Source organism: Lipophrys pholis (assembly GCF_963383615.2).
Source record: "Lipophrys pholis genome assembly, chromosome: 6".
NCBI classification, from domain to species: Eukaryota; Metazoa; Chordata; class Actinopteri; order Blenniiformes; family Blenniidae; genus Lipophrys; species Lipophrys pholis.
The window spans coordinates 4,713,804-4,767,471 of record NC_137629.1 but is presented as its reverse complement, the minus strand read 5'-3'; the positions used below and the strand labels follow the sequence as shown (position 1 = coordinate 4,767,471).

Below are 53,668 nucleotides of genomic sequence, written 5' to 3'. Positions count from 1 at the left end.
AAAATCCGCCTCGTAGAGGTGGAATTCCCACTCATGGAGGTCTCATCAGCAGCGACCAAAAAAGTCCTTAAATCAAATCCACGGTTCACTCACTTTTCCCTGCATCAAATTAGATATGATGTGCTCAATGAATCATGAATACATGTCAAACATGTTATTTAGCTCAATACAGATCAAATCCAATTATCCATTAATGCAAAAGTAATCCAGACAAAGTCTATTTTAATGCTGTACTTGTCTGAACTATTTTTCAAGTACACCGCAAGACTTGATGAAATAGACATCAGTTTGGATTTCCAGATCGTCTGTATGAACAGATTTCTGCATCCAAGCGTGGTTTGCAGGCCATTAGACACCAGACGCTTCTTGGTTCTGTCCGACTGCCAATTGCATGCATTTGTCTGCAGTCCAGAAGAACTGTTGACTGATAAAGCTGATAACTGAGCATTTCATTTGGTAAGCGTATTGACATAAAAATATAATATAAAATATCTGATCGAGTGATCTGACCATTTTGCATTTGCTCAGCCATACCAGACTTTCTAAAATATGTATTCCCACAAGGAAATGAACAGTTATACAATAGTGTATTTTCAATGTTTGTACGCCTATTTTTCTGGAAGTTTTAAATGGATTTCGCTTTCTCTTCTGTGATGAATTCACTGACATGGTAGCACATTATGTTGTCAGCAGCTCAAGACAGAGATATACGTATTAGAGGTGCTAATGTCAGTGAAAAACCATTTCATGCTGAGAACTAATCAAATATACAGTTTCTAATAACATCCAGGATGAGCTGGATTTTCCTCTTGTTTGATCCAGATTATATTTTTTCTGATAAACAATGATGACAGTCGCTGTGTGTTACAGCTCTGGTGGGTACACAGCTAAACTGTGAGTTGCCTGATTAAACCACATTATTAAATGCACTCAGCTGAGCAAATCCACAGTTGCTGTCAGAGCTTTGCAGGTTCATTCTGTACTCATGCAGGACCTTCCACTTTGGTGTTGGTTGTCTCTGTCTTTTGAGCCCCAGCTGCTCACTCTGAGAACGTTGTATTTACTTTGTTGATTCATCTTGTCCTCTGTCACACTTTCTTTCATTTTATCACCCCCCCCCCCCCCCCCCCCCCCCCCACCCTCCTGCGCCACCGATAGATAAATATAGTTATGCTCAGTGTCGGCCTGCCGCTGCTGTTCAGGCTGATAGTCAGCTTGATTTATCAGAACAAGGCAACACGTTCAAGCTAATTCCTGTTTTATAACTGAACTGAGCTTTGTGTTCACTATCCCTCAGAGACTGATTTTCTAAATCTGCTGTAAGCCTTTCTCTTGACTCAAGCGTCGTATTTACAGCATGCACATCAACTCAATTTCAATTTCATTGTGATAGAAAATGAGAATCTGTTGCTTTAAACTGACATGTTACTGTCAGACGTACACAAATATACCCTTGAAGAATCTGCTCAGTAAGATAAAACAGCAGTCCTAATGACTTTTCAAAGGAAATCGAGTGACATGCTGCTGGTGTACCCAACATAGTGAGACGTAATTCATCTTGCCCTGGCCCATTATGGCTTGCAATACAATTTGCACAACACGGGGTATTACTGTAAGTCACTCAACATTTACTTCATGATCATCTGGATCACTTGTGGAGACACATTTTGTTTCTTACACACAGATACTGAGCGGGTCAAAATCCCGAAGAAAGACAATGTAGAGAAGTGATCCTCACTGTTTTTTTCCTCAAGAGCAACATTGGCAGAGCAAACTCCGAAACTACGATTATACCAAGTCATCTTTGTAAATGTGCATTTCTACATATAAAATGTGAACCTCACATAAAAACAGGGTTAGGGTTAACCCGAAAAACACAGCCAATACACTTTCAACTAAGACCAAATTTACCTTAATGCTGGGATGAGCTGGCATGCAACTGTATTTATACCATATGCTAAAAATATAAGGCCAAACACATCACAAACATTAACACATCTTAAATCCCAAGGAGAACAAACTCTGGGAGGAGAACAACAATGGAAAGAAACAATGAGTCCACTGCATAGATATTAGAACACGATGCCTCACCAAAAGCACAACAGTAGGCCAGAAGGCCTTTATGTTTTCTTGTCTGGCCAAAGGATCTGATGAGGTGTTGAGTTGCAGCCACTGATGTGACCAAAGGTAGAAGTTTGTGTCCAGAAACAGAAAACAGGTCATTTTAAAGTCACACTATCTTTGCTGTAAGAAAGAGAACAGGACTGTCTAAAAGTGCCACATTTCTGAGTGTTTGTTCATATTTACAGATTTTCACATTTTGCATGATTTACAGTATCACGAGTCTCCTGTTTCCATGCTGAATGGCACGCTGACGAATTTCTCTATATCAAGCTTTTGTGTCACATAAACATTAATGCAGGAACCCGAGAAGGTTATTTACCATCCAGTCGGCACATTTCATGAGCTTGGCTACCTGATGACATCAACCTTTAGTCGGCAAAATGTTGATTGATTAACTAAAGAAAATGGGTATGTGCGCACGTAGGTGGTTTTATTACATACAAACAGCACCACTAGTGGCCGTACATGCAAACCACACAGTTTTCAACGTTTATGCAATTTCTGAGTAAACACATATTGTTTTAAAAACATTGCAGTCAAAACACAAAACTTCAGAACTGACAACATGAAAACGAAGCAATTTCATTTGAAAGGTTTGACGTAAACGTGGCCTGAAACACATCTTTTGGAACTTTCAACAGGAAAAATTCCAAAACGTTGGGACGGGTTGCAAAAATGTCAATAAAATCTTTTGGAAAACATTTTCATGAAAAAAAAAAAAAAAAGAAGATAATACAAATTTCTTATTAGCTTATGTGGTGGTTTAGTGGTCAGCAGAAGACCCTGGTTTGACTATGAGCGTTCTTCCCGTGCGTTCATGCGTCTCCCTCAATCCGGAAACGTCAAGTGACTCAAAGTGCCGGTCAGTGTGAATGTGTGTGTTAATGTTAGTTTTGTTTGAGTAAGTCCTGCGATGGACAGGCAACCTCACAGTAAATTTGACCTTTCACTCAACAGAGCAGGTATAATTAATGGCTGCCAATTGCTGCATCCTGTTTTTTGTTTTTATTCCTTAATGCAGCATCCCAACTTTTTGTCATGTGTTAGGGTTGTATATTTTACTTATCATGCCAACCTTTTTGAGAGTCTTGGTGTCCATCCAGGTTTTGTTGAAGTCCGTTCACGGCTGTTTGTCTCTATATCCATTGTTTCAACACCGACTCTGCACATCAAGCAGCCCACAGACTTTTTGTCAACAGTACGAGTTGGACTTTTCCAGCAAAAAGCCCAATCCTCTCTGCTTATCTACAGGCTCCACACACGCCCACAGCCCCATTGCCTCTAACGAAACACCGTTCCTATCTCCAGAACGGACCTCAATCCATCGTGGCATCTGCACCGAGCCTAAACAAACTAGCTGGTAATGCAAACCACTCGGGGGGGTTGTGTGCAGCCGCTTGTACGCTTCAGTTCTGTCTCCAGTCATTCTGATTTTCTTCGGTTTGAATCTTGTCATACAGCTTATATTGCCTTAATGTTTGCTTTCTTCACTTGATTTAAGTGAAGGTGTGAGAACTGAGTGTGAGCATAATGAAAATAAAAAGCAGAGCTGTGAATGGAGGAGGTGTGAAAATATCTGCACTAATGTGCGTCTGTGTGAAAGTTGTTTGTGTTGTAGTTTGTTGGCTCTGTTATGTGCGGTGATGGCCAGCCACCAGAGGACACACATGGGCCTCTCCACTAGAGAAGAGTGTAGATTGGAGTCAGGATGCTGAATCATTTTTTAACACCTGAAAAAAAAAGAATTACGCTGTATAGTTTTATTTTCAATGAGGCTGTGGTGTGATGTGTTCATTTGCATTGTCATCGATCCAAACGCACACATTTTAGCCACGAGCCTCTTTTTGATCCTGCCCCTTTCTAATACAGGTCAGCTTCCAGTCCCAAGCTGGTGGTTCGATCCCATGGTCGAGCACCGTGCAGGGCAGCTTGTTGGTGCGCGTGTGTGAGAATGGGTAGGATGTGATTAATGGTGCAGTGTACTCCGATTAGCGGTGATGTATGGCTGTGGTACGGCACACACCTATCAGATACCACAAGATCAACCAGAAACATCTGTAGTTCAATATGTTACACGGAAACATGTTCAATTTATTTTGCTTTGCTGCACTGTCACAGTGAGTTTTAATTACTCAGATGAATGATACACAACAATCAGGTTACAGTTATTTCATTTATGCAAAACAAAAGGACACAGGTGACTTGTATTTTCTTTTCTGATTAGTGCACTGAGTTTAATTTCTGCAGTGCTCGTAGAATTAACCCCTTCCTGATGTTGCATGCAGGTAAATGATGGTAGATGAACCCCGGTCAGGTGGATACTCCACCTTTTGGTTTTGTCACACCTTCTCTCTGTAGCTTCTGCAGCTTCCCGGGCATCAAGATCACAGAGACGGCAGGTAAGGCCAGGTGCTCACAGGAAAACACAACTAATGGAGATGCTAAGCTCTGCTCTGCATAGGAGACAGCAAAATCTTCACCACACATCTCAGACAGGTGGTGGTGGTGGTGGTGTGTGTGTGTGTGTGTGTGTGTGGGGGGGGGGGGGGGGCTTTTGTGATGGCAAATTTTCTGACAGCATTTCTGTGATAACTGAGAGGTGAAAATATGTGTGTGATGACAGTTGCATCATCTCTGTCCTTGTCTCTCTTCCACCTTCCTCACTCGTGGGATTCAAATCCCTGCTGAGAACCAATCTCAGTGGAGCCGTGTGATTGGCTGGATGGTTAAACTGGGCTCAGCACAGTGCCTGACCTGTACTCAAGGGCTATAGAGGAAGGTTGTCAGTGTCCGTTCGACCTTGATGCTTCACTTTAGCCTTTCCCTGATCTTGTGTACTTCCTGTGGGCTCACCACCCGCAGGAAAGGTTCTTAATCGGTGTAATGTGTTCTGGGTGACGGTGCTCAGACCGCCACGCCCGGGACACGGAAACAGATAAGCGGGAGAAGATGGATGGATGGATGGATGGATGGATGGATGGATGGATGGATGATCTTGTGTAAGCATGTGAAAACAGATTTCTATATTTCCGTATTTTCTTGTAAAGGTATTTAACATGTCAATAAAATAGGTGCTGCAATTCCATCCATTGCTTCTATCCTGTTCAGGTAGCAATTCACTTTGAACACCTGGACGCACCTGGAGAGAACCCAATGCATCCACCACACCCCACCCAACTCCACCCCCACCCAGACTAACTCTAACCGTGGATGACTTCTCTGTGAGGCCACTTCACTACTGTGTAGCCCGAAGCAGTAATCGATTTAGACTATTTTAAAATGCCTCCCTCTGACTCTCCACTGTATCTGGTGCCACATAATTGCACTGTCAGATCTCAAATGAAGAGTGAGCAGCAGTGAGACTAATTGAATGTGAACTTGACATGCAGCAAATATAAAAATTATGAAATATGTTTGCCATTATTCACTGGATTGACCCATGGGATTCTAATTTGGGGATTTCAATTGTGTAGTATTGATGAATTTCTTATCGTCAACAATCAAGAAAAAGATTCCTCTTATTTATTCTTGCTTATTTTACAAAGACTGGACCCCCAACCTGTTTCTGCTACATTCTCGTTTATATTTCCATCCCCTTAACCACAGATTTGAATCATGATTATTGGTTTAATGGGATACAATTATCTATGTTTGCCGGTACAGCCACACTTTCACATGAACGTTTATTCAAACCGCCAGTTAAAACGTCTCCAGGTAACAAAGCAAGAAGTGGTTGTTGATGCATCAATGGAAGAATAGCAATTTTAAAAACAGCAAAGACATCAGCCTGCATCTAAAATTAGTCAAGTGGTTCGTTGGCTGATAAACGTGGCTTTGCAGGAAGCAAATAAAAGAAAATTGTGTGACAAAACACCTTAAGGTGATGACTTTTGGGAAAACTGTTCATGAGTCATATCTGTTCAATCTCAACTTTATTATCCAAGCTTCCTTTACAGGCTGATAGGAATCTGGCTCATTTTTTCTCTGTGATAAACTGCTGGGGACACATCTTTTCTCAAGCCTGAGCTCAAACCATCCTCAGGTATACCTCTACTGCCATCTATTGGAGGGATTTAAAATTTATAGCTGCACAACCGTCAATGCTCCTAAAAGGTTTTGTGTGGCTGTAGACTGTATGCAGACTCACTCAGCTAAAGTATCAGTGGCTGTTAACTTCTAATTTGGGAGTTCAAATTAATGCAGTGTTGTTCAAATAATGAAAAATTCTCATCCATCTCCTCTAAAGGGTTTTATTTCATTCACTTTCTGATTTAACTCTAACACCAAACATCAGTTACATTTCATAAAAGACACTGTACATGTTGTGTCTCCTCCTGAATTCAACGGAAATTTTAACATTGCTCTGAGATATGTTTTTCATTCATTTCTTCACCTTTAAATTACACATATGCATATGTGAAAACTTTCATTGAAAGGTTGTTATATACAATGACAACGTCGGAATGTTACACATTAAGAAACGCACCATGTATGGTAAATTTGTAGAAGGTTGATGAAAACTCCGTAAATGGTCTTTCAGTCCACAGACAGAGGTTAAATTGATGTTTAAGTCCAAAAGCATTTGATTCATTCATTGTGTTCCCTTCCAACCAGTGAAAATGAATCCTCACTTCACCAAACTCTGGTGTTTTACATGTGCTGTGCGTCCATGGTGTCCAGGTACTTGGCGTCTATCAGTCTGGGGAGCAGGCTGGTCCTGAAATAAAACACATAATGCTCATGCTTATTCCAAGAAATAAATAAAACATATTCAAGTATAAGTTTTCTGCTGTTGCACCAAAAGTTTAGCAACTACACAGCCAGTTAAAATATTCAGACTACAAACCAGACTGCAAAAAAAAGAAAAAGTAAAACACTTTCATTAAAAGGGGAACCGAAGCAATTTAGTTTTTCTGTTTCAATATCTTGCAGTTGTTCAAATTACATAATCTTGCTTTTTGCTGTTGTTGAATTTAATGCACAGTATTAGTATTTTTGTCTACCCGTCTTCCTGTCTCTCGGTAAAACAGAGGCTTTCCATTAAAACTGTATTTGGAGCAGAGGTGGCCTTGAGGTTAGAGAAACTGTGGCAGCCCACTGCTCCTTGCATGTAGTTAAGTTTGAATAAGATAAGATAAGCGCTAAACACAGAGAAGTAATTTCCTCAAGGGTCCTTTTTGACTTATAGTTTAAATAATCTCATTGCAGAATCATACAACGCTCATGGTGTTTTTCTGAAAAGCAGTTGAAGTGGCTGGTAAATGTCTTTTTGAAGGGAGCAAAATAAGATTTGAGTCTTGTCAGTTATGTACATTGGTTGGGACTGTTGAGTCTCTTTAATAACAGTCTGTCCTCGAGTTTTTGGAGTTTTGGCTCTGCTTCTTGACTGGTTGTTGCGCAGAGGTCCAGAGGGTAGAATGTGTGTACCTACTTCTCATAAAGACTACATCGATATGTTAAACCCACAGCCACTGCTATGTTCCCTATTCCACATGACGCCTCTTTGATCAACTCAAGGCGACATCTACTGGTGCAAACTGGTACTGCAAGACGAATGGCCCGAGGCAAGTTAACAGTACAGAAAAGTAAAGTACTAGTAAAGTTTGTAGATAACCTAGAGTCATATTATAACATTTTCATTCATTTGACATAAGGAATACTTTCTTTTTTAAAGAAGACTAAAGCTACCAAATATACAGAGTTCCTTTAACGTTGCGTTGATAAAAACCTCAATGGCCTTCCATGTTTTTAACTCTAAACGCCTGCAGGTCTCAATAGCCTGACTCTGCCTGCTGTTGGACTGGGTTATCTCACCTGATTGGGACCAGCAGGATCATCAGCAGGGGGAAGACCATTTTCATGTAGGGCAAAGGATACATGCCGATCGCACAGAGGATGATCAGCTGGGTCATCTGCAGAGCGGTGAAGTAGTGGATCTTCCTCTGCGGCACACGGCGGATGTAATGGGTAGGAGGATATGATGTCTGAAAGGAGAAGTGAGAGTATATTATTGTTTTAAATTGCTTCATTGAGCAAAATGTAGTTTTGATCAGGTCAAAAGAAATCACACATTGTATTAAGCCCTTTGTTGGAGGTCATTTTAGCTGGAAGGAAACCCAATCAGATGAAACGCTGTGCAAGGTTGTTGATTTTGCTGGAAATCTAAATCAAACAGAATTTTGTCTTGCTTTTCTGCCACAACAGAAAAACTCAGAAATTTTCCCAAATTTGTATTACTTTCTATTTCTATTTCTATCTATTAATTTCTTACTTTTAGATGAATCACTTTTATCTACATGCAAGATGTCATAAAACAGGTTCAACATCTAAAATATTTCTGTTGTTTGATTACATAAGTTTGAATGACGAGTCGTGAATTTTCATGCAAATGGTTTGTGTCATAATGAAGGGACAACTTGTCTTGAAATAAAAGAAAGTTCTCACTTTCCAGCTCTAACAAGACACTTAGGAGTTTTGTTTTTCATGGTCCAGAAGAATTAACTCTAATATGGTGATAGTGCAAACATTTAAGTCTCGTGCCTGTCAAAGCTGGTCAGGAAACGGGAGTGAAACAGCCGATTAGCAAACAATCCAGCCAGCGTATTTCTGTCCTTCCTGCTCACCTGTTCCTTCAGCAGCAGGGCCATGCGGTCCACCATCTGGTTCCCGTCCAGTGACGTGGCTGCGATGTAGAGGAAGAGGCCATAGAGGACGGGCTTGGGGATCCACTGCAGAGGGATGGGCAGCATGAACGTGGACAGGCCAATCAGGATGTAGGCAGCCAGCGAGGTCAGGCGTGTTTCCCTCACGCTGACGATGCTATTTCATCAAAGAGGACAGAAAAAACAACAACAAACCATTCATTTAATTTGACTTAGGATCAGTGAACGTTTACTATTCTTTGACAGCTGTGGAAATGGCATCTGCTAATGAAGGTCCTGCATTATAAGAATGAAGCTTGAACTTAAGCTGATATGTGAACAGTTTTGCTCATTTCTTCAAAGAAATGCTGCAGATGCATCGAACGAGTTTCTGAAATATTCTAAGACTATTGCTTTACATTGCTGCCACTGTTGTCTTAACTATACTATACTATACTATACTATACTATACTATACATGTATATCTGCAAGGGTACTTCAGTCACATGATGTCTTTCAGATCACTGCCTGCTTGGTGTCATCTTTCATTTTATTACATTCTTAGACACTTTACTCACGTGGTGTAGAGGTGTCCGTTCTCGACGTGCTGCTCCACTTTGGCGAGTTGACGGGCATGCAGGGAGGAATGTGGGAAGGCAGCGTGCATCCATGGCAACCCCAGGCAGGACATGAGGATGTTGATGAAGCCAGTCAGCATTAAGTCCCAGTGGAACGCTGTGCCTTTTAGCAACCTGGTACAGACATTCACATTCACAAGCCTTCAAGTGGTTTGTCAGCCAAGGAGCGCCGGTATTCCTGCTCCTCTTCTTGACCTCCTGCTGCAACTACTTGCCATAAAAAATTAATACAGACATGCGATGCAATCTTGCCACCTATGTACACTGAACAAGAAGTTATGTTTAAAAATCATAAATTTTTTTAAAGATTAGTCAATTATGTGCAATTTATAGAAAATAGGTAATAGTAGTGATTGGGCATTAAAAACATTTACATGGAGGTGTGCACTATATGCAGTGTTGCTGAGACACTTTAGCTGCCCATTGATATGGCGTCTAACAAACCTTTGCAAACATGTTCTCCTGAAGTCACATCCTTTACTTGGAGGAAGCTGCTCTATAATCTGGATGTTATCGTATAAGAACAACACATTTCTGGATCAGTTAAGAGCTAATTACACAGAGAAGAAGGAGATAAGCAACAGCTGAGATAAAGGACAGCAGCCCTCTTAAAGGTAATGCTTCTCCGTTACAGCACACTCACTTGAAAGTGAACCGAGATCCACATCTTCACTCACACCAGAATTCACTTGTTTGGTCCCCGAATAAAATGTTGTACCGTAACTATGCCCATGTTCTTCATGGATAATAGTGACCAAGCTCGAACTCTTCACTGCACTACAATAACAGTCACTATATAAAGAGTTATTCCTGACGCTGCACAACATCTCAGTTTTTTGTCATGGTTTGGGATTCGCACATGAAATCTGGGTCTTACTTGTGTTCAGGTACATGAGTGAGTGAGATAACGATGTTCTGATCGATAAAGATGAGCAACGCGAGGAGAAATCCCAGCCCGATGGCGGCCAGCGTGGTCATTCCTGAGAGCTTCTCGAATGACGGGTACTTGAAGACCGGACCGTCATGGACGCTGAACACAGGAACTGAATGAAGATGGAAAACACATTACGCACAGTTCAAAAAAGATCAATCTTATAATGAACACCAGGAGTCTGAAAGCTGTTCTTTATGTGCTTTTAACTTTTGTTTTGCAAGAAACATTTAAATTCTGGCTCTGTCACATTTCAAAACCCAGCCTGGTTTGAAAGTTCACTGCCAGAAAAAAGTTTTTCTTTTTTCTTATTCCACCAGAGGATTTATGAGTGGAAGGTGCCAAGGCTGTGACGCCGAGTCTCAAGGGTTCTTTCATTTGAAATATCTGTACTCACGCTTTATGTCAAGGAAAAGGTAGGAGCCTATGAAGGAGAATATCAACACGGAGATAGGCAAAGCGCAGTCAGACACCACCTCTCTGATTCTGCTGTTCAGATACGGGCTGTGGGAAGAAAAGGCAACACACATTTTAACCTTTTGCAATTCTCCTGGAATAAATTTCTCTTGTAATTTTACAGCAATATTTACTGTAGTTACTGTTTGACTTTGTGAAATCATTCATGTCAAGACCTGAAAGGCTGCCACTGGAAGGATGGAACAATGACATCCATGAGTCAGCCATGAAAATACATGACAGCAAAGTCACATTCGACCACCTTGCGTATTAAATTAACTGAAGGGTGAAATTTATTGAATGTGTCTTTTTTTTTTTTTTTTTAACCTTTCGTTTCACTCATGGGAAATCCTTCTTTTATTCCCACTCATACAACTTCTGTAAGTTTTACACAGGTTCTACCAGCTAAGGTCTGTGACAAATTAGAAATAGTGAAATCCATTTACACACACACACACACATTCAAATGGTCACCAAAGCAACAGAGTTTCAGGTATAAATACCATTTGAGAGCGGCTATCAAATATGTATTGTTATAATTTAACAGAACAATTTTAGTGTCATTTGCTTGCATTACAATATTTCTGTTCCACTGTGGATATTTAATCTAGACTGATTCTAAGTTTGGAAAGAGAAAGAAAAAACATCTTATGTCTAATATTCAAACATAATTGTAATCCTGAAGTCACATAAAGCAAAGCCATCAATTAATATACCATTGGGTTCTATAATTCACTGAATAATAAAGCTACTCTACTTTATAAGATCATAAAGGTTTATAATGAGAAGAGCAGAGCTGCCGGATTAATGTTGTGGAATAAAATTTCTCTTTGGAGTGTCAGTATAATTATGTAGTAACTCAATCCTATGGGGATTGTGTGTCAGTATGGTATTCAAGATAATTTACCTTTTCCGGTCCTTACCATCATTTGTAAAGGAAACTAGTCCTTTTTTTTTTTTTTACTTTCCAAAATTCACCAGACAGTTCTAGTTACAGTTTTTGCATATTTTGTAAAGTAATCAGTCCAAAATTGTTCTCACTTGGTAGTTTTTTTTAAAATACACAAAGCCCATCCACATCCTGTTTTTTTTTTCCCTCCATCTTTCATGGATTCCTCCTCTGGTGGTTTACATAAATACTTTGCCTCTGCATGCGCACGTCTTTATTGAAGCGTTGCAATGTTTACACTGGCTAAAATATTCAAACTAAAGAATGTCTTTTTATCGCTGCACCGCCGTGTCCCATCAACACTATTCAGTATGCTTGATGCAACATTTTACACGTCTTTCCCCTGATGCGTTTGTTTTGTTAGGACTCTTTCGGCTATCTTGTTTTTAATGATGTTTGACTGCTCAGCCTTTGTTTGTAATGATTGACCCACTGACAGACAATAATAGAGTTTGCATATAATATTTTATGTTTTTCAAACAACTCTGACTTTAACGGGGTATTTATACATCTTCACTCTGGTCCAAGTGGCAACCAGGCTTACCGCATGTATAATTTATATTGATGAGTTAATTTTGTTCACAGGGTTTTGTAAATGCAAAGCAATTAGTGAGCATATAAATACCTCCTCTTGATGAGATAGAGGGCGTAACCCAGCCACAAAGTCCCCAGCATGAGCAGCAGACAGAGGATGGGCATTTCTCTGGAGCATAACACCAACGTCTTCGGCAGGATGATGGACCCGTGCCCTTCAGCGTGTCGTGAAAGCAACGCAGTCTCATTATAATGCTCGGGCGCGTTCGCAGTCAGGTTGTTCTCCTTCTCCAGAATGTCATTAATCTGTTGAAGCACCACTGTGCTGTTTGTGGTCGCAAGTATGGGGCCATGGTAGTACTCCTCAAAAACTGTGAAGAAAAGAGGAGTGAGGCTAAATAACACGTTTTAGGAGTTTGACACCGTAAATGCAAGCTGTTATATAAGTAGCTCACACTTTGTTGGGAACTACGACAGCGTGAGACTGTGAAAGCTTTACAGAATAGTTTATTGAGCAATATACAGTAATAGGAAAAGCAAACAAAATATACTCATCAAAACCTTGATTTTCTCCTCAAACGCTCCTCTATGCATTTCCTGGGCTTTGCTCCCTTTACCTGCACGTTTAATGTAGCCTGACTTTGCCTTTACTCACGTTTGACAATGCTTTTCATGGCATCCACAACAAACGCTATGGAGATGAACAGTGCAATGACTTCCTCTGTTGAACTGGGGAATGAAAAGAAGCACCATGTGAGCATTTGTGATTTCAGACAACGAAGACTAATCACTGGCCCAGATAGCGGGAGTGTGCACTAAACAAAATGAATTATCAAAGGCTGGAAAGAGGAAGTCATGACAGATGTTCCTTTTCTTATCAGTGAGTTCGCTCTCAACGCGCCGCCATACGGTGAAGGTTCAGCCACATATATTACTAGTTGGGGTTTTCCATACGATGCGGTCATAAATGCTTATGAGTTTCATTGTGTACTCACCGTTTGAAGAGTTTCATCAGCAGGCTGACGTTGAATAAGCCTCCGAGGATGAGGAAGAGACTGTTCCACAAACCAATGCAAGTGTAGAAAGCATCGAAGTCGAGGTCGTAGTCATCACAGATGCCTCTGATAACTGTAAATGATACACACAATTCTGCTGTTATACATCAGACAGGCCTCTTACTTGTCCACTTTTAAAACACATCTTTTGACCCGACATGAGGCTTTGACCTGATTTTCTTTGTTTAAATTTGAGGTTTTTTTATATGGTTTCTGGCTTGCCATTTTAGTTGTATATTAACGTTGTAGCTCCTATTTTGTCTAATGTCTTCTGTTTTAAATCACACTCATGTCCAGCACTTTGTATTCAACCATGGTTGTGTGAAAGAACTTTATGAATAAACATGGTATGATATTGTATGGTAATTTAAATAAACTCAACAACTTTTAGCAATTTTACATCAGCTCCAAGATCAGGTATGACAGTAACAGGCCTGTTAATAAGGACCTGCCCATCTGACCTTGTATTAAATAATTAATTGACAAATTAATCTCACACCGATTCTCATTTATGTTTCCTTTGAGTATCAAGTAGCAACTTGTTGCTTACAACAACATTTATCTTTGCTGTTAACAACTTCTGATAATGAATAGGGTGAGCGATGGAGAGCAGTGAAAGTAAACCACACAGCTGGGGGTGTTCTCAGATGTGGGTCACTTTGAATGATAATATGTTTAATTATATGAAAATGAAAAGATTATACAGAGACTGTAACTCAAAGAGCAGTCACAAGTTTCTGTGAGTCAGTTCTTGCCAGCGGCAGGTTTTATATTCAAAGCTGGCTGTCTTTACTTGACGCTGTCTAAAGATGAGCATCACACTTAATCAAGCTACATGAAAAATGTGTTATATTGAATAATATATACTCAGTGAAGCTTATTTGCATTACAACACTGTATTAATCTAAAATCCACAAAAAGTTTTTATGAATGATTTATAAATGTTTACAGAATAAAAGTTGGCTTTAAAATCATTAGAACCAAAATGCACATTAACGAACTACATTATTGTCAATTATTATAGTCTATTCAGTGACAACAGGAAGCCATTGCAATCTGCACCACTAATCTTATAGGATCCAATTCTGACCTGAACACCTATTTAGGGTCTGAGCACTGACAGTGCATTGGACCCTATTGAAACCGTAGGGATTATTATTATTGTTATGATTAATAATAATAATATTATTAATTATTATTATTATTATCGTTACTATTATTATCCCAAAACAAACGCGTTTTTGAGGGGCTTAACATACGTAACTTTTTGTGAAACTTTACACACTCGTCAGGTCACAGCCATACAACAATTACGACCATTTGCGCTAATTAGCATCCACGCTAATTAGCATCCATGCTAATTAGCATCCAGGCTGACATTAGCATCCATGCTAATTAGCATCCAGGCTGACATTAGCATCTGCCCTAATTAGGATACTGTAGCAGTTGTGCATGCCACCGCCGGGTTCACTAACAGGCGTAGAGTCATGGCTTTCCAAGTCCATTCTTTTTATTTAAGTAAATCAAAACGTTCGCCAAAATCTCACACTCTCAGACACTACTGCCTCTTTCAGGCTCTTCTGTGTCTGTCTGTTCACACCAGCCTTTCACCCCGTGTGTCTGCTTGTTAAATGCTGCTTGAAGCTTTAATTACAGTTAAAATGTTCATACTGTAAAAAACAAATATCCATTAAAGTATTAGTACTGTAGAAAGCCACAGTAAACATCAGTTATGTGTGAAATCACACACAGCATCTTCTGATGACATAAAAAATGAAGATAAACATGAAAATCCTCATGCTATGTTATAATAAAAAAAGTTATAGATAGTGGTTTGGATAATTGTTTAAACTACTAAATACGATACACACCACTAATGAAGAGGGCCAGAGGTGCCGTGGTCAGGGGAATGACGAGCGGTGAACCTGCAAATAAAGCATAGATCACGCCTCCGATGCTCTGACCAACAATGGTTTTCTGGACGTCTGTGAAACAAATCAACACAAAATAAAAACAGAGTGTGAATAAAAGGATCAGTGGTTCTGTTTTAGTTTATGTAATAAAAGCTTTCCCCTCCAATTGTTAGTTTTTATTACAATTTATTTTCCCAAAAAATCCTGCTGCTTCAAACTTTGACTATCACTGGTGTCGATCAAGACGAGTGTCCGTACCTATTTCTCCTCTCGTGCTTTCATCATTCAGGGAGCCAAAGGCTATTGCAGGCAAGAGAATGGCGATGTAGAGAAAAATTGCGGTGGTTGTGTACTTCAGCAGACAGCGGTCCTTCCCAGTTATACCTTGATGGATGATTCAAAGGCTCATTAAAGATATAAACAGCTATGATGGTAGCACTTCCATCAAGGAGATATTTACAAGGTGTTGTTTGTACCATCAGTGAAGTCTGAAGGGTAGAGTGGCAGTCTGCGGCGAAGGTCATTATAAACACCTTTACCCACTTTGAAGAAATCCCTCCACTGTGAAGAACAAGGCAGAGAGGAAGTCAGGACTGAGGAGCTGCTGGGTAACGTGAAGGAGTAATCTCTACAGTCTGATGCTGTTAAACTTCAGCTGGGACCACTTGAAAAACTTTTCTCTACAAAATATAATGACGAAGCCGAGGATCAACGGCGATGAGTTCAAGGACGAGACGATCACAGAAGAACAGCGGGGTGTTTATCCTCGAGCTGCGTCTGAGCTTGAAGCCCGACAGATCAAACATCCGCTTTGTTCTAAACACACAACAATTATTGAGGGTGCCGGTATGGGTCTGGAAACGTTGCAGCTGCTTTCAAATATCACCAAAAATACCTTGTGGTCAATATTCTGTTAGCCTTCTATCATTTGTTTTTCATTTCTACAAGTCTGTGAAATATATCGAAAAAAAAAGCTTGATGCTTCCAAATGGACCTTGCTGGCCTGCACATAAACGCTCTCATGCTCAGAACATCCGGAGTAACCACAACTTGTTGTGAAGTTTAATCTTTTACGACCTGTGCACATGCATGTTTTGTTATATCAGCTAAATGTAGGTGTTCCCTCTCCTCCGATCCCCTGCTGGAAAGCAAGCATTACCTCTCAATTTAAAAAGGACATAATTAAGCCGTTTATCATCACGCGGAGCTGGCAAACATTCTGCTGCCAGCTCCATGGAAGACTTGGCAGCCTTGTTCAGTCTGTTGCCCAGCTGCCTCTCGTTCCTCGGGCCCTGCTAATATAGCGTGAAAACAGATACTCAAATCATTTGGCTCCACCTCTTCACTTAACTGCCCCATGTCTTCATCTGCTCGGACCTGGTGGTAAAACATAACGGTGGTCTCCACATGTGGAGAAGAGGATGTGAATGTTTCTACAAGTCTAAATGCTTTGTTTGGTAAACAGATTGCTTTTCTAGGTCAGTGCTTACAGAGTCCATTTTTCACCCAGTCTTGTCTAAAGTTCATTCATAATTTCAATGAACTCGCTGCAAAGAAAACAAAACAATTAACTCGCTGCAGCCCAAAGCCAACATGTCGCTGTCAGTTTGAATTCTTACCTTGGGAGGTTTGCCTTTACGCGGATCTGAATCTTCCACCTCTTCTTCCACTGACTTCTCGACGGCTGCAGAGAGCTGCTGGCGCTGTTGGATCAGCTCCTGTATGAACTCCTCCTGGCTCTTTGTCTCCAGAAGCTTCTGTCTGAAGGAGATGTCGGCGAAGATCGTAGCAAATGTTCTACCCAGTTCAATGGCCGACTTGGTGCTTTTCTGCAGAAACATAATAAGAAAGTGGGAAAAAAAGCTTAAAATTTGTTTGACATTACATTCAGTGTTAATTTGCATAGCTGGAAATAATTCCCAAACTTAACAATATCCCTACTGAACTGATATTATTCTTATGAATAATGGGGTTCCCTAAGTTTAAGTTATTAACGTTTTTCAGTCCTGGGAAAGTGTCCACATTGAATTATGAGCATTTTTCATACTTGCTGTCATGAAAAGCTCAAAGAATGAGCTGTTTGTTTCAGGGAGGTTGAACAAGCATTTGAAAAAATAAAATTGAATAAATAAAAAATAAGTATTGATAACTTGATATCAAATTGGTGTCAACAAGCATTTTTCTCATTAGTTCTCAATCCAGAAACAATGTAAACGATGGTGGTTGAGCTTTAAGTGACTGTAAAAATGATGATCCACCTGGAGCTGATCCCATCTGACTCTGGGTTAAGCACAGCTCATTACACAGCAAACACACACAGAGGTGTGAATATGAGTGTGTACTTTAGTCACCATTGATTTAAAAAAGCATGTTTTTGGACTGAAGGAAACCAACCATGCATGCACAGGGAGAATATGAAAACTGAAAAGCCCCTTAATCCATACACAAGTGCTAACTACGACAACACCACACAGCCCATGAAGAGCCAGGTGTGACAAATGAATGTCTGCTCCAGCTTTAGGGGAATTAAATTATTCAGGCAAAGAGGGAACTTTTAGCCTCGAGACCAACATTTAAAGTGTGTGTGGACCCATTCCACCTGAAATGTCACATAAGTAACTTCAAATGTTAACCAGTCATTTGATATCGTGCAACAATTAAATGTGCTGTTAATTGTGGACATCAGATATGAGGATGTGATGTATTTTGGAGCAACGACCAGAAAATGTGTTCTTACCGTTCTGGGTGGAGCGAGGATGAGGATGACGTAGCGAGCCTCGCAGCAGTTCACCCCCCAATTCTGAGGCCTCTCTAGGCGGGCGATGCAAACATGACGTCTTTGCAGGGTCCTCACATTGGTGCTAAATTATAAGAAAAATCGTATTCTGAGTCAGCGGCGTATGAAAGATGGATTGCCGAGCGCTCCGTATTGGCAGGTGTAAATTGGAGTTTGACGTTCAAAGCACAAAATTAGTTTTTCATCGGAAATATTTTTGATGTGTTTTCCTTGTTGCAGTCGAAATGAAATCAAGGGGCCTTTGAAGGAATTTTCCACAGTTTAGTTCGCCAGACAGAGATATAATTTGGAAACCCAAAGGAGTCCAAACAGTTTCACTAATGAAGACAAACTCACAGAATACAAAGCCAGGACTGCTGGTAGTGAATGCCAGTAGAAGAAGCCGTCACGCCCTGAATGGTTTCTGACAGAAGATGAACTGGAAAAGAGTGAAGAGACAAAAACTAAAGCTCTGTCAAGCCATACATTAATAGTTTGTATACTTTCTGAGGAGTCACTCACCATCAGTGTCCTTCCCTTGTGTATCTGTGAACAGTGAGTTCATGACCTCGTCCACATCACAGCTCTCATGGCCGTCCTCCACCACGTTGGACAGCATCCGCCTCAGGACTTCATCTAGAGTCGCGGCTCTCTCGTCCAATAAGATGCTTGCTTGGGCCAGGAAGCCATCCAGGTCTCTGTGAGCACGCACCTCCTCCTGGAAGTTCATGGGCTTCACATACTGGGGAGCACGAAAGCAAAGAAAGCTTAAGGAATTGATTGGTGCAAATTGGATATATCTTTATGGGCTTCTTTTTGCTGAGTGTGCATCTCTTAAAGCAAATAAACCCCATTGCTCCACTTCTTCCAAGCTCCCTGCAGACAATACAGATAAAGTGCACTTCTCTTTTAGTTTCAATAAATATGGTGATTTTAGTGTGCATCTGGCGCTGCAGTGGAGCTTTTAAACTGAACTGACATGTGGGCCATATATTCAGAGGTGAAAATCTGAAAGAAACTGTATAATGCTGAGACTTTGCAGTATTAATGTCAATGCACTACAGAATAACAGTCAATCTTACTTTGCGTGTTGTGTTTAAAAGTCCAAATCCAGATCCTCCAGGATCTGCAACACAGAAAACTTAGATTAATTACTTGTTGTAACGATGCTGCTTGGCAGTAAATCTGATATCATTGGAAAGTCTGTTTAATTCCCTCTTGCATGGAACATGCGTTTTTATTCTTTTATCGCTTGTACCCCAAGATGCTGACACTAAAGCTTTCCAATGGTGAATTTTGATTTATTGTCAAGAAACACTGCTAAAAAAATAAATAAAAACATTTTCCTGTGAAATCTGCTTTATTTTTCAGGCCTGTAAAGGTGCTTGAATTCCTGATGGTTGACACAAACTCAAGATTGTCATTACAAGTGTTGTGGCTCAGTATGAAGCACACAATTTATTAGCACGCCTTGAAAATGAGCTTTGATTCCAAGTTACTTGATGAAGGAATTTGTCAAGATACAGCATGAAAATGAACATTACAAGAGCCTACCTGAAGCACTGATCTGGATATCGGCATCGTAGAAGTTTTCTTTGTTTGTGTCGGGTGAATCCGGCCCAAATTCCTCCTGCTCCTCCTTTAACTCTGGAAAAATTAATTCTAAGGTTATTATACATTACATGCAGTTTTGGAGTTTTTGTGTCACAATAAATTCAGTTTACAATTGAATGATAAAACAAGGGAGGTAATAATGAACTTCATTGCGATTGCTTTGTTATGATAAGTCACAATAAGTCAAAACATTGATTCCTGGTCTCAAGGTTAAGATGCAACACTGGCCACATTACGCTCATCTGAGCTAAGGGACAATTTATTTTACCCCCCCCCCCCACCATTCTGCCATCTGTTGGAGAGAGAGAGAGAGAGAGAGAGAGAGAGAGAGAGAGAGAGAGAGAGAGAGAGAGAGAGAGAGAGAGAGAGAGAGAGCTAATAAAAAAAAACTTAAACCAGACATGCAGCAATATAACAACAGCAGCCCCTCATAAATTCCTTCATTGTATGGAAGATAAATATGGCTTCTCGATTGCGGTTTTATGGAGGAAGAAAGAAACTGCCTCAGAATTAGATAGTTAACCTTAACCCTTCATGTGCAAAGCTTTGAGCTATGATTATTCCCTCTACCCGTCATTGACTTAGAGATCATCTGCCTCATTATTTACCCATTAATTAACCTCTCAACACACAGCGACGGGACAGGCTGTGCTCACCAGAATGTGAAATGGGTCATCAGTGAGCAGCCAGAGAGGCTTTTTGTATTTGCATAAATAACTGATGCAACACACTTAGATGTGTATTATCTTCAGCATCCTGAAGGAAGAAAACCCTGAATAATGTTTGGCATAATCGAGCATATCAAGTTCATAAAAGAGCAGATCTCAGCCGAGGAAAAGAAAACGATGTGTGTTACTGGAGCTACGCACCCATCTCTTGAAACACGTAGCCATTCTGGGACCTCCCAGCAGATGGAGCCTCTGCAGGAGTAGAAGAAGAAATATGGTTTATGGTCAGTGTTAGGAATGGAGCTGTTCATTTTAAAGACTTTCATCAATTCGTACTTATATGAAGAGACTAGTGAGGGTCTACCCTGCTCCTTTTTAAAGAGTTTACAGCCAGCCACAGCAACAAACGCTGTCGATGTTATGTTTTTACACTGAATGCTTTTCCTCCATGTGGGGATTTGAACATGGCCCCCCCACAAGGAGTACTTGACAAATACAACATGACAAGTGCAATTTAAATCCATCATGTCATTACAAAAATGATCACAGCAGAATCAAAACGTCAACAGCATAATCTCAGATTAAAACAGCATTGTACAAAATCCCTTCTGGTAAATTCATTTTCTTCACTTTTTGGCTTCAACTTCCTGAGATAAATACAATGCTGCTCCTGCTGTTGTTTATTAAAACCATTGTTTACCTTTCATTTGCAATTTGATCTGCATGTAACTGTTAATGAAGGACTTTATACCATTGATGAGCAATTAGCTCTAAATCATAACATTTGCAGCTGATACAACGGTGATCAGCCTCCAGGGTGGAGGTACGTCATCATTCAAATTTCCGGGGTTCCACATATCAGAGGATCTTTCTTGGTCCAACAACTGACCAATGCCTCTTTTTCTTGAGGACACTGAAGAGGCACCATCTCCAGAGCTTCTACCACCGTGCAATAGGGAGCCTCCTGACCAGCAGTGTCAGTCTGGTACAACGACTCCACTGAGGCAGAACGCAAGGTTCTACAGAGGGTGGTCAGAACCAGACAGAGCTTTAGAAAGACTCCACTGAGGCAGAACGCAAGGTTGTACAGAGGGTGGTCAGAACCAGACAGAGCTTTAGAAAGATTCCACTGAGGCAGAACGCAAGGTTCTACAGAGGGTGGTCAGAACCAGCCAGAGCTTTAGAAAGATTCCACTGTGGCAGAACACAAGGTTCTACAGAGGGCGGTCAGAACCAGCCAGAGCTTTAGAAAGACTCCACTGTGGCAGAACACAAGGTTCTACAGAGGGTGGTTAGAACCAGCCAGAGCTTTAGAAAGATTCCACTGCCAGGCACTGAGGACGTCGAGAGAAAACCATGCCTGAGTCGTGCTCATGGACTTTTTACTCTTTTGCGCTGAGCGGGGCACGTCAGGTGCCTCAGGACCAAAACCAGCAGACTTAGGAAGAGATTTTCTCCCAGAGCGGTCTACCTTTTAAGCTCTAATCCCTGCCGACCCCACTCCACCGCAACTGTTCTCAATCTGAACTCCTCCCCTGCTGACCTGACCTCTACATATACTGCTGTATGGTTCATCTGTGTATCTAATCTACTTTCATACTTCACCATATAATATGTAATTCAATGGTTATCTATAGTAAAACTATGGGTTTTTTTTTTCTGTGCATACATATATAGATATATAATCACGTATTTTCCGTATATAACGATGTCTATTACATTGCATATCTGGATTGGATGCCAAATAACTTTTTACTACTCTGTACTTGTGCATGTGTAATGACAATATATTTGAATCCTCATCCTCATAGTGTGTGTGTGTGTGTGTGTGTGTGTGTGTGTGTGTGTGTGTGTGTGTGTGTGTGTGTGTGTGTGTGTGTGTGTGTGTGTGTGTGTGTGTGTGTGTGTGTGTGTGTGTGTGTGTGTGTGTGTGTGTGTGTGTGTGTGTGTGTGTGTGTGTGTGTGTGTGTGTGTGTGTGTGTGTGAGCAGCTAATCTGTGGTGGGTTTTTTAAAAGATTTTTTTGCTGAAAAACAGCTTCCTACTGTGGCTGCAAGCAACACTGGTAATTTGATAATGAACAGTTGTGGATAATTCCACACTTGTGTTAATTGGACTGTTGATATCAAAATACTAATTGTTATATCTTTAAGTTTGCTTCCTCTTCACCAAGTCGTTACCTGAAGCGTTAAGCTCCAACATGCTGATAAGCACTTCACGAGCTTATTCTATCCACTCATCTTCTATCACTAAGTGATCCAACCTGGCCTTCCAGTGTCTGGACATTGGGCAGAAAAACAGGGTTCAACGTGGATGAATCACAAGTCCAGTGCAAACACAGAGCGATGTGTATTTTCATTGAGGTTTGGACACAGTTCGTTTCTCATAATATGATGACATGGGCTGCAACGACGAATCGATAAAATTTGATTATTTAAAGTGTTTTGGCAACGAATTTCATTATCGATTTGTTGTGTCGCGCGATTTACATGCCACTCGCCATGTTGCGGAGCCGTTAAATTCACCTTCGGAGCTTTTTCAATGCTGGCTGAATGAAATAAAGTAAAAACAAAAACAACCTCAACTTGCAGAGCGAGTTGAACGGAGCGTAGGCGGTACAGTAGAACCTCTGATGAGCAGACCTGGTAAGAGTGGACACTCTGTCCTGGGCGGACACGTCACTGTGCATGGACACATATTTAACTGTTAACACGCCTTATTGAGCGACAACCGGCCTGACGAGGACACCGGACGTGTTCTTCAGGCAAATTTCAAGCTGAGCGACACGAAAATGGCCAAATACTTGAGCTGGACCCGGTTATTGGAATATGCAGACATTGTGGTATCAGGAGATTAAGTTTGAGATGTGAATTATCATCACTTCCCCGCAGCACGGTGCTGCTCTGTTACTCCTCTCCTCCTTCTACCCCTCTTTTAGTTTCACTTTCCCTTCACAGCAGAGAACCGAAGGCCCGTGGGCCAAAACCAACCAAGAGGCTCCAATCTGGTCCACCCAAACAAGAGAGAGGATTTATACAAGGTCTTTTTTACATTTCATTGTATTTTGCACCACAATATTTCATCAAAATTGACTATATGTTAAGATTGCAGTCATTTTCAGGACTAACTGTTTGATCTTGCAAAATTATAGATGATTTCATCAAGAATGACAATGAAAAACTTTCAAATGTAAATTTAAAGGATAATCTTATTCAATAAATATTTTGTGTACATCTTGTATATATGTATATTGTATACTTCTGTATTGGTTCAGTTTTGTACTTTTAAATAACCATAACATATTTGGTGTTTGGTTCATTCAATATCAACTGGTCCTACAATTTGAGATGTTTTTTGTTTTTGTTTTTTTTGATTCATCTATTAACCAAAAAAATAATCGACAGATTAATCGATTATTAAAATAATCGTTAGTTGCTACCCTAATGATGACCCTGTTGAGACTGTAACCACAGTCAACCGAAGCGCTCACATCGTAATTGAGAAAAACAAGCCTTGAGAAAAATTTCAATCTTTCAAGTTGCTCTTATAGTGACGGATACGTCAACAATTCCAATAAGAATCTGTCATTAGGAGACACCCTCACTGTAACTTTCACGCACACTCATATAGATGTGCTTCATTACTTCAGGTACATGAATGAGAAACAAAAAGCTCTATAGCTCTTTTAATAATAGAAATCCTCTTCATTTCCTCATTTGTTGGACGAGCAGCAGAGCTGGGCATGAATCTTCTCCAGCTCCGCCACATAATTTTTTTGCCGTTGACTCTTGCTTTAACCTTGTGGGACCCCTGTGCGCATGTTAGGTGTCTGATTGACATGACATGAGCTCCGTTACAGTCAGGTGGTGCTCCCAGAATATGCACGCCACATTTGGCTCATCTCTTCAGGGGCCATTGCAAGCTGGTTTTCCTTGAAACAAACGGCTGTTTGGCTTTATGATGGTTTTTTACATGCTACTGAGGCTCACGTTTGTTCAAAATAATTATGTAAATTCAATTTCGTCTTCAATAAAACATTCAAACAAGTCAAAAGCAAAATAGTAGAATAAGCTGATTTGCTGAATTTTTCATTGGTGCGATCCACATACCCATTCACGTTTGTGTAAATATATGACCGACCAAACTCAAATTTCATGACTTTTTTGTGCTGCGTTTAGTTACGTATATTTCATGCTGATGATGATTAATAAAGGAATATGAGTCATGGAAATACTGAGGAGAATAACAAGAATACCATGTGGTACTTGGGAGTTGAAAAGGCTTCCCTTTGCTCTCAGTTACAACAAAAAGCATGTGCCAGCTGTGCCTGGTGTTTGCACAGGCGCTCATGTATCTGAGAGACTCTGCTGTGGCTGTACAGACGAGTTTTCTGTTGCCCGAGGCAGAGTTTGGCTCCAGGGCCTCCAGAGCGAGGCGATATCTCAAAGCAGATTAGACGGAACATTCCCAGGCCTCCTCCACTTCACAGACAACAGGGTGCCGCGCGGTTCGGGCAGCGTAGCAGCGCTTGGTAAGGTGTGACACAACATCGAGACATCCTGACTCATAAAGATCAGGTTTATTATAAATACTCTCACCCTTCCAGCATTTAAATGGATGTAAGGACATACAGAATACGAGATTATAAGGTGGCAGTCATGGAGGAGAAGTCATCGACCTGTCTCTTCCTGCCACTGTTGAATCGGAACCAACTCTTAAAATCACAGTCGACCAGACGAGATATTTTTCAGTGGTGCAGATGGCTCATGCTTGTTGAACTGCACGCCGGCAGGCAGGCTGGCTTTACCCAGCTTATTGTGCAATCTTAGCATTTACAGCAGCAGAAGTGTAAATCAAGACTTGAGGTGCTCCACATGGGACACAGCAAACGTGACATTGAAACCGCTTCTCAAAATAGTCGTGTTTTCTGACCCTGCCGACTCCGCCTGTGAACTGCTTCCAGGACGGTTCGGTCATCGCCGACCGTCGTCCTGATGCTGCAGTGAAGCTGACATTTTGGGGCTTGTTAGTTAGACGTGTGAATTTTGTTTGGATTATTTGCCGTGAAACTTCACCCAGAGTTGCCTACCATTTCTGTGGTAAAAGAAATTAAATTAACATCATGATATACGTTACACATTATTTCTTCCAAAACAAAAAAATCTTTCTGCACCTGGTTTCACAGTAAATATTTATTTTTGATGAGTTTTTATATGTTAGATTATAATAACACTATAAAAGAACACACACAATGAATTTAAAACAATAATAACACATAACTCTTGACTAAGAAGTAGTATAAAAATTGTATTTGCATTGTCTTTATCTGTTTTTGTTTTGGTCTTTGGCCACATGATGATTATGAAGCAAAAGTATGAACTTGATGAGTGATTAACTCATCTTCACCTGCAGACAGAATAAATTCAATAGACGTGTTTTGATGTCTGAGTGAAGCAGAGCAGCCAACTTATCCAGGGTGAAATACAATTAATGATCTCTGACAGACATTTGTTTGAATTCTGGATTTCTTATTGCATTTCATATTCAAGATATTGTTATCAGCTGGTTGGAAAAATAGACAGTTAAACACTAGTTGAAAGCAGTGGCGTCTGGTGATAAATTTCTTAGGCGGGGCTCCTCGTGATTATTCAGTTTCAGCCAATGTTAACTTAATTTAAAAACAATGCGTTTATAAACCACATTACAACAATATTGCATTTTTTAGATTAAGAGGCCTCCGGTGATAAAACATTCTAGTTCTTTTAAACAGCTAGTGAATAGAGAGCACTTATTAACACTCTTTTATTAACATACTTGTAAACAAATACAAGCAGATGCTTCATTAGTCTCTTTAGAAAATGTATGTGTCTTGGGGCTGGTTTATTTGAAATGACAGTTAGTCTGAGTTTAGGAAAAACAAAAGGTACAGTCCCCTCCAAAAGTAATGGAACAGCAAGGTCAATTCCTTTGTTTTTGTTGTATACTGAAGACATTTGGGTTTCAGATCAAAACATGAATTTGAGACAAAAGTTCACAATCCCAGCTTTTATTTCATGGTTTTTACATCTAGACGTGTTAAACAACTCAGGACAGAGCACCCTTGAACATGTGACTGATGGGTGTTTCTAGTCGCTCAGGTGTTGCCTTTTAGATTGGTTGCTTAAATATTAGATAGTGCCTGTTTTTGGCTTTGGGTTTCACCTGTGAAAACTGCATTTGCTGTTAAGCAAATATGAAGAAGAGAGAGCCGTCTATGGGAGAAAAGCAAACGTTTTGAAGATGAGAGAAGACGGAAAATTGATCAGAGCTATTGCACAAACATTGGGCATAGCCAATACAATGATTTGGAATGTATTGAAAAAGAAAGAAACTACTGGTGTACTGAGCAAAACACATCGAACAGGTCGGCCAAGGGTATCAACAGCAGTTGATAACAGAAACCTTGTGAGAGCTGTGAAGAAAAACCCAAAGACAACAGTCAGTGGCATCACTGACAACCTCCACAGGGCAGTGGTGAAGGTATCACAATCCACTGTTCGAAGAAGACTTTGAGAGAAGAAATATAGAGGCCATACCACAGGATGCAAACCACTCATCAAGAACAGGAATCTGAAGGCCAGATTGGATTTTGCAAAGAAGTACAGAGATGAGCCACAAAACTTTTGGAACAAATTTTCATGGACTGATAAGACCAAGATTAACTTCTACCAAAGTGATGGAAAGGCCAAAGTATGGAGAAAGAAAGGATATGCCTATAATCCAAAACACACAAGCTCATCTGTGAAGCATGGTGGAGGTAAAGGCATGGCTTGGGCTTGCATGTCTGCTTCTGGAACGGGCTCACTCGTCTTTATTGATGATGTAACTCATGTTGGTAGCAGCAGAATGAATTCTGAAGTCTACAAAACCATTTTGTCTGCCAATTTACGGAAAAATGCATCCAAACTAATCGGGAGAAGCTTCATCATGCAACAAGACAATGACCCAAAACACACTGCCAACACAACAAAGGACTTCATCAGGGGGAAAAGGTGGAAGATCTTAGACTGGCCAAGTCAATCACTGGACCTTGACCCAATGGAGCATGCATTGTACCTCCTGAAGAGGAGGCTGAAGGGAGAAACCCCCACAAACAAAGAAGAACTGAAAGAGGCTGCAGTAAAGGCCTGGAAAAGCATTTCAAATGAAGAATGCAACAGTCTGGTGAAGTCAATGGGTCACAGGCTTGATGCAGTTATTGCAAGTTTGGGTTATGCCACCAAATATTAATTGGTATTCACTTTAAGTTAATTTAACAATGTCTGTTCCAATACGTTTGCTCACTTGAAACGTGGGTGGGTTCAAACAAAAGGTGCTCCCTCCTGAGTTGCTTAAAGGAGACATATCATGCTTTTAAATCCTTCCTTTTTACATATAAATCATACAGTTGTGGTCTATACAACGCGGAACTGCAATGCTTGGGTCTGAATTCCTCATTATTAGAGCTCCACAGGCCCCTTTTCAACCCCTTTTCTGATGCGCTTCTGAGAGCAACTCGTTTTGGGGCGGTCTCTTCAAATGCAAATGAGACACTTCATACCCCTCCTCCTCTCCAGGTTGCAGAGGTGACACTCGGTTCAACGTCACCCTGTTCGGCCATCTTTGTAGTTTGATAGAACAGATACAATTATCTAGCGGCGCAGAAACTTTATATTCACACATTATTTACAAAATGTCAACAAGGGAAGATTTGTCCATCCTGCCATACATGTTGGAGCCAGAGTCGGACCCGGCGGAGCGAGATGAAAATGACGATGATGCAGCTGCAGAACAACGTCTTGATATGGATGTAACGCAATGGTGTGTTACTATATTTACACTAACTTCTCCATCCATGCCCACTACTACAATACTGCCTGTATTACAACGACTATTTAACACAGAAGTTACATTATAATCTAAAACGAGCACACAGCGCTAACATATGAAGACGGTGCAACTGCTAATGCTAACAAAACAATGACAGGGACGTCTTATCATCACACTTTTTAGCGTTATATACAGCTTACCGAAGTGCTCTGTTCGTCGTCTCCATAGATAGAAGGAACTGACCGCTCAATCAGACCAAGTCTTTCGGCAAATCCTTCTTTATACTGGCGGAGGTTGCTGAAGCAGTCCTTCTTGAAGTGATTCGCGCACACAAAAATGACCTTACCCACAGATGTGGGTACATTTCTGTGAAAAATAAAACTCAACCAGGCACTTCGAAAAGGTTCTGATGCTGGGAGACGGTGTAACGAAGCTTGTGGGTTACTACATCCAACAACCGAACATCTCGACTTATCCTCTCGTAACTTAGGTTGGACTTCAAAATCGCAGCGAGAAACCAAAATGGCGGATTGCTCGAAATGTCGATGTCCTAATTTGGCAGTTCCGCCGGGAATACTGTGACGTCATTGTTCAAAAAAACGTAATAGAGAATAGAAAAATCAAAACCGATCGCAAAATATGACCAAAACAGAATATAAAGATATCAACGGAGCACCTGAAGAGACTACTTTGAACTTTTCTGTACTTCTAAACACTCTAAATATACAACAAAATGCATTTAAGGGCTAAAAAAGTGGATTTTGCATGATATGTCCCCTTTAACACATCTAGATGTAAATATCATGAAATAAAAGTTGGAATTCTGAACTTTTGTCTCATATTCATGTTTTGATCTGAAACCCAAATGTCTTTTGGAGGGGACTGTATACCAGGTATATTTTCAAACAACACGTGAATTTATCTTTGAAAGCATTTTATAATGCTTTGACAGAAACCTCAAAAAAAGAAGTGAAAAATAAATCGCTTTCTCAAAGCTCTATGATTTTCAGTCATTAGTAAATACCAGCATATTGAAAACATTTATAAACACTAACAAACTTGGACACATGTATAATTCTGAACACATTTGTGTTTGTATGCATTTAAAAATAGATATACTGGAGAAAGTGGAACCTGACCTGCAGCTTTTCAGTGAAATTTCGTCTTTCAAACTGGTAAATTAGAAGAGAAGTGAGAGAGTTAATAATCAGAGACTCACCCTGGTCCATCCCAACGTCTCCTAGAAACAAGCGGGAACAAACCAGAGCTGACTTTAAGCCAATCACTGAGCCAGGGGCGATTTAGGGACATGAAATGACGCTGATTGGTTTAATTCCATGTCAGTCACTCTGGTGTTAAACAGTGATTGGTGAGATCGCTACTAAGCCCCGCCTCCTCAGGGAGGCTTCCCTCAGCACCCCAGACTGCTCACACACGCACTACTAGAAAGAGAGAAATCAAGAAATCCTCTCTTTTATTGAAGATTATCTGTAGAAAATGAAGCGAATACAGTTCAGGGCCCATTGTTAGTTTGTTGAAATTAACAAATTTCAACAGTATTACTATATTCTATATTTTAAAAAACGAACTTTCCTCTTGCTTCCACCAGGGGGCGCAGCGCGCCGGCGCCCTCTATTGACCAGCCGCTGCTGGTTGAAAGTCAGTTAGAAGACCTTTTGATAAGTCTTCTTTTTTTGTTTTTTTACAGTCTGTAACCATCACTAATTGTTTAACAACGATAATTCATTTTGCCAGTTTTGTTGGTTTTCATTACATTCTGTGTTCTCTGGTGATCCACTCGGGTAAGTGTTGACCTTAAAGGTGTTTCCCTCTTGTAGAAATCCCATTTGTGGCAGAAAGTTCTGTTGTGCAAGTTGGGATGAGAGAAATGTAAATAATTATTTTCCCTGAAATGGTTTTTTGACAGATTACTTCTTATTTTTTACTCCCAACCAGTTCAACCTCACAAACTGGTACCAGCCAGCAGCATGTAAATATCTTAAACATTTTGCTTTGTGTCCTTCTCATCCTGAGATTCAAAACAACCAGAAGGGAATGATTTAGTGTCTGTACTTAGCTAATCTATCTGGATTAAAGTCGTGCAGACTTAAAACACCTGGCTTATGTGTTTACTTTCCTCCATCTTGCTATCTGTGAACAGATGAAGTCCTTGAGAAAAAGGAAACAGAGGAATTCTTGTTGGGTCTTTGGAAACGAGCACAAAGCTGTGCTGAAGGTCAGGCAGAAAGAAAACAGTGGCCATAAATCCAAGAGGTCATACAAGCTTGTCTTGTCTTGGGGTTGTTTTTTTTGTTTTTTTATTTGCTCCCTTATTCTTACGGAAGAGTTTTAGGGCCACTGAAGAAAAAAAAAAAATTTGGAGGCTACAAAAAAAAAACAACCTTCGTGGCCCCAGAAAAAGTCGAAAATCAAAGTCGAGATTTTTATTTTTTCAAGGTGGAAAAAAAAGTCCATCCATCCACTTGCCAGCGCGTGTGACCGCTTCTTCAAAATGCATATCAGGCGGTTTAATGAAGTGATGAAAAGACGCTTCAGGACAGAATGTAGCTCATAAACACGGTGCAGTTCTCATCAGTATCAGGACTAGAAGAGACAGAGCAGCCTGCTGCCTGGTTCCGTCACGGAAGTTTGTAGAGTACAAAGGACAAAGACACGGGTCCCGGGCTGCTTATTTAAATGTGTTCTTATTAATCAAGGAAATCCTGTGTAAAATCACACGTCCATAAGCGGTAAGCAACCCGATAGAGTCAGAATTAAGTGATTTAATGTGAATTCACATCTACGGGCAAATGATGAGGGATCAATAGACGTCTCTCCGTGAAAAAAAAAAATTTCGACTTTGATTTTTGACTTTTTCTGGGGCCACGAAGGTTGTTTTTTTTTTTTTTCTTCAGTGGCCCTAAAACTCTTACGTATAATCTTTCTGCTGATATTAAATGAACTTATTTTAAACTCAGTTTAACCATGGCAGGTCCTCCTCACAGCTCAACCATAAACGGTGTGTACACTGTAGGCAGTAATCTACACATTTATGTGCTCCGTTATAAAGTAAACAACAGGAAGGAGGAAGCACAGCTCATTCCACTTCAACACCTCAAAGGCCAACGACAAGGCGAACCTAATATTTGTTTATCCAGTACAGCGAATATGAGCACCGGACCAACAGGACTCAGTCTCTCTCTCTCTCTCTCTCTCTCTCTCTCTCTCTCCTCTCTCTCTCTCTCCCTCTCTCTCTCTCTCTCTCTCTCCCTCTCTCTCTCTCTCTCACATCAAATAATTTAAAATGACATATGGCGATAATCTTCTTGAGAGAGAAGAGCCTCCAAGAGACATTTCTTGGTATTTGCTGTGGTGAATCAGGCTAAAATCACAAGAAGTTAGGATGACATGACGGTAATATGACTCAAGGTGATTAATCAACAGAAATTATCATCAACTTTAACTTCAGAATCCCATCATAAGAGTAGAAAATCCTTTCAGTTTGCCGGATTAAGACATTCAACATTTTTCTGCTGGATAATCGTCTTACGCCTTGACCTGGGAAAAACCTGAACTGGATTTTTTAACCCGTTAACGGCACCAAACAGAAGCTACTCAGTCTCAATCTGCACTGCAATAGTTTCATTCTAAATACTGAAATTGTTTTCAAATCATAAAAGAGTCACACATCAATTACAATTATTAAACAAAAATCTTTAAAGGAGACATATCATGCTTTTAAATCCTTCCTTTTTACATATAAATCATACAGTTGTGGTCTATATAAAGCGGAACTGCAATGCTTGGGTCTGAATTCCTCATTATTATAGCTCCACAGGCCCCTTTTCTACCCCTTTTCTGATGTGCTTCTGAGAGCAACTCGTTTTGGTGCGGTCTCTTCAAATGCAAATGAGACACTTCATACCCCGCCTCCTCTCCAGGTTGCAGAGGTGACACTCGGTTCAACGCCACCCTGTTCGGCCATCTTTGTAGTTTGATAGAACAGATACAATTATCTAGCGGCGCAGAAACTTTATATTCACACATTATTTACAAAATGTCAACAACGGAAGATTTGTCCATCCAGCCATACATGTTGGAGCCAGAGTCGGACCCGGCGGAGCGAGATGAAAATGACGATGATGCACCTGAAGAACAACGTCTTCATATGGATGTAACGCAATGGTGTGTTACTATATTTACACTAACTTCTCCATCCATGCCCACTACTACAATACTGCCTGTATTACAACGACTATTTAACACAGAAGTTACATTATAATCTAAAACGAGCACACAGCGCTAACATATGAAGACGGTGCAACTGCTAATGCTAACAAAACAATGACAGGGACGTCTTATCATCACACTTTTTAGCGTTATATACAGCTTACCGAAGTGCTCTGTTCGTCGTCTCCATAGATAGAAGGAACTGACCGCTCAATCAGACCAAGTCTTTCGGCAAATCCTTCTTTATACTGGCGGAGGTTGCTGAAGCAGTCGTCCTTAAAGTGCTTTGCGCACACAAAAATGACCTTACCCACAGATGTGGGTACATTTCTGTGAAAAATAAAACTCAACCAGGCACTTCGAAAAGGTTCTGATGCTGGGAGACGGTGTAACGAAGCTTGTGGGTTACTACATCCAACAACCGAACATCTCGACTTATCCTCTCGTAACTTCGGTTGGACTACAAAATCGCAGCGAGAAACAAAAATGGCGGATTGCTCGAAGTGTCGATGTCCTAATTTGGCAGTTCCGCCAAAAAACGTAATAGAGAATAGAAAAATCGAAACGGATCGCAAAATATGACCAAAACAGAATATAAAGATATCAACGGAGCACCTGAAGAGACTACTTTGAACTTTTCTGTACTTCTAAACACTCTAAATATACAACAACATGCATTTAAGGGCTAAAAAAGTGGATTTAGCATGATATGTCCCCTTTAAAGCATGAAATCCCCCAAAAAACAAGCAATTGTCAATTTTGAAAAAAATAGTATCAATACATATACAAATATTTAAATCTAAAATGCTAAAATTCACAATTTGATAAAGCAAAAATATGTTTTTCTTCTTTCTGTGTGTTTTTTTTTTTTTAATGTATGGCTTTTTGGGGGGTAAGTGGCATTAAAACTGACAATTATTATAAACAGAGTGTAAAAATGTAAACTCAGCTCTTTTGAAAAAGTACTAGATTGTCCTGATCTGTTCAAATAAAGAAAATGTAAAGTAACATCTGTGCTGCGAGTGGGTCAAACTAGATGAAGGACGTTTTCACTCAGTCTGTTATTAGGCTGAATGACAGACACGTTGACCAGTTATGGCCACATTGTAAATATTGACCCATATGCGTTGCTTCTCATCGCTCACATGGCAATGAAAGAATCCCTCTCACATTTCAGGGTCAAAAACGGCCCAAGTTCTAAGTGGCATCCGACAAAAGAAAAACTAAAAGGAGAAAAATCTGTAAGTATCTAGTGTCTGTAAAACTGATCATATTCTGTGAGAAGAACTAGCTGCGTACACACACACACACACACACACACACACACACACACACACACACACACACACACACACACACACACACACACACACACACACAGAGAGTACAGTACAGTACGGAAGGTTTCTCCACGTGGTTGACACAGTTGGCTCGGGTTGCACCACCAGAGACCTTCTCACCCCACACCGCCCCTGTAAGACTTACCAGATGGCACAAAATGGAAGACCTTTTTGTCTTCCATGCTTTCCAGGTTTTCTAGGTGGGACGCTTTCCTGAGATCAACCCATCATCATCATCATCTTCAACCCCGCTATCCTGCACTGAGTGAATGTCTTTATACAGCCCAGCACACACACACACACACACACACACTGAGGTGAAATCACCTCCTCCAGGAGCACATGGGCTTGAAGGAGGAAGAGGGAGGGCAGGAAGAGAGTGTGAGGGTTTTTTGTTTCTGCTGGGTCCTTGTGCCTATGAATTGAAATGTACAGCGAGTAAATGAACGTCAAATTCAGTGGTTGTGTAATGACGGGTTTTTCTTGTGGTTTTGCCTCACGTCATCAAAAATCTGCCTAAAAGTAATGAGAGTAAGAGAATCAAGTAGTAGTGACTTTTCATAACTCTGTGTGTGTGTGTGTGTGTGTGTGTGTGTGTGTGTGTGTGTGTGTGTGTGTGTGTGTGTGTGTGTGTGTGTGTGTGTGTGTGTGTGTGTGTGTGTGTGTGTGTGTGTGTGTGTGTGTGTGTGTGTGTGTGTGTGTGTGTGTGAGGGTTGGGGGGGGGTTCAAAATGACCTATTTCAAAACTTAAGAATGAGTAATGTTACACTTGTTCTACCCCTTTTGAACATTTTGCAAGGAAGGTCAATTATTTCTTCGTACCTTAACATTGTTCTGTGTGCGTTCATCGAGTTCGTCTGCAGACTGACAACAGATGGCAAATCTGTTGCACATTTAATTGCAAATAAATTATCCATGTGATGCATGACGTAGCAGGAAGAAGGCGCCCTCTTTTGGCCCGTTTACACGACAACATTTCACCTGACGACACCTAATCCGTTAAAAAAAAAGGAGTGTGTTTACACTGCAGCAGCGGACAGAGACAACGATGTAGTTAGTATGCCGGGCCACTAGAGGGCGCTGTTGCTTGATTTTGCAATGAAACCACAAAGACGCGTGTGCAGAGAACAAAATACTATAAACGTGAAGAAAATGGAGAGAATCTGACATCCGTATGGACTGATGAGGCATCGGATGATATCAGGGGAGAGTCTCAACTATTAAACTACTGATCTGGATAATAAAACTAGAATACAGACGGCGAGTCGTACTACTAGGGGTCCGCCATGTTTCTTTACAACTGAATGAGCAGGAGGGAGGGGGAGAGGTGTGCATGCAGTAACAGGCTCTGAAGCCTCCGGCAGTCTCAGGAGGGAATAGCTGCCGTGAAAGAATCTTTCTACCTTGGGAGCCGGATTAAAAACTTAGCGGATACAGTGCATCCGCACACTGGTGTCGTGTAAACAGACCCCCCAAAAGTGAAGAAAGTTTTGCGGATAAGCTCGTATTTGTTGTGGCGTAAACGGGGCCTCAGACTCCCTTTCAACTTGGCTGCAAAGTGTGGATTATAAGCTTTAAACCCGTTTTAAACCATTGTTGATAGACCAAATAAAACCAGAGTTATAATAGTATTAAAAACCTGATGTGTTGGTGCGTGTTTTTTGCGTCAGATGCTCGATGTGTGGAGGAATTGACGGTAAAACAACTGATTCTGTGTCGTGTGAGTCAGTGGCAGAGAAAAAAAAGAGAAACCTGACACTCCTCTTCTATTCTATTGGTCAAAATTCCAGCCCGACCAGCCAATCAGGAAATTGCATCGCTGTTGCTATGACGGAATGGGCAGACTACAACGGCTCGCCTGGCAATCCGTGTCTCCCCGTGTCCCCGCCCCCTGCGGTGAAATGTGTTTGGTACGTGTCCCAGACCTAATCAACCATAAACACACACGTGTTGCCGCTCGGTCTAAACAGCTGTAAAAAAGTTTAAAATTAACTCTTCATAGAATTCACAAGTCCAGAGTTGACACACACACACACACACACACACACACACACACACACACACACACACGTATATATATATTTGCTGGATTTACAGTTATATGATTGTGCCAGCTTAGTTTTGTACAAAAACGCCTGACAAGTTCTTGTATTTTATGTAAGCAGTTACCATATAAATGTGTTTTTTGGATACATTTGTGCATTGGTTTGTACATGTTTGTGTCTCTCAATATAAAAATCTAACTTTTTCCCTATCAAATTTTGTATTTTTTTATTTTTTTTTGTATTTTTATGTTTTAGTTCCAGTGTGTTCAGCCAGTATTTCAAAATGAGAAAATAATTGTAGAATCACATAGAAATGACACCAAGCATTCAAGTCAAACAGTCATTGATGTTGAAATATCAAGGCAAAATTAGGTAAGAATGGCAAATTGACCCCCCTGATCCCAAAGTGTGAAGAAGACTTGTAATGAAATGATGCATATTATATATGCTATATTTTACTATGAAACAATAACAGGCAGCAGCTCACACAGAGAGGAGCCAGCAATGAGTAAATCATTATCCAATCAAATCGATTCTTTTCTATAGTTTTAGTGAGTGAGTGAGGAAGTTAGGGAGGGAAAGAGTGAGTGAGGAAGTGAAGGAGGGAGAGAGTGAGTGAGGAAGGGAGAGAGGGGGAGGGAGAGAGTGAGTAAGGAAGTGAAGGAGGGAAAGAGTGAGTGAGGAAGGGAGAGAGGGGGAGGGAGAGAGTGAGTGAGGAAGGGAGAGAGTGAGTAAGGAAGGGAGAGAGGGGGAGGGAGAGAGTGAGTGAGGAAGGGAGAGAGTGAGGAAGGGAGAGAGGGGGAGGGAGAGAGTGAGTGATGAAGGGAGAGGGGGAGGGAGAGAGTGAGTGAGGAAGGGAGAGAGTGAGGAAGGGAGAGAGGGGGAGGGAGAGAGTGAGTGATGAAGGGAGAGGGGGAGGGAGAGAGTGAGTGAGGAAGGGAGAGAGTGAGTAAGGAAGGGAGAGAGGGGGAGGGAGAGAGTGAGTGAGGAAGGGAGAGAGTGAGGAAGGGAGAGAGGGGGAGGGAGAGAGTGAGTGATGAAGGGAGAGGGGGAGGGAGAGAGTGAGTGAGGAAGGGAGAGAGTGAGGAAGGGAGAGAGGGGGAGGGAGAGAGTGAGTGATGAAGGGAGAGGGGGAGGGAGAGAGTGAGTGAGGAAGGGAGAGAGTGAGTAAGGAAGGGAGAGAGGGGGAGGGAGAGAGTGAGTGAGGAAGGGAGAGAGTGAGGAAGGGAGAGAGGGGGAGGGAGAGAGTGAGTGATGAAGGGAGAGGGGGAGGGAGAGAGTGAGTGAGGAAGGGAGAGAGTGAGTAAGGAAGGGAGAGAGGGGGAGGGAGAGAGTGAGTGAGGAAGGGAGAGAGTGAGGAAGGGAGAGAGGGGGAGGGAGAGAGTGAGTGATGAAGGGAGAGGGGGAGGGAGAGAGTGAGTGAGGAAGTGAGGGAGGGAAAGAGTGAGTGAGGAAGTGAGGGAGGGAAAGAGTGGGTGAGGAAGGGAGAGTGAGTGAGGAAGGGAGGGAGGGAAAGAGTGGGTGAGGAAGGGAGAGGGGGGGAGAGAGTGAGTGAATAAGAGCAGAGGAAAGCATCATAACCAGTTTGCTAAATGAAGCAAGAGCATTAAAACGTGTTGTGGAGCAGAAAGAAGCTTTTCTTATAAGAGCTGGCAGTTTGTTCCACAGCGCATGAGAAAATAAAATACATCAAAGAAAAAAGAACCTGCAGCGCAATCAGACTTTTTATATTTCATCTTTGGTATTTTATGCCGACCAGCTGGAGAAGAGCAGGGTTTAGTTCAAATCATACTCAGACAAGCAGCCACACCGGCTCAAATGTGTGAGGCCATGAAGTTCTTATATAACCAATTAGAGGATTTATAAATCAACTCTTAAAGCTCTTAAAGGTGATGTGGTCAGTCATTCTGCAGGAGGCGTGTCACACCCAGTGTTTTTTATTTTTCTCTTCCTTTTGTTTTGGTACAATGATGTTAGAATGGGGTAGGACAAAAGTTGAATTTAGCTGAACAATTTTAAATTATTGTGGAAAAATAACTGCGATATCACCATCAACATGTCAAAAGAAAACATGTTCTCTGGGAACTGCATTCAGAAATTCAAATAAATGATTTGGCTTGATGCTATTTTCTTTTCTTAGAAGCAACAAAATGATCTGAAATCTGTTCTGCTGTCAAAAACCTGTCTCTGTTTAACAAATAATTGAAATTGAAGTCAATGTTTGCGAGGAATTTTGACACCAGGCAGGTCATACTATATGATCTGACCCCCTGGTGGGTTCCTTTTTGCACGTTTTGTTCCATTGGGCCTATGTTGAACTGTTTTCTAGAGCGATGCACGCGAGGAAATTCAGTGTTTACAAGATGTAACAATCGTTTAGTTTATGTTAACAGCCTCTTCTGCACCGGTATATTTAACTAAAGCTTTATATGACTGTGTGAGGACATTCATTCTTAAGGAAATAATCTTTCTATTTAATCCGTACAGATATGGAATCCTTGTAACTGCTGCGACTCCCCAAGCCAGATACATTTGCTGTGTGAGGAACATGCAACACCACAGAGACTTAAGTGAAGCACCAGAAACTGCCTTCAGTATCATAAACAGCAGAAATATACAATACAGGGATGGTGGTTGCGGTTCGAGACTCCTTGCCTGCAGCATTTGGACTCTGATATAAACTAACTGCCATACCTGGAGGGAATATTGTCTTATGTCAAAGGAGAGAGAATTGACGTTTCTGGCGGATTTACTTCTCTGATGGAATCTAAATGTAGATTCCCTTCTATTATGTGTTGTTTATAAATACGGTTAGTATGGAGGTGAAGTATGTATCTCCTACACAATATAAAAGTCTGTTTTAAAGCAGTTTTTAATTATCCAAAACTCCAAGTATGCAGTTTAATTTATTCCCATAATAATGTTACACGTACCCATTTGTAATTGTGACATTAGGAAGAAGAGAAGGAAAAAGGTAAAACATGAGGGTCATGAAAACAACCGAAAAAGAATTTAATCACAAAACTACAAAACCAAGACAGAAACATTCTACCTAGAATATTCATCCTCTCGCCCTCTCTCTCTCTCTCTCACACACACACACACACACACACACACACACACACACACACACACACACACACACACACACACACACGTACACACACGTCACACACACACACATCACACACAGTCTCTCAGCAGTAACTGAAGTGACAATTCCCCCATCGACCACAGGATGGCAGCAGACTCCGGTTATTTTTGCAGCACAACAGTAAAGACACTTCTGATAGAATGGAATAGAATATGGAAAGTCTTATTTTAAAGATCAAAAACAGATGGTTAAAAGCTTGATGTAGTAGTTAAGAGTTTTTATTGTTGTTGTTGTTAATGCATTATTGTTATTGATATTCGTATTAGTTGTAGTATTTATACTCTTAATGGTGATCATGGTATCTTGCATATTAAGTCGAATATAAAAAATACCAATAACAGTTTATAGTTGTTTTCTTTTGGAATTTAAATGTAAAGCACACTGATATTTTTAGTATTCACTAAGTTGAAACGCCTACAAGTGTTTATTAAAGTGTTTTTTCTTATTATTTTATATGCATTTACTGAATAAAGAGATTGCACAGCAAAGTCACTTTTCAATCGTAATATTTTTAATTAGACTCATAAATCATATCTGTTTGTAGATTAAGTACTATGCTGATTTGCATCAAACTTAGTGGAAGGAGTAGAAGAGCCCTTTGTGGTTTGAGAAATAAATATGATTGAAATCAATTCATTGTGGCTTCAGATCCCAGACTAACTGTGACACATATTACATCCAGTAGATGGCGGTGAAGTAAACTCTTGAAACATCAGACGCTCCAAAATAATCCAGTACAATAATTCCTTATCATCACTCACGTTCAAAGGTACCAGAAGGTTTTTATCATAGCACACATGTATAGATAAACATAAATCCAGGCTAATGCAGCAGCTGTACATCAGAAAGAAGCTGACTTTGTGGGACATTTAGAAGTTCCTGCTATTATTGGTTCACATGAGTGGTGTTGTTTGGTTTTGCGTCTCATTATTTCTTAAATCCCAGCAATGAGTTATACTATAAAACCTGTTATCTGAAATTGAATTAACAAAACATGTTTAGAGAGAGAAACTATAGCCATATTAAATACACATCTATTGTAGAAAACAGGAACAAAGACATAGAAAATATTAATTCTTTAAGCCTAAAGGCCCTTGCAGCTCCCATAAAGCCCGATTCTTACTGTCATAAGAACAAGAAGAAAAGTTCGGTTGTGACATCAGCCAGCTGCCGAAATAAAAGCTTGTTCAACAGGAGAGTTCTAAGCCCACACACATTTCACTATTTCATTGGTTTACTTTATTTCTGCACCAAAAACTGTCCTGAAAGGAGCACGACTGCACACTGCGCAGTCCCCCTTCATAATGTGAGCTGTTGACTCTCCTTGCAGGTGTAACCATCACTAACACTGAGTCCAGAAAAGCAATGAAATACAACATTAATAAACTAATGTTCTGTTGTCAAGGGGTTCACTGAAAGTACACAGTGCGCTGTGCTCACTCTACTGTGAAACATTAATCAAACTCAACAAGCGCCTGAGGCGCGTAGCTGATAAAAGCTCTCGGTAGACAACAAACCGAATATTTCCACTGTGGGTAACAAAAGAAATGAACACCAAATCTCTTCGTCACAAATATTCAGTTTAAATCAGCAGTAAAGTCTGATATCATCTGAAATGATTATACCTTAACAGTGTGGTACTAGATGACATTTAAGAGCAACTGCATGAATGTGTTATTCATAAAAGTACCATTTTACTGGCCAGGAGCTATAAATGTATAATCCAGTGTGAGTCCAAAGCTGCAGAATCTTTTTTGCAGTCAAACATTAAATACAGAAGCACGTGACTCGACACTGCAATGTGATTATATTTATTCAAAAGCAGAAGAGCCACGACTTGATATTGTTACGCACAACGATGCGTATACTTGATTCTAAACAAGAAGCTGACAAGTGATTTTTTGGGAGGAATTGTAATCTTTTTAGGTAATCTGTTCCCATTAATCTTTAATTATTATTACATATTGATCTTGTTTCATGAAGGTCACCACACCTTCTAACCAGCAACATTGATGTCACATAATCCAAGTGATCATAAAACTCAAACGCATGAGATCAACTATAATCAGATTGATCACATTTCCCTCAGGTAATGAGGTTTGAGATAAAGAACATTTGTTGATGAATCAATACATTTTGAAGCAATTAGTGCAAGTTTAACTGTTTTTTTGAGACTGAGGCAAGTTCTTATAGGGACTTCAGTATTTTTTCTTTTTCAGGATGACAAACATACGTCCAAACAACAAGTAGGTCAAATGTACACTCCGATTTTAAAAATTACATTTTTTTCTGAGGAATTCAGTAAGAAATCCATTCTTTCAGCTAAAAATGCTGAAATATGAGAAAGTTTGTTCAGTTTTTCCACTTTCTAACAGAGTTCTCTATTTATAAATGACTTGTTAAGATGATATGGTGAGTCTAAAAACATTAAATAAGAAAAAGATTTGCATAAACAACTCTCAGCTGTTTCAGGATTAAAGGCTTTTGCAGAACGTCGGTGCCCGATGACAAGGCAAGACTTCTGCTTTCATTTTATGAGGAAAAGGAATGCAAGCTGTTCCCGGTGTCAAACAATCCCACCGCGACACGCTCAAAGAAAGCAGAAAGTGTCATTTATACATATATCATGTGTTCATTGTTGTCTGGATTTATTGCAGCTTGATGATTCTTACCTTCAGCAAAACGGTTGACGATGACTCCCGACATCTCTGCCTCCTTTTCGGGTTTCATGAAGCTGGGCTTTGTCAGTGCAGTCACTGCCTTATTCTCAGATTTGGCAGTAAAAATCTCTTAGCAGAGCAAAAAGTGCACAACGTGGCTGTTTAGTGTGTCCTGCTGCATGAGCAGTCCGCTAAAACAGGCCCCGGGGCGAAACAGGTACCAATGAATAACACCTTAATGCCTTCTCTGCCAATCACAAGCGAGCGGACTTTCAGTGCGATAGGTAATGTAGGAGGTTTGCTTTGGGAAAGCGAGAGATAAGGGCAAAGAGGTAGAAAAGAAAGGGGGAGGGAGCATGTGAGTGAAATACTTCTAATGCATGATGGGACTCTGCATGAAAGCTCTCACACTTGTTGTTGTCTGAACTTCGCCAAGTATCATATTTGATGGCAAACTGACAAGTTTCAATGTCTGAAGGCATCGCATAGTGGCCCAGCAGCTCTCCACGGCTGATTCATTAAGAGTGAGGAGCTTTTCGTGGTCACAGTCTTCAAAGGACGTGTGGTCGTCCAAGATGAATATTCCTCTGACCTCTTTGAATTCCCTGCAGTTCAGAAGTGTTTGGCCAAAGGTTCCTCGTTAAAAGGTTTATTAGGAGTGCACAGCATGGTGGTCGCAGACGGTTTAGAGATACTCCTGATTTGAGGGGCAATTATGAATCTGCAATATTTGAGCTTGTGTCAGTTAGATTGTTGTCCTACATCTTACTTCTTAAATTCAGTAGGGGCAATTTTTCAAGATTTTCCACCGTCTTATTAAGGGGCCAGAAAGCTCTGGTACAAACAACTTCTTCTTCTTCTTCTTCTTCTTCTTCTTCTTCTTCTTCTTCTTCTTCTTCTTCTTCTTCTTCTTCTTCTTCTTCTCTTACATAGGCCCCGTTTACACGACATTCAAGTGTATCCGCAAAACTTTCTTCACTTTTGTGGGGTCCGTTTACACGGCACCAGTTTGCGGATGCACTGTATCCACAAAGTTTTTAATCCGGCTCCCAAGGTGGAAAGATTCTTTCACGGTGCAAATCCCTCCTGCAGGGACTGCCCGGAGGCTACATAGCCTGTTACTGCTCATGCACATATCTCCCCCTCCCTTCTGCTCATCCAGTTGTAAACAAATATGGCGGCCGCGTAGTGGTACGGCCGGCGGTCTATATTCTAGTTTTATCCTCCAGATCAGTAGTTTAATAGTTGAGACTCTCCCCTGATAGCATCCGATGCCTCATCAGTCCATAAGGATGTCGGGTTCTCTACATTTTCTTCACGTTTATAGTGTTTTGTTCTCTGCACACACGTCTGTGTAGTTTCTTCACAAAATCGAGCAACAGCGCCCTCCAGTGGCCCGGCATACTAACTACATCATTGTCTCTGTGTCTGCTGCTGCAGTGTAAACACACTCCTTTTTTTTAACGGATTAGGTGTCGTCAGGTGAAACGTTGTCGTGTAAACAGGGCCATATATTAAGAAAAAAAGTTACTTCAGCACCTTAACTACAACATTAGTGGTGCAAACTAAATATTCTACTAGATCTACTTAAAAAACAAGGGAATGTTTTGCATTATTTATTTATGTTGATCAAGCAACACTGTTTAAACTAGTTACTTGGATTTTTTTTGCATGAAAAATAAAATCCATGTAAAGTGAACTTAGTGTTTTTCCGGTCTCATGATCTTTAGCTCATCTGTATAAACTGGAGTGAATGTTTGATAGATTGCTTGTGTTATATCGTCCACTAAACCAGCAACATCACACTTAATTCGATCCATATGTGACGACTTATTGGTATTGTCGCCTATGGTGTTTTTTTTTAAATACTAAATGAAACATAGTAAAGATAACAAGATCTTTTATTTTGCTGCTGACTGGATGAATTTGAAAAGATTGGCTCACATTACTTAAACTATTCATGTTCCAGAAAAAACTAAATCACAGTGTCTTGTATTTTGAACAAATATTTTTGACTTCAAGATATATTGGTGTAAAGACTCTAACTTGAACTGTTATTGTTGATTGCACAGGTGCAGTTAAATTCACATCTCCTCAGATTTACTTTTCCCAGTATAACCGTTGGGCCATTTGAAACTGGAGTTAAAAAGTTTATGGTGCAAATATTGAACCTAACATTTAAAATGTTCAAAGTAAAACACATTTCACACTTTCACACTAGGGTCAACTATAGATGAGAATACCAAAGCCTCTCAAAACTACATGAATGTCCTTCGCAGTGCACGAGTCTGAAGCAGGAGAACCTCAGCTGCAAAAGAATATCTTTCATGTTTCAAACACTCAACTCTTCTGACAGCAAATTCACAGTCATTCCAGAAAGAGGCTTTGCCACTTTATGTTAGAAACTATACAACAATTTAAAGCTGAAAGGCCACAGATTACAGATTATACATATAAGAATATACATTTTTGAGAGGACAAAAAAATGTCTTAATTTCAAATGTCAAATTCTGGATGAAATGTGTCTGTGTGCCTGCCGCTCGCTGCCAACTAGTGTCCCCTCCATTCTGCCACCAAGTGTCCCCCCAATTCTGCCCCCTAGTGTCCCCTCCATTCTGCCACTTGCTGTCCCCTCCATTCTGCCACCTAGTGTCTCCTCCATACTACCCCCTAGTGTCCCCTCCATACTGCCACCTAGTGTCCCCTCCATACTGCCCCCTAGTGTCCCCTCCATACTGCCACCTGGGTAAGTTCAGATAGCAGTAGCTCTATCATTGTGTCTGATAGAGAGAGAATAGTATGTATGTGTGATAACAGTAATAATGGGAAAGTATCTATCTAGTTTGCATGTTCTCCCTGTTCCTCTGTGTGTATTCTACCCTTCTCCTACACTCCAAATGCGTTCTTGTTATGTGAGCTGCTCTCTTCTCACAAGCTGCTCTGTAGGCGTGTTTATGACTCGTCCAAAGTGCAGCGCCAACGGTTAAAGAGTTTGGGATGCCTTCTTCCTCTGTTCAAGCCAAAAATCATGTTTTTGTGGCTGTACAAATGCTTCCACTATGATTTTTCACATGATTATTGCGAAACGTGATTATATTTACTCATAGCTATCTGAAGTGTATCCTGTTCTTATTGTAAGGCTTTAAATATGTTGATAATGTTCACAGGAGAGACATCTAAAACTGTGACGAGGTTGAAAAGCACACTTCAAATTGAGAACTACACATTAGAAACCCTTCAAGGTATCACTCTCCTTTTTACCCATTAGTTTTGTGCTACTTTGCTGTCTGAGTATGTTAGACAATATAGATTTGTCCGAATTAAAGCTTTACAGGAAGAGGTATTCTAGACGTTAGTATCACATTCATCAAAGTACTGTATGTATTAAATATCCCTGTTGTGATAAAGAACTTTGTTCATACTTTCTACATCTATCCCTTGACTTTATCACTTTTCCCCTACTTGTTTCTCCCTTTAGTTGCTTTCAACTGTTTGTTTTCCAGTTGTTTTGCAGCTTCAAAGCAGAATCTCACTGCTGATGAGCAATTAAAAAAAATAATAATAATGAAAAAACTAAACTTTTTCCAGTTGAAGACCATTAGTTTAAATCTATGCTTAAACTATTTTCTTTTTCCTTACTCATAAACTAGTACATATGGAAAAAAAATTTCTTGGATTGAAGCAAACGATAATGAATAAAACAATACTACATTTTATTTCTAATGCACTTTCCATTTAAAAAACAGTCTCAAGTGCGAGGGCAGATACACTGCAATGGCAAATCCTCGTCTTTAAATTAACTTCAGCAAACGATCATTCTCAAAAACGAGAATCTGTTCATTGAAGAGTCCACTGTTACAGCCGAGTGTGAGGGGCAGGAGGAATAAGAACAGACCGGAGTAACTCAGATCTCTAAAAGTGGTTAATTTGTACCTTTTTCCTCTATGAATTGAGTTATTCATGAACAAATGTGCTTCCTTAATTATCATATTTCAACAACAATATCTCATCGCCTGGTATGTTTCACTGGACTTGTTTTAGGGGTTTATGAGAGATGTGTGATTCTTGTGTATTCTTAATTGTATTCTTATGTACATTAGTTCATATACGTTCTTTTGAATCCTTTTCACCGTTGCAACACTGGAATTTCCCCATTGGGATAAAAAAAATGTCTCTCTTACCTTATTTTATTTTATTTATCTTGCAAGCTGCTGGTTGCATTATTCTCATCTCATCTCATCTCATCTAATCTCATCTCATCACACACAAGGAGTAAATTATTCCTTTAACTGGAAAGAAATTAGTATAACATAACTTTCTTGATGACAAAATTCTGATTTTCTCAAAAATGTTGCATGTCTTAACACAGACATGGATTTGATTTTGGCATCAAATTATCTGAAATCTGCACAACATTGACACAATCTTTGGTTTTTCACAGGATGAGTTTAGTTTAAAAGGTATTATAAAATCAATGAATGAAACACAGCAATACAATTGGATTAAACCCCCTCCTATACCTGAAAAGAAAATGCAGCAGAAGAAAAAGTAGAATAAGCAGAAGACATTTCTGCTGTTTGTAGTTTGGTATTATTAGACATTAGGTTCAATAGAATAGAATGTCCAAACACTGAAGTCCTCTCGTAAAACTACATTCTGTACTTTCCCCTCCTATTCATATGAGCTTGAGTTATATCATATTATGGTTCAGTTAGCACCAAATGCATGTTTTAGACAGGATATTTACTGGTGGAATAAATGACTTATACGAAAGCAATCGTGATTAAAAAAGATAATGAGTAAAGTTTAAATAACATATTTATCTCCTCAAAACAGCCTATCTTCTAGTAGTTAGCCTGAATGCAATGAAAACTATTTAAAATGTACATTTGCTTGGCTATGATTTAAAACTTACTTTCATAAAAAGCATTCAATAAGCTTTCACTTCTTGAAATGCTTTTTCTCATATACAGATAGAATTACTTTTAGATAACTTGTACCAGCTGATAGAAACAGCTGGTACAAGTAATTTATTGTATGTGGTAATACATTATATGTAATATGTTATTGTAATATGTTGAGCCAATGTCCTCTTTGTAATTTTCACAATCCCCAAATACATTGAAAACATTGCACATGTATTTCAATTTGCAAAGAATACTAATGCACTTAGAGTTACAGTATTTTGTCTAATACTCACCGTTTGCATGTTCTTCTTGTGCGTGCACGAGTTTCCTCCAGGTTTCCTCCCACAATCCAAATACATGCATGTGACGTTAATAGTTGACTGCAGAATTACCCATCTGTGTGTGTGTGTGTGTGTGTGTGTGTGTGTGTGTGTGTGTGTGTGTGTGTGTGTGTGTGTGTGTGTGTGTGTGTGTGTGTGTGTGTGTTTGCCCTGTAATGACCTAATGACCCCTCTAGGGGTCACGCTGCCGTTGCCCATTGTTACCTGGATTGGCTCATCAACCTGTTGACCCTGAACTGGTTAAGCAGTGGCGAAGACGAGCGAATGGACTCAGTGTGACACTGGTCATTTTCACCATCAATACCCCGCAGTCACACCTCTGCTTCACTTAGATTTTCCACCTTTTGGTTGAACATATTCATAAATAAGAACAAAATTACACCAATATTGCTGTCACTATCTTCAAAATCTAAAATACTGTAGTAAAAGAACAGAAATTAGGAAATAAATAAACTTCTCAGTCAACTTCATCAGATCGGTATAGACTGTTAGCATATGAGAAGTCAGTGTGGCTGCTCCCTCACACACAATTTTAAAATGAAGCTAAGTCAGCAATAAGCAACCAATTTAACAACATAGTTGATTATTTAGAAAATTTAATGAAAGTTACACATGTCACCATATAAACCTTATGAAGTAACTCCTGAGTAAAGTTAAACTAGGGTGTGACAGATGGATATAACCGGTTTGTCTATATAAGTAGCAAAAGTGCTTTATGTTTTGTTTTGTTTTATCATTAAACACTTGGACATTTCAAAATCAAACTATTTCTTTGTTTTACAGTATTGATCAGCAGACATCACTCTTTTTCCTCTTATGATTTCTGCCGTAATCCCCAATAATAGATCTGATTAGTTTTAAGAATATATTCCAGCTGACTGGTTGATATTATATGTGATCACTATAATGTGTGATCTAAGACAAAAAAAACGTGATGGATTAATTCTATAATTCTATAACACCTCTTTAACATATAGCCAAAAGAGTTTTCCTGTTGCTTGTTCATCTTTGATTCAAACTTTGAGATAAGCCTGAGTGTTGTGAGGAGCAGATTGTTTTGGAGTTAATGAGCAACAATCAGGTAATAAGTGACCCTGGTGTTTGTGGGCCTTGCTAAAGATGTTACCCTTTCTGTCTCCAGCCATTCAGTCTCAACAGGAAACCACAGAAAACCTGAACTGTGAACGTCACAAAAATGGAGCATTAAAGCACAGATTGGTGACATATTTTGTGATGGAGAGGCCAGAGGCACCCGGGCAGCACTAATGAGCTGACCGGTTGAACTTGGATCAGTGTGGCTTGGCTCTGCAATGAGCCACTGTGTGACACATGAAGGTTAAGAGAAAAGTGTTGTGTCCTTAACACTCAAACAAATATAGATTAGCTTCTCCCGTCCTACTTTTAAAAAGCAGCTGTGTTTTGAGATGTGGGTTTAGTGCATGGATTTAATGGTGTTCTACAAGGAATAACATGATTTATGGAAAAATTGTCAGATAGATAGATCGATAGATAGATTCATATATCAAAAATAATAATGGTTTGTAGTAATGATAATGTATCAATGCAGTTGAAATCAGTATTTATCTATATAATGTATATTCTCTATTATGTTGCCAGTGTGGAGGGTCAAAGGATGACAGGATAAAAAGCAGACAGACAACCTATATTTAATTCTCTTTTTCATTAAGTTTCATTTAATTTTATTTTTCATTCAAAATACAAATTAATTCTCAGTGACTACATCACTCTCTTGCATTCAGCCACTAGGGGGCGCATTGCGTTAGTGGTATAGGGTAGTTTCAGGCCGCAGAGAAAGAATAAACCTTTCTGCATGAATACAACGTCAGCTCAACGTGTGCGTCTGCTCTATTCTTACCGCAGGTCAACACATTGAGACAACCGTAAGACAGAGGGGCAACAAATATGAGGGCTCGTTTGGGATTAACACCTCCTGCCAGTGTTAATCAAGTAAGAACCGCGGGTTTCTGGTTCCTGATTCCCTGTTCAATGACCAGGTAACAGACATCAGGTGTCCAAAGATGGCCGCTCTGCATGAGCAAAAGTAAGAAATCCAGCAACATCTTTCCACACTACCGACAGAGACCTGCTTTACAAGCTCGTAGCAGCGTTCCTGGATGAGGTGGATGAAGATTCGTCAGGTAACGACGCGACTGAAGTGGATCTTTTCAAATGCATTGGGTGGGCAGGTGGCGGGGTTTACTAAAGCCACTGTATCACCGCGCAGTCTGTGCTGGAGCGGGGCGGAGCGGGACGTTATGGTACAGCAAAGAGCACCCAGGACCAACTTTGTCGTGCAGTCACACCACAGAAAGTACGGGAAAAATGTAGGCGGGGTTGTGAACGACTCGGAGACCCATCCAGCGAAGAACACGGAAGCGGCCGGCGGCCATCCAAGTTGTTCTTTGTGACACAGGTTAAACTTTCTCATTGCAGCGTCCAGCTCCTGTTGAATCTCCTCCTCCTGTTCCTGAGAGGAACGTCTGTATCTCGTTAAAAGACACAATGTTGTGTCGCGTGCCGAAGTTTCAATAAACCTAGTTAACAAATCAACCAGTGAACACAAAGTGGCGTGTGTAAACAACAAAGGGTTTATGGCCAATGAAATAGTTAAAGTTGAGAGTAACGATCGTCACTACCAATCAGCAGACGGCTGCATTGTAGCTCCTCCTCACAGACACGTTCCTCGGTGCTAGGTACCTCAACGGAGGGGTAGCGGAAAATTGTAGCCGGCGGTCATGGGTTCTTTCCGTACCATCCACAACTTTTCAGTTGGACCGCACGAAAACCCGTCCGGCCTGCGACGCTCCTCGACAGAGAGTGCGGTGGAACTGCGCCTTAAGTGTTAGGTCTACAATCGCACCAGTGGTCTAGATCTCCACCAAGATGACAGATATAACTAATCAGTGTTTTCCAACTATGCCCAGTGGGTCCTGGGGGTATTCTGCATGTCTGTGGGTCTTGTCAAGACTCGGAGTGATTTTCACCCTGCAGGTGGGGCTACCAAAAGAGTCCTGACTCTGGTCCAGGTGTGATGGAGCTCCACAGACTGACACCACCCTGTTGGGATCTCACAAGACCACAGAAAGTTGGTTCATTTCTAAGGAAAGACAATCTTCATGTGTCATGATATACAGTCATGTCATGTGAAGTCTGACTCAGTAATCTGCCTGAGCTTCACACCCAGCAGGGGGTCCTGCAGACACTGCAGTCCCATGCAAATCCTCCCCCCTTTCTGCTCAAAGGACACTGACTGGCCCCATGCTCTCAGCCAGTCACTGGTTGGTTGAGGCTCCCAGGATTTGACACTTTCGAATCTCCCAACCTTATCAAAAGCCTTTGGAAGAGAAACAGCTTCAGTCGTCGTGCCCTGTGAACACCGGGGAGAAAGGATCTGCATCCCAGCAGCTCAGCTGTCGCCCAGCCTGCTAACAGCTAACAACAGAGGCCTGCAACCAAAGGCCTCAACTCGTCAACTCCTCTTCTGACGGATCAAAATCCAGATCCAGAGACCAGCATCCAGGACGAGAAACGACACCTCACAGAACCTCTTTGTGCTTTTTTCTGAACAAGCAGGAAAGGTACCATAGACCCGAGCGACCCGCTCCTCCAGTCTGGACGAGGGAACAACCAGGTCGCTGCAAAGAAAGACTCTCCTGAATCATCAACTTCGTCTTCTTCGCCTCAGCTTGGAGAACGCAGCCAACCATAGTGAGCAGGAGGTGCTAACTGCTACAGAAGCCAGCAGCTTCTCTCCAGCCTGGACAAGAACCAAAGACATGAAGGAAGTGGTAACAAACAACTGGGCATTACATGAGATGATTAGTTAAGCATGATGTCATGCATAGAACTGTATAACTTTTATGAATATGCTGATTCTATTACAGTGATTGAGTTCTATTGATAATGATATCAGGAGTAGCTATCAACCTGTAAACCAACGTTAGCTCTGCCACACACACACACACAGGGTCTGCATGCTACTCTTTGCTTTACTAACTTAACTTGCAATCCTACACATATCACACCAAAGACAACATCACACACGTAACTGAAGACCATCTGACGACTCCAGACGTTTTACAAAGCAAATCACATTCACATGAACTCGTTTTAGAAATGTTCCTTTAACAGAGACACACAGGAAGCAACGCTAAAGATTAGCTTCCATGTTCCATTGTTCTCCAGCACCTGGTGGAGACCGAGGACAGACTTCCTGTCTCTCTGATAACCACCATTCTGAATGTAGTTTCTTGTGATCCACCATCTTGTTTTGTAGTTCCGTCCCAGGTTACACACACACACACACACACACACACACACACACACACACACACACACACACACACACACACACACACACACACACACACACACACACACACTCCCTCCACCTCTCTCTCTCTCTCTCTCTCTCTCTCTCTCTCTCTCTCTCTCTCTCTCTCTTCACACCTACACACACCAAGCTGTAAATTGGTCGATAGAATCTGTGTCTTATTAATGAGCACAAAGATGAATGAAATGTCGACCTGTTCTGTGTTAAGAACTCCAAAATCCTTCAAGCTTTACTGTTAATTCTGGTAATTGTAATTAATTTAACTATTAATTCAAATTCCTAATTAATTGTTTAGTATATCTTATGAGACTGATTTAACTGAATTGCTCCTGGGGTATCTGATATGGATCAGATAAAATTTGATATTTGATCATTATTAATCATTATCTATCGCCAAATTGCCAAAACCCAACATAAATGTTGCCCCGTGCCCAAACTCACTACATAAATGGTACCTAGTGATCCTTATAAGGTAAGAAATCCCTACAACCCCAAGCCACGGGCTACAGGATGCCATGCCCAAAAACTCGAAGGACCACTGAGAACGCACGCAAGTCCGGAGAGCCGGAGGCACATCGCCCGCCAACCCCGAGGCCCCCGACGCCCACCCAGAAGGCCCCCATCCCAACCACCCACCGGCAGCCCTGATGCCCCCTGCCGCCATATCCAAACCCCAAAGCCCATAGTGCCAAGGGACCCGAGTAAGCAAACCAGGCGCACTTGGAAGCAGCTCTACGAGCCAGGCCAGCTGAGTACAGACAGCTCCGGGGAGCCAGTCCAGCCAAGGGTTGGCCAAAATGGAACATAGCTCCAGGTCTGACGTAGGCCCAACTGGAGCTAGAGTGCCCAGCCCCACCCAGACCCGGACAGAGCCCAAAGCTAATGTCAGCTTAGGATGTTTCCCCAGCACATCAGGGCCCCAGAGTACAAAGTAGACCCATCCCCGCACACCCAGGCATGCCTAAGTCCAACACGAGACTGGCTCCTCCCATGGGGTCACACCGCACCGGCGCCACGAGTTCCGCCGGGTTGGCAAGCCACCCCTGGCGCTGTGACCCTTCCCAAAGCAGAGGGCCAGAGGGAAGAGGGTTTGGGCTGCAGGATTCCATGCATTTTCTGTTGATGGTAGTATTATGGACTTGGACCAGCTAATTCAGTCGCCAGAAAGCTTAGAAAGGTTAGTTAGGGATTTGAATATCTCCTGTACTGCTGTTGATGTCTTTTATAGATAGAACAAGACATTGTTTGCATGAAAATTAATTTTATCTTCTGTTTGTAGAATCAATGCCTTTGATTTTGAAATTCTGGCGAATAGCTATTGCAAGTGGTTCAATAAATATGGCAAATATTAGAGGTGAGAGTGGGCATCCTGGTCTAGTTCCTCTTTGTAGAGTGAAGCTTTGAGATGTAACCACATTGGTAGTGACTGGTAGAGTTATATAGGACTGATATCCACTGAATGAATGATTCTCCAAAACTAAATTTATGATGTACAGCAAAAAGAAAGGAAACTATTAACTTTGTCAAATGCTTAGTCTGCATCGAGTGACATAACTACTGTTTTTTTGTCATAGCGCAGGGACATACTAATCAGATTTAGAAGTCTACGAACATTGTTGTTGGAATGTCGGCCTTTAATGAATCTGGTCTGGTCATTATGAATGATGGATGGAATTATTGTTTCAAGTCTACAGGCTAGCGCCTTAAAATTCTTTTTATGTCAGTGTTTATTAGTAATAGTGGACGGTAGTTCATTTTACAGCACTTTTTGGTAATGGTGACTTTCTTCCAGGCAGGGCAGACCCAGGATTTAAATTTTGGGCTGATGAGGGTGCTGCGAAAGTGTCTGACCTTTACAAGGATAATAAATTAATGTCATTTCAGGAACTTCAAGCAACTTACAATATTCCAAAAAAGCACTTTTTCAAATATTTTCAGCTCAGGAGTTTCATTATGTCTAGACAAAATAACAGCCTAGAGCTCCCATGTTTAACAACCCTAGAGAATACTATTTTAAATAATCTTTAGTCCAAGGGACAGGTGTCTTTACTATGTAACTTGCTCATAGACAAGTGCAAAGAATCCTCAGAAATAATTTTACGGGCTTGGAGAAGTGATTTAGAGATCGATTTAACAGTTGGGGGGGTTCAGCAGCTTGCTCCTGAGTTCAAACTCAAACAGGTAATACACACTCCAAATTATTACAGTATAAATGGCTTACTAGACAGTACATCACTCCAGCCAAGCTGCATCTCTGACTCGATTATTCCTGACACATGCACTAAATGTGGTGACCACAAGGGGTCTCTGTTTCATTGTATGTGGCAGCGTCCATTAATTATATGCTTCTGGGAAAAAGGTGTTGGATCTGTGCAGTCAAATGACTAGTAAAAAGGTGCCTCTTAACCCTAAACTGTCCTATTCTTTATATATATCCTGAAAATTTCTATTTCTCAAACAGTGTCAAGTATTTATTCAATGTGTGTTTCCT

At 40.7% G+C, this 53,668-nt stretch overlaps 1 protein-coding gene across 1 annotated transcript; it reads right to left on the bottom strand.

Moving 5' to 3' along the window:
* Window positions 1-6,355: 6,355 nt before the first annotated feature.
* Window positions 6,356-34,073, bottom strand: LOC308110710 (solute carrier family 4 member 11-like). Its single transcript, XM_080465195.1, has 20 exons — window positions 33,862-34,073; window positions 20,501-20,551; window positions 19,572-19,664; window positions 19,100-19,143; window positions 18,540-18,759; window positions 18,375-18,456; window positions 17,979-18,102; window positions 16,861-17,070; window positions 15,718-15,802; window positions 15,500-15,625; window positions 15,200-15,313; window positions 13,269-13,401; window positions 12,929-13,002; window positions 12,365-12,644; window positions 10,732-10,838; window positions 10,281-10,446; window positions 9,344-9,517; window positions 8,748-8,943; window positions 7,939-8,108; window positions 6,356-6,841 (listed from the first exon to the last, which is right to left on the bottom strand). Exons 1-20 carry the CDS (start codon window positions 33,896-33,898, stop codon window positions 6,775-6,777), a joined length of 2,553 nt encoding a protein of 850 aa, XP_080321321.1. The 5' UTR covers window positions 33,899-34,073; the 3' UTR covers window positions 6,356-6,774.
* Between the last annotated feature and the right edge of the window lie 19,595 nt (window positions 34,074-53,668).

Excerpts from the sequence above, each read along its gene's own strand:
- LOC308110710 (XM_080465195.1), bottom strand. The coding sequence starts at position 33,898 with ATGGAAGACAAAAAGGTCTTCCATTTTGTGCCATCTG. Across the intron at positions 15,626-15,717 it reads CCCTTCAGACTTCACTGATG|GTATAACTGGGAAGGACCGC; the intron begins GTACAAACAACA and ends TCATCCATCAAG. Across the intron at positions 10,447-10,731 it reads CCTTTTCCTTGACATAAAGC|TTCCTGTGTTCAGCGTCCAT; the intron begins GTGAGTACAGAT and ends ATCTTCATTCAG.